Raw genomic sequence first — 72,089 nt, 5'->3', positions numbered from 1 at the left:
TCCCAAAAAATCAAGTTCAGCTGGGCCCTTGTTCCGACCACTACGTCCCCTCAATATATCTGTTTGATCCTCTCCTTTAGTTCCAACACTGCCGCGTGGACCAACGCTGTGATCCTTGGTACCAGCCCTTTACCTCATCCTCCGTTTCGTCACCCCGACCTTGATGGCGTCACGGGGAAAGGAAAGGAAAGGGCCGGGAGTCCAAGGTGCACAGCTGATTGCGAAACTAGACCATTCGCATCCAACTCACTTTCTAATTTGCAAACCAAAATAGAAAAGCTAACATTCTCCCGCGGGAACGGCAGGAGTCCCGGGTCCTGGGAGGGGGAGAGCCAGAGGGGCGGAACCCCGGGGCACGTACCAGCTGTGAGGGTGTGTCATTGTATGGAACTGCCAGCAGCTTACGGTTCACAAATTACATAATGTCGATGTTTCATCACTAACATCCCTGTCTGGGATGAAGGTGTGTGTTCTTTATTATTGTAAACTGTTGGCTTAAAAAGCTTGTGACATAATCGTATATTTAATGATTTGCTCAAAGCGGTAATAGTATATTACGTTACTAGTCCTGAAAATAAGTGTTTACCGGACGAGTGTGGTCGTTCCCGTGCGAGACGAAGTCGAGTACGGGATTACCATACGAGTCCGGTAAACACATTTTGGACGAGTGACGTACGATATTTTATGCCATACTACTAAATCTGTATGAATCCTTATATATTACCACCAACTAAAGGACTAAAAATCACTAGTCATAACCTCTAAGAGAGGTTATGTTTTTGTTTATAACCACTCATTGCCACCCAAATACAGTATAATCAGCTTATTGGTGTCCGGTAAAACTCATTACAGTACAGTAGTACGCAATGAAACCCCATTTGATTAAGCTGGCGGCAAACAGCTGTTTTCTTGACTAAATCCTTGCGTGGGAAGCTCGTCAAAATAGTGTAGTGTGGCGTACGCCACAATCAGCTGATTATACTGTATTTGGGTGGCAATGAGTGGTTATAAACAAAAACATAACCTCTCTTAGAGGTTATGACTAGTGATTTTTAGTCCTTTAGTTGGTGGTAATATATAAGGATTTATACAGATTTAGTAGTATGGCATAAAATATCGTACGTCACTCGTCCAAAATGTGTTTACCGGACTCGTATGTTAATCCCGTACTCGACTTCGTCTCGCACGGGAACGACCACACTCGTCCGGTAAACACTTATTTTCAGGACTAGTAACGTAATATACTATTCCATCACTTTATGATACTGAAGTGGAGCCCAACCAAAATGGACCAGTTGAAGCCAAGTTTATTGAAATTGAACATTTTGAATAAGTTACTCGTGGAGAGCGTTTATGAAACAAAAATATATTTTCTACATAAAATAAATGTTTGAAATGTATGATACTTTTATAGTTGAAGGTTACATAAAAGATGATACGGTTTACAATACTTTGTCCTTTCAGTTTGGTTGGTGTACAAAGTTGGCACAATCTACAAAAATCAGCTATTTTCATCAGAACACTGTGTCGGTGGCTCAAACAAAAACATTTTCAATACTACTGTATTTTCATTTTGGTTTTAAAATGATAACAATTTTAACAGTGAGCCTGTATAACCTGTCCATACACATTGACTATTAATCTGCAAAGGGCTGTAATGCTGTTTCTAGCAATTAAGCAAGCATTAAAACCAAGGTACTGTATGGTAATTGGTGGTAATGGATTTGGTATTGAATATACACAACAACTTAACTGTGCCGCTACAGGTATCTCAGAAATTTATGGAGAACTTAAAAACTATTTTCTTTGAAAAAAAAGAATTGGAATTCCCCTTTTTAGCGAATTTTCCATATATCCGTTAGCACGATAACTCGAGCAAAAATTACCGATTTTGATGAAATTTGGTATAAACGTGTAAACTTACATTCATTCGAACGAGTTTGTGAACCAGCATGGTCGGACTATGGGAACGGGGGTGTTTTCCAATTTTTGTCCCTAAAAACACCCAATTTTACAACTTCTTTCCAAAACTTTTTGTAGAGCTTAAAAAAACAAATAATTTAGTATATTGAACCGTTATTATGCGCCTAATGGTTACGGAGAAAGTTCCAAAAAATTGTAAATTTAAAATTCCCATGTTATTTTTATAGAGAACAAGTCAACTGTTGTAGTTTGCTTGTTTATGAACATATTTTGATAGAATTTGGAAAAAAAACATTCATTTCTTACTAAACTATAAATATTTTACAAAAAAAACTTGTTTACCCTCCCTGTTGCAGCAAACCTAAGTACTCACTAAAATTAATGTTATTTAGATAGGAAATAAATCTGACAATTTTTATGAAATATTTTAGTAGAAATCCAGGTAGAAAGCCAGGTAAATGGAAAATAGCTGCAGGTTTTCTGCGGCTGGGGTATGTTTTTTAAATGGCCGCCATTTCCGAATGTAGTGGTTAACTCAAATTAATTATAATGTTCTTATGGAACACATTGTATTTATATTTTATGATTGTTTTAGAATGTAAGTGCAATTTTAAAACGCTTTTCTTTACATTTTTTCGCATAAGCTACTTGTATGGAACTACATCGTGATACCTTAGGAAAAGTTGCTTGCTGTGTACATTCTGATTCCTGTAGCTCCTAAACGAGTAAATTTCGAGGGAAAATATCTGGAGTAAATAAGTCTTAAAATTGCATCTACATTTTAAAATATCATAGAATACAGGTTAGTACAAGACATTTTTAAGTAAGACGCTATATTGAAAAATGGGGACTATAAAAAAATAATAAAATTCATAAGAAAATAGCTGAAGTTCTCCATACAATACATCCTCTAAATCTAATATTTTCTGAGAAACCAATGGTGGTTCAGTTATTATTAACACCATTATAACTAATAGAGACGGGGACGTCACTTATATTAGTATTGATATGATTGAAGGATGGGTGTGGAATGTAGTGTGATGCCTTGTGTAACTTTGTTACTGACCAAACCAGCTGTATCATTACTCAGGACCATTTATTGAAAGCCCAATGATCAGGGACAGCTAGGTTCAGTTTCGAACCCCCCAAAAGATACAGTGTGTAAATTAAGTATGGAAACAAATCTGTATTTTTTAAACCAAAATAGATAGAAATATTGGGTTTGTGGCATTGACTGTTAACCAAGGTTCCGCAATTTTTTGCATCAGAAAAAATTTTTCACCCCCTCAGGGGGGGTTGGGGTAGGGGGTAACTTAATTTTTTTAAATAGCAACCCCTATTGAGTGACCTCTCATTTTGAAGGGTTTGTCAAAAGAAATACAATGCCGTAAACCCGAGGTCGATATCTTAACCCTAACCAGAATGGCGGCCATTTTAAATTTCGAGATGGGCAAACGAAATCCAGTGTGGATACCCATAATTTACCTTTTAAATGGGTTACATTGGGTAAGCCGAACTCCAGATACCATTATTAGATTGAAAAGTGGATGTTTTTATCGTATTCAAAATTTTGCCCCAGCCCCCAAAATAGGGGATTTTGGGGGCAGCCCCAAATTTTTAAACGCAACCCCCTATTGAGTGGCCCCTCGTTTTGAAGGGTTTGTCAAGACAAAAGCAGTGGCACAAATCTTAGGTCGATATGTCATCCCTAGACGAAATGGCAGGCATTCAAAAACTTGATTGGGTAAAAAAGCGCCCATTTCACCAATTAAAAATGTTGAATGCCTGCCATTTCGTCTAGGGATGACATATCGACCTAAGATTTGTGCCACTGCTTTTGTCTTGACAAACCCTTCAAAACGAGGGGTCACTCAATAGGGGGTTGCGTTTAAAAATTTGGGGCTGCCCCCAAAATCCCCTATTTTGGGGGCTGGGGCAAAATTTTGAATACGATAAAAACATCCACTTTTCAATCTAATAATGGTATCTGGAGTTCGGCTTACCCAATGTAACCCATTTAAAAGGTAAATTATGGGTATCCACACTGGATTTCGTTTGCCCATCTCGAAATTTAAAATGGCCGCCATTCTGGTTAGGGGTAAGATATCGACCTCGGGTTTACGGCATTGTATTTCTTTTGACAAACCCTTCAAAATGAGAGGTCACTCAATAGGGGTTGCTATTTAAAAAAATTAAGTTACCCCCTACCCCTCCCCCCCCTGAGGGGGTGAAAAATTTTTTCTGATGCAAAAAATTGCGGAACCTTGGTTAACAGTCAATGCCACAAACCCAATATTTCTATCTATTTTGGTTTAAAAAATACAGATTTGTTTCCATACTTAATTTACACACTGTATACATTTTTATCAGTATATAACCGGTGACCTTTTGATTATTAGGCAAGCACTATAATAACCACTAAACTAATGAACTATTCAGTTAAGTTGTTCAACCAGTATATATATACTGTATATACAGTATATATATATATACCAGAGATATATACAAACAAATAAAACACATTTTTGATCAAAATCAAAATATTGATAGACAATGAAATCAAATTTTGCAGAGCACTTAATCGAAACGGGACATGAATAAAAAAAATTAAAATTTAGAAATGCTAGAATATGAAAAAAATAAAACTAAATTAAATGTCAAAGAAGATTTTCATATATACACAAATTACAAAAGACTTCCTCAAAGTTTACTGAATAGCATGGACATCAACAAAACAAATCCGATATTTGAAAAAATCCCACAGTTGCAATTAAGCAGAAATATTATATAATATACGCAAAATTAAACAAAGAATAAATCAAGATCCTCTAAATTCTATGTTAGCTTAACATATGACTATATTTATTCCTTTCATTATATGTTATTGTATTTGTATAAAATGTCAACATGACTATGACCTAAGTGTTGGAACTAGTAGTTTGATAATTAAAATGAGTTGAAAGGGTTCAAATGTTTTTATAATGTTTTCAATTGTTTATATTTATATATATGCTACCTGGACTTATCGTCTAAGGGAAGATGTATTACCCGAGCTGAACGTATAGCAAATTACTAACAATACAAGTGTGTTAACAGCCAATAAAAAAATTTAAATTCCAAACTCGTCCCCTGTGAAGGCAGAATATGTGTTATTTGCCACCAGTGTCATTTGCCACCACTCTAGGATTTGTGTCATTTGCCACCACTTTATACCTGGCTGGGTGAGTCATCAGCCCCAACCCTAGTCCGTCGGTCATCACCCCTCTAGGCACCGGCCGATGGACCAAGGAATACCTATAATTCACACTATCACCCTCTCTTGCAACATTTTTATGGTAAAAATTCCAACACTCTCTCTAGGAGTAGGGGAATACATAACGGAAACGCTCATTCCTATCTGTGGTTTTGTAGTGTTACGACATAGTTAGTGCTGTTCTCTTCAAGTTTTACAAAGTGTTAGTCTAATTTATTTATTAATTCGCTAAAAACGTTCATAATTATTTGCAAATCTACATGAATTAAGCTTTCCAATGACCCACTAATTAATAAATCGGTCCATTAAAACTCTAGGTTTAGTTGTACAAAGATTTTTAAAGTTGAATTATACATAAGTAGATGCATATTGCACAAGAATGACATCACGGTTAAATGAATCTTTAATACAAACTTAATCTAAAGCGGCTAAATAAAAATGTAAACTAATAACGTACTAAATAAACCACATTCAATCAATAAATTAATTTATACCATAGACGCACTTGGTTAACATAAATGTTTTAGTTGCTTATTTTTAAGAAGTTATCAGGCAGAATTTTACACAACATAATACCGACATATGAAGGATTCTTTCCAAAGAACTTCAAGATAACTTATGATAACAAAACACAGTTTTTAGGTCTGTTGTTTATCCCATAACTGTTACATGAACCTAACGTCTCAAAGGAATAATCTATATAAATAAAATTAGAGTTTTGTCTGTACATTGCTCAGAATTATATATTTTTAGGTTATTTTTACGTCTTATACATTAAATAAGCAGAAACGAGTCTTATCTCAATTTCTGTCTGTCTGTCTGTCTGTCTGTCTTTCCCTTTGTCTGTAACACTCAAGATGGCATTTTACGCTATCTTCTCCTGGAAAACGAGAGTACCTATCAAGATCCAGTCATTTTAATGTATTCACTGGATTGGCGAGATTGTCTTTAGCCATTAAAATATGGCCTCACTACTTTGTAAATAATATTACGAACGTTCAAAAATGTAGTTTTGTGCGATTTATGTCAAGTTTTCGTCCAATTTTTATTGCATAATCATCTATGAAATAACGAACAGCTGTTCGGATCAAGATTATTTTTCCTAGCTGTCACTGATATGTTTACAAATGTTGTTTACAAATACCGCAACCTTTTTCAATCACGTTTTGAATGTAAATCCCAAGTGATTAAAAACGTTTTTCTTACATAACGGATTTAATTAATCGAAAGTGCAATAATATAGTGTAATAGTGTAACCGTGTAAATGAAATGAAATAACTAGGCATCATCCAGTTCAGGAACCAGAGATTCTTTGTGTATAAATTGTTCTTGAGTTTTGATAACCAGAAAGAAGACCTTGAATCAGTGTTGTATACGGCTGGGAAACTTTAAATTTAATAATGATCGTCGCCAATGGCTTAGAAATATGGTTTCCACTCATTGACACGGCGCTTCAATGGCGGTTGTGTAAAGTGGTAAGTAAAAAATCACAACTGCAGTGGTTGATTGTAACAGAGGTTTACGGATGATGCTAAACTCGCTTTTCTAATGTGTTATTTTCTGTTCCTACCATTGACTATATATATATAGTCAATAGTACCTACTCACCGTGTGATGCAATCGCTGGACCATACAGCCATGCTCTTGGGTACGTACGCCTACCCATTATTCATAACAAACTGTTCGACGACGATCCTTGATACCGGTACTTTTCCCTAGAATACACGGCCTACCTACTTAAGAAATAAAATTACAAACGTCCAAAAACCCAACGTTGTGTGATTTTTGTCACATTTCCTTCTAAGATAGCCTTTACCAATCATTGTTTAGAGAATAGGTACGTAGGGCCTAATCTATTAAATAACAAAAGTTGTTTGTATGAGGTTGTTTTTTTTTTTTTAAACTAACACCGATAAGTTTACATTAAAAGTTTTTTACAAATAAAGCAATTATTGGGAAATAACTTTGATTGCCGCTTTAAAACGTTTTACGAGAAAATCAAAAACCAAGAGATCAATAACCTCGGGACTTGATTAACTCATATAATTGGTCGGCTGTACTATAGTTCTCAACTGTGAACGTTGGTTTTTGGTACCGGTTCTATTCCTTAGAACCGTTGGTACTGTTGGTAGTAGCAAGAATCATTTTTAAGTACCAACACATCACTGTACTTTACAAATTAGTTATCGTTGGTGTTGCACCTTATTTATTATTACAGGCGTATTCAATTTAATTGATGTCTTAACTGTACAATTTTTGCTTTTTCTTTCTTGATTCCAAAATGTTAGTTTATGCTAAGAAAACGATAACGCACTTTAGTAAAACATTTATTCAGCTAACCATAATGAATTGTTTAAACGCTTTACGTTGTTTATGTATCAATAGTTCGTGGCCTATTTTGGTAATATTTACTATAAATTACCAATCGTCTATACCAGGGTGGCTGGACCACCCTGGACCAGTCGTCTTCATTTCATATAGTAAGCCGTCATTTCGGGTCATCATCGGTCCAAGCAAATATACATTGTTATGATGAAATTTGATGACATTAACAAAATATTTTAGATACTAATTTTACAAGTACTTTGTTATGCTTAAAGCGTAGCAAACCCCCTAATTAAGTTCTGTATTTTTGTGTGTATGTCTGTTAGTAAAGCATTAATGTCCTTATTTCTCAGTGTTTCGCGGAAAGGACAAAAGTACCTTTATAATGAAAATGTCAACACGAATAAAGTGTTAAATTGGGAGGTTGAAGTAGTACCTTAAATACTTTTAACCATTGTGGAAGGTAACTTTCAATTATAGGCCTACATTAGGGCTATGCCTCATAGATCTATAAAGCATTTTTTAGTTTAATCATTGGATTTAACATATGGACCAACACGACCCAGGTTACATTTAATTTCGAAGCATTTGTTTTGGCTTGAAACTGTCAGATACTGTATTTGCGAAGGTTTATATACTGTATATAATAGTTTTGCCAGCATATCTGAAAATATGCAAACCAAATTCTGTTCTTAATAAAAAGGTTTCAATAACTGACTACAATAATATCCCCGTGCGTAGAACGGGCACACAGCTAGTTTCAATATATTTTATGATATTTTTAGAATGTAGATGTAATTTTAAAACATTTATAATTTATTCTTTGCACTTTTTCTCCAAACTTACTCGTTTAGGAGCTATATCTTGCTGAATGTAACCAAAAGCTACTTTAATCTAAATTTTACACGCTGTAACTCCTTTACGTAGCTTTATAGAAACAATAAACTGAAAACATTTTTGAAATTACAGTCTAAAATCGTCATAAAATACATGGTGTCCGATAAGAAATTTTTAAGTTAAATAATGAAAATATCACACTTTAAAGGAAGAGAATTCATATTTTTGAATGTCATAAGATAGTAGTTGAAATTCCCCATATAATGTTTTCTCTAAATCAAATAGTTTCTGAGATTGCAACTAGGTGGTACATTTAAGTTCTTCGCCCTGTATATTCGCAGAATACTAAACACTGAAACTGCGTCTTTTCAAGTATTTTAATAGGATTTAATCTCATTGATGCGTTGTATACTGTGCCAAATGTTATTTTTGTATTATTTATCTAATCTTAGGCCATGTAAGGAATATTCAAATAGCTTAAAATACCTTAACATAGATAGGCTTATACTGTTTAACTTGCGATTATGTGATTTTGGACTCAAAATGTGCGTTTTCTTTTGCCGAACAAGATGGTGAAATTAATTTTCACTTCCAAAGTTGTAACTGGAATTATAAACATTTATTTAATATCCAAAAAAATTATAAGTACATCTACATGGTTATGACTCATAGGAACGGCCACGGCGGGAATTCCAGGAACTGACCCTACTGGTGACAAATGACACTGGTGGCAAACGACACTGGTGGCAAATAGTAGGACACCGTGAAGGCAAACTCGTGTCTTGTTGGTCGTTTTCGGGTTTGACCTTCTCTTGGCCTCTCTTCGCTTCCTCTCTCTTCCTCTCCATTTATCCAGGTTTTGAATCGTGTCGAAAGAAAAAATACGGATGGCAAATGCTAAGAAAGTATCAAAACCTCGGGAAAACCCATTACAATACAGTATTTCGTGATTTTCATGAACACAGTATAGATACACTCTCGACGACGTTTTCTTGACTAAGTCTACTCTGTTCATAGACTTTTACTTTATATTTGTTGTTGGTTTGATATTTCCCTTTAATTAAAGCAAAACATTGTAAATTTATTAGTATTTTTAAACCCACCGTAATTTATTCGTTATGTTTATTGAAAAAAATACAAATATTTCCTGTTTTTAGCTAGTTTCCCATATATTAGCTATTACCATACTTGGGTAAGACCTGGACCCGGGACCGATTTATTTTTTCATTTGATGTCTCGGTTTGCTCTATGCTCTGAGTTTCATCCAATCAGAGGCAAAAAACACCACCAATTCAAATTCATGTATACATATATGTCCATTGGCAAGACAACTTGATTAAAAATCATACCATTTTGGTACAATTTTGTAACTTTACCTTGTACCCCCTTGAACTTTGTAATTGGGGTACATTGTGTACCCCTAGTTTGTTTGAACGAGTTTGCTAACCAGCATGATCGGACCATGGGAACAGGGTTTTATGAGGTAAGAATTGGTTGATCTAATATTTTGTATTTATAGGCTACTTTATATTGTCGCCATTTCATTGAAAAGTATTGAGTAAAGTATTCAACCCCCAAAACAAACATAATAATTTCCAAATTCTCTCTAAGCCATTTTTGAAGAACTCAAAAATAAAAAACTTAGAAGATTGAAGGGTTTTATAATTCAAGTGTATTTTTGGTCATTACTGAGAAAATTAAAAACAAACATAACATTTTAAGTTATTCTTATGGATGATAAGTTATTGTTGATTACTTGTTTATGGATATATTTTAGAAAACTTGGGAAATTCACTTATTTTATACTACGCTATTAATTGTTTACTAAAAACACACTTCATTGCCCTTCCTGTAGGCGCAAATCTAGTTACTCGCTAAACCTAATGTTATGAAAATAAATTTAAAAATCCAATCAGGCAAATGAAAATTCACTTAGCCTGCAGGTTTGCTGCAGCGGGGTAATACTTTCTATGGTAGCATTGAAAAAATGTTTTTTGTCTAATCGTCTAAATAGGTCCAAATTCTTGCCCTGTTAAACATTTGTTACACTTTCTACCAAGATCGACAAAATCTGTTAGTGACGCGTATTATTCTTGTTATACAATCCTTCCAAAGATTGCCTCTGTTTTAAAATCTTTTATTTTTGGATTAAATGTTATTAAATGTTAAATTAAATTAAAAATTAAATGTTATTGGATTAAATGGAGTAAATGTATAACCCAAATTACTTCAGGGTTCTTTCTGAAGTAATTTATTGACACTTTATTTCCCATTTTATAGACAATATGCTGTAGGCAGTGAATTTATTATCTTAGATTTTTGGCTTTAGTCAAATCAAATTGGATTCTTAGTATTTCGGAGATTATTTGATGAAAAATGATAATTACGTGTTGTGTTGTAATCGATGTTTACAGAAACTTCTGTATTTGAGGACGTGATGATTGAACAACAGTTTCGGTTAACTATCGTATAGGCAACGTTGTAGTTTGTATTAGCACTTAAGGTTTTTTTCCAATGTATACTATAGTTCATCAACGACGCTGTAACTATTTCCGTGAAATGGGCTTTTATGGATCGCTTGCAGCCCTGAAATCAAATACAATTTAAGTCTTAAAATTTACCCAACACACCACCATTTTTTAGTTAAGCTGTACTAGTGTTGGTTTGAATACAGTAGTAACAGATAACATTTAAAACTTAAATCACCTTCATCACTTATACTTATCAGTCCTTAGTTATTAATTAGTAGTTTGCACTATATCAAATTGATTAAACACTATATCCCATGAAGTAAAGTTTTAAAATTCTCTTATAAATAAACTATTACATCGGTCTAAAGTGCTTAACTAGCGAGTAACATGCAGGATGAGCATCAACCACTATAATCTTGGGTTCTCTTTGCATTTACCTCTTCCGGTATCCAAGGTGAAAGACGTTTCTCCTAATTCTTCTTCCTCTTGCGTTGCGCTTCTTATCGCCGCTTTGTCCTTGACCTTGACCTTGGCCTTGGTGTCTTAAGGTCGTATCTTCTCTTCCTCGCAGAAGAGAAATAACATCACCTCATCACGTACCACAGCGTCGATTAATTTTAAGATACAAGAGTCAAGTATTGCATCGTGAATGCAGAATTAGAAACATTGATCGATTTGTTGTTATATTTATGGTATTTCTAGAGTAAATATTGCTTTTTTGTGTCCATTGAGCTGCCAACCTGGCCGTTGTAAATACACCCTAGGCAGTACCTAAGTTAAGTATGTACAACGAAACTTGAAAAAATAAAGCATTTTTTCTTAGTATGGGGGAGCACAATGGTTATTTAGAGGTTGCACAATGGTAAGACAGAACGACAGAAGTAGCTCAGTAGTAGGTCAGGGGTAACAAAATGTTAAGTATGACATGTAAATAGTTAGCTCAATTGTGAGTCAGGGGTAGCGAAATGGTATGTCAGACATGTCAATGGTAAGTCAGAGGTTTCATAAAGGTAAGTCAGAGACTAGCAAAATGGTGAGTGAGAAAGTATAGCAACGGTACGACAGAGGTATTGCAGACGTTACAAAATACTAAGTGTCTTGGAGTTAGCACAATGGTAAGTCAAGGGTAGCACAATGTTAATTAAAGAGTTGGCACAATGGTAAGTAAGAGGATAGCACAATGGTGAGTCAGAGTCCGCATAATGGTAAGTCAGATAGTAGCACAATGGTAAATCAGAGGTTGTACAATGGTAAATCAGAGATGTCAATGGTAAGTCAGAGGTAGAATGTTGGTAAGTCAGAGATGGCAATGGTAAGTCAGAGATGGCAATGGTAAGTCGGAGATGTCAATGGTAAGTCAGAGGTAGAATGTTGGTAAGTCAGAGATGGCAATGGTAAGTCAGAGATGTCAATGGTAAGTCGGAGGTAGAATGTTGGTAAGTCAGAGATGGCAATGGTAGGTCAGAGATATCAATGGTAGGTCAGAGTATTTACTTCCACCATGGGTCAGAGGTAGAATGTTGGTAAGTCAGAGATGGCAATGGTAAGTCAGAGATATCAATGGTAAGTCGGAGGTAGAATGTTGGTAAGTCAGAGATGGCAATGGTAAGTCAGAGATATCAATGGTAGGTCAGAGGTAGAATGTTGGTAAGTCAGAGATAGCAATGGCAAGTCAGAGATATCAATGGTAGGTCAGAGTATTTACTTCCACCATGGGTCAGAGGTAGAATGTTGGTAAGTCAGAGATGGCAATGGTAAGTCAGAGATGTCAATGGTAAGTCGGAGGTAGAATGTTGATAAGTCAGAGATGGCAATGGTAAGTCAGAGATATCAATGGTAGGTCAGAGGTAGAATGTTGGTAAGTCAGAGATGGCAATGGTAAGTCAGAGATGTCAATGGTAAGTCAGAGATGGCAATGGTAAGTCAGAGATGTCAATGGTAAGTCAGACAGTAGCTCAATGGTAAATCAGAGGTTGTACTATGGTAAGTCAGACATGTCAATGGTAAGTCAGAGGTAGAATGTTGGTAAGTCAGAGATGTCAATGGTAAGTCATAGATGTCAATGGTAAGCCAGAGATGTCAATGGTAAGTCATAGATGTCAATGGTAAGTCAGACATGTTGATGGTAAGTGAGAGGTAGAAGGTTGGTAAGTCAGAGGTAGCACAATGGTAAGTCAGAGGTAGCACAATGGTAAGTCATAAGATAAATGGTTAGTAAGAGCAAGGAAAAATCACGAGCATTTCTCAATTGCAACACTGTATATAAATGAGTAGTTAACGTTAAAGATGTGACAGTAATTGGACAATTTCAATTTGACCTAAGGTCACGAAATACCATATGTTGGACAATGCAACCAAGGTTAGCAAGCAAAAGATTAAACAATGTTAAGTTACAAATTGGGTAATTTTCTGTCAGAGGGAGATCAACGGTAATTAAAAGGGAAATGACATAAGGATGAATAAATTATATAGTAAACCATACGAGGTTGGTCTAAGGTAAGCTATAATGGTTTTGTATGTCCAGTAGCAGCAGGGCCAGTCGAAGGGCCGACTCTAGGGAAAGTCTCCACAAAGCGGCCAAGGACCATGTCTGGGGCTAAGGTCTAACTCTTTAGCTACGATACTTCGCAATACTAGCTTTCACTTTTTACAGGAACACTACCTTTGGGTCTGTACTCGGTCTGTGTTTGGTCTAGATAGCCAAATGTATTTTATGAGAAACACAAAATGTGTAAAACATGCAAAACAGTTATAGCTACTGTTTTTATGATGAGCTTAGACATTAACCTCCTACGTAAATATTTGACCATTGCTTTACATGTTTAAGTCCTAAAGTCCGTTAAACATTCATACAGTGGTCATGTATTGTATACGCTGAGGTTTGTTAAGAGTTTTTACGGTTACAACGTCGAATAGTTAAAAAGGAATAGTTTAATGGAACCTAAAGAATAAATCATTGAAATACATAAATGTTTGTTGAATAGGCATCACAAAACCCTAAGTAATGTGAAAACCCCTCTACTTTTTTACGGTCCTCTGTTAAAAAATTAAACTTTTAAAAAGAAAAATAAACAGGGTTTATGCATGGATAGATATCATGCTGTAATAATGTCATCATGCTTATTAATACCCATAACATTTGGCTAAATATACCAAAACTAGCTCCAAAATCTAAATTTTAAATTGAAAGGCTAAAGCTCGAAAATAAAAAGTTTCTTGGACTTGAAAAATAAGTTAGTGCCTTCTTACTTTAAATGCCAAACAACCTGTAAATCACAGAATTATTCAATAAAAATTGTTGGTAGATTTGTTTGAATGAAGAAGAAGAAAAAGTGTTTATTGAAATAAAATATCAATACAGTGTTTTTACATAAACACAAAGAACAATGGTCAAAGACCGTCTGTTTTGTGGTTAACATACTGATTTTACAATATTTTAAAACACATTAAAAAAGAGTCCATAAATCACAAACTATAATTCATTAAATAAACTGATTTCTAGTAAAAAATACACAAATAGCACTACATAGTAAAAAGGATCAGTTAGCAAATGAATCAAAAATAAAATTTAAAATATAGCCTATTGAGAATCTGAATTTATTCTGAATTTATTTAGTCTGGGTGGACCGATGCTTCTAGGTATCAAATGAGGCGACTCTCAAACCGATTATGATTTTCATAACCAGTGTTAACCCAAAACAGACAAAAAGAATTTGTTTGAATGTTACGAGTTGGAAAATAATGAAATAAGAATAAAACTAATTCTATATTCACAAGTTTTGATTTACATAAAAAACTCACATTTATATGCATGACAATGCTCAATGTAAGATCCTTTAGTAACTCTGCAGAAATCCAGGCGAAATTCCATCTCAGCCCAGCCATTCTCTAGCATTTCCTGGACTTCTGTTATTTTATTCCTAAATTCTTTCAGGGTATGGACCATAAGTTAATTAAAGTAGGGATGCACTTTGTCTTTGATAAACTCCCACAGTAAAAATCACATGTGGCCAAACTATCTTGGCACCAGCGCATTTAAGCATCATTTAAATTTTAACATCGTCCAATCCAATTTTTTTTAGCCATTTGTTGACAGGCTTCGTGGTACTCAACTAAGCATCTGAGACAAAACATAACCTTGTCAAAATAATCTTATGTACAATATGTTCTTTCCATTATTGTAACAATCAGCTGTTATAATCATTGAAACAGACGTAACAACCGTTTAGTTTTGCACCATTCTTTTTGTGCAACCTGTATTTACAACAAAAGGTATAGTGCAAAGTAATTGCGATCTTAAGATATAGTTTAAAAAAATGTTAGCCTCAATTAGATGGCTGGCAGCATTATTTCTATATGTCGAAAGTAAACTTTTGAGTTCTATTTTAAAATTTTATGAGATTTCTTAACTATTATTGGTCCTCCAAACTATTTTTCCCTAGGAGACTAGGAGGAAACGAGCCCGGGATGGTTTGTCGGTTTGTCACTTAACTTCAGGCTGGACATAGGGGTTGTGTTATCAGTATCACTTAATATAAAATATATTAGTGAATTGGCGGGATTTGAACCCCAGGACATTAGGGACCGAAGTCTAGCTCGCTCTCTATCACTAGTAGACCAGTTCGCTCACCCCTCCGAACTACTATTATGTATGAAGAGAGTAAAGTTACCCATGAAAGTGACCTAAGGAAACACGTGTCCTGGAATCATCCGGCTTGTTTTATAAAGTCTCATATTTGGTTAATCAGATACTGGGTATTATAGTCATTTTAAAATGAGGAACGCTTAGTAGCGAATCAAATAAAGATACACCACTATCTTGAGAATATTTTGATGGGCGACTGTTTTTAAATAAACTGAGTTCGATTTAGATCAAATATATTTTGGTAACATGGTCCAATAATTGAAGTTGAAGTATGGGTTGAAATTTGCCCAATGCTGACCAGTTACTATTTTTGACAACGTGTCTAGTAATGGTATACAAACAGATTTAAAATACTTCCTTATAAAAGACAGTTTTTCCATATATTTTCTTTAAAAGATCTCTACGCGGTATGAGTGTTTAAGCTTTTAATGCTTATTTCTGGATAATTGTCACCTTTACAACTATTTTAAACGTATCAGTTGCTTCTCTGATACTACAACCTATGCTATAACCAAAGAGCGCAGACTTCAAACAAATCATCAAATTTAATCATCAACATAGTCAATATCCAGACGTGAGATGGATATACATGCGGTGTTCAAAAAAGGTGGAAACATAATTTACGTAGCAATTTCTTAAAGTCGAAATAAGGAGAAAATCAAGAATAAAACTTGTCAACGAAGAATCACTGCGTTGACCAGATTGCCGCCATTTTGTATTTTTTTACATAATAATTTTCATCTTTGGATTGTATTGACCGATCTTTAAGAAACTTGGTATTTATGTTAAGGTAGAAGAGACCCATGTTAGGAAAAATATTTCTGTTTAATTCAAAATGGTGAACATTTTTTTTTAAATTTGAATTTTAGTATAAAATGGATATTTTTGTCATAAAATCAGCAATTTTTTAGAATTAAAATTTTAAAAAATTAAAAGGGCAGCCATTTAGAAATTGTGAAATGGACAAAGATAGGACTTTTTCTCGAATATGGACCTTGTTGACCTTAATATACATCTCAAGTTTGATCAATTTCGTTTTATAATAATCTTAATATAAAAATGTTGATGTAAAAAATACAAAACGGCAGATATGTAGATAACAAAGTGATTTTTGTAAAAAAGTTCCATTCTTGATTTTTTTCTGACCCATAAAATCACTACTTAAACTATGTCCTCCCTTTTTTGAACACCCTGTATTTTACACAGGATCAGGATGAGAAATGTAATTGCAGTCCAAAGTAAAAAGAATTTATCACAATTGGATTTCCGTAACTTTCTCATCATAATATGATATTTCATTATCAGATAATGTGCAACTTTATAGGTTTTATCATTACAAAGTAGCGTCATATTAATATACCTAACTAATTAACAGATTAGTTTAAGTAGGGGAGACCAATGTTAGAAAAATTATTTCTGTTCAATTCAAAATTTCAAAATTACGGCCATTTATATTTTTTTTTCAAATTCTGTACTATAAAATGGCTGTTTTTCATATAATCAGCCATTTTATAGTACAGTAATTGAAAAAAAATAAAAATGACCGCAGTTTTGAAATGAACAGAAATATATTTAGTTACTGGGAGTACCTCAAAGTACATACTAGTAATTAAATTAGTGGTATATTTGGATGTTTGATTCCATAAGACTCTTGTTTCGAAATGTACTCAACTTCTTGACTTACTAGTTGCTAAATTGAAAATTACTCAATTATAAAAAAGTTAGAATTGTTAGAATTGAGGGGTCCCTAATGACTTAGAGCAGGACTTATTGCTAAGTGCAATCGTAAATACAGTAATATTATTTAATCTATTAACAACTGTTGATGTTAGTTTTAAGTATGCTGACTAACTGTTCTACAGAATGAGACAGGAAAACCACTACTCGCCATGGTAAAATATACGGAGTGCATTTTTTTTAATCCTACGTAAGATAGGACCGTTTTACTAATTCCTTTATGAAGAGGTTTGAATTGATTTCAAAGTATTTTCATCTAATCTAGCTCATTGCCAACTGCTGTTAAGTTAGTAGATTAGTTTGGTTAAATACTTATAATTTGTATTTTTTATCCTGAAAACGAAATGCCTTGAAAAAATCACTGTTAAAATGCTATAATAAATCTTTCATGTTGGTACTTAGGAATTCAATTATAGTACCTTAAATGATGTTTTTAAAAGCATAAGTACTGTGTTCAATATTGTTTATTATGTATGTTTTAGGTCCATTTTTACTTTCTCCACATATACATAGTATATGGGGGAAGTATCGTTTCGTCAATAATTTATAGTTATTGGTTTTGAGGATATATAAGTTTTGGGTCGCCCATGACCCAAAAAAGTGGTTTTTAAAGTGATGTCTGTATGTGAGGCAATAATGTGTGCAGAGCTACAGAACCCCACCTGTATTCTGATTTTGATGAAATTTGGTATGTGAAATTCGGTGTTGGTGTGTGACTAGTACATGGTATATCCAGGCGTTTTATTTATTGTTTTTTTGTAATTTTTATTTTTAATGTCGATTTTCCCAATAAAACCCTGATTGCCCCATAAAATAATGGTAATGTTGGATTTTTCAAAAAATCCCCGGCCGAATTTTAACTAGCACTTAGAAATTTAAAGCACTTTAACCTTTAAACATATTTGTACCTCTTCCATTACTGTGAAAATTACGGTTATAAGGTTACTACTACTTTTGTGATCTTTTCCTTATAATATTTAGTTACTCCCAACGCTTACACATGCATGATAAGGTTGTTGACAAACTAATGGGAGAAAGTATGTGTCAGATTGCTGATACCGTTTATTTTAGGATCCAACAATATTTCAAAACCCTAAGTCGACACTTCATTAATGAAATGGAAAACCCGCTAGAAGTCCCGTAAGTAAATAGCCAACTTTCGGGAATAGTTTTATGGTTAAAAACAAGAAAATAAAGGTTAGCAATAAAAAGCGCCTTTTTAGTAAGATTTTAGCAGATTTGTTTTTTTTTTTTTTGTAAATTGAAAATGCATACCTCTAGAATTATTCAAGACATATTATTAAAAATTTGGCATACGATTTAAAATATCAATAAATTATTTAAGAACATAATTATAAAAACTTTTGGGTGCCAAAATGGCGGTAAATTTATTTTAATAGCTGAAATTACTACAAAATTACCAAATTTATGAAGAAATGTCAGGAACAATTTATTTGGCATTAAATGCATTATATTTTCTATAAATTTTACAAACTCAAGAAGATTAGTTAATAAATAGCTGAAAACACGATTTCTAGATGTAAAATAAAGAGAAAATGAGGCAACCCTGACTTTTTTAGCCTTATTTTACAACAACAATTGTGATATTTTCATCTATTTGTCATTCGATAATTTTAAATTGGGCTTTGTTTGATAGACAATAACACTCCTACAGGGTTACCTAACTAGTAAATCCTAAATATGAAAAAGATTGTCCCAATATACAATTTTTACTATACAATAATATCCTATAACTTCTTTTGCAAAATTGTAGTATCAGTATCAAGTAGTTGGTCCCAATAGTTGCTTTGTCAACCTCATGGAGCGCTGAAGTCGTTCTGTAGTCGGCAACGCAGATTCTGTACTATGTGTTCAACATTCTCCACTAGGCTGCAGCACGGGTTGGTTACTTTAACCTCAACCATTATAAATACTCAGAGCTATAACCATTGACTATTGATACTATAACATCACTAATTACAGTATATAATGTTTATTTATAATAGAAGGAAACATAATATAGTGACGCTAGTGTATACATCTACAAAAAATGTGTGAAATGTGTAATGTACTTTTGAATTTAAAAATTGTGTTACCGTTGGAAGAATAAATAAATAAATAAAAGTAAAGTCCCTCAAGGCCGTCAGGGCCGAAAAGGAGAAAATCAAGAGTGTAGCCTATGACTATTAAAATACAAATATTGGACATTTCAGTATTCAATAGTCAATGGTGTAGTCTTATTTATTTTATTTCCCAACGGTTTACACCAGTTTACAAAATGGACATAACATAAAGAAGATGTCTACATATGCAAGAGTACAAAAGTGGTGACAGCAAGAAAATATACAGTCTATAAATTTCACGATTAACAATTAAAAACATTAAAAAGCATGATAATATAACAATATTCTATATCAATGTACTAATTATTACATATTATCTTATCCTAATCTTTGATAAAAAATGCTCTGTTTACCATTTACATACTTAGGTTTGCTGCAACAGGGAGGGTAAAAGTGTTTTTATATAAAATTTTAATAGTTAGTAAGAAATAAAAACATTTTCCAAATTTGGGCAAAATATGTTAATAAACAAGCAAACTACAATAGTTTACTTATTCTCTATAAGAATAACATGGGAATTTTAAATTTACTATTTTTTGGAATTTTCTCCGTAACCATTAGGCGCATTATAACGCTTCAATATACTAAATTATTTGTTTTTTTAAGCTCTACAAAACAGTTTAGAAAGAAATTGCAAAATTTTATGTTTTTGGGTCAAAATGGGAAAAACCCATTTTTACCCCATAAAAGCCCCCATAAACCCCCGTTCCCATGGTCCGATCATGCTGGTTCGTGAACTCGTTCGAATAAACGTAGGTTTACACCTTTGTACCAAATTTCATCAAAATCGGATCATTTTTGCTCGAGCTATCGCGCTAACGGACACACATATATATATATAAATATATATATATATATGAATTTGAACGGATGGTGTTTTTGGCCTCTAGGGACCTCAAAACGAAAAAAAAATCGGTCCCGGGTCCAGGTCTTACCTTGAGTACTACGATAATAGCTTATTCCCTATATGGGAAATTCGCTAAAATGACATCCAAATTCCATGAAAGCGAGTGACTAAATAAAACTATACGATAACATGATACAATAATTCCAATAAGAACGATAAATCCAATGACACCTTGTCAAACAAATTTTAATAAATAATATAGTGTTGGCAACTTAAATATTGAATGCAAAATGTTATCAATGTTTTACATACTGTCTTTTTTACATAGTAAATAGCCATCTCAATTAATTTGTATAGGGTAAAAGATATTTAATTAATAAGTAATCAATAAATCAGTAATAGCCTATTGTTTAGTCGTTCGATGGTTAACCAATTGAACTACATATTGTATTCCAATGAGAACAAAGATGTTCTCAAACAATTTAGGAAAACGCCACGCCTTCAATCTGAAAGTGAGGAGCAGCTCAGCATTTCAGTGTAGCGGGTGGCTGTGAAAGAATTGTGGGCGTGAAACCCAAGTCAACTTGTTAAAGAACTGAGGTCTATCATATCTAGCATGGATTCGAAAAAAAGCTTTGACTCAATAGTCAATGCTTGTATCAAAAATTAGTTATCCTACACAAATATCCATTCTGTATACATACATTTTTCTAAGTGCTGTATATAATTTTAAGGATTGTATTTGATAGTAATAACTGGCTGGGTAGCTGAGTGGTTATAGTGCTTGCCTAGTAATCAAAAGGTCGCCGGTTTGATCCTGAGAAAAGTCACCAGCTTTTTGATTGTTCGAAACTGGACCCAGCTGTTCCTGATCATTGGGCTTTAAATAAATGACCCTGACTAATGAAACAGCTGATCTTAGTCAGTAACAAAGCTACACAGGTCATCACACACCATTCTACCACAGTCAATATAATACTTTAATGTTTAATGGTTTCCATTGTCTGTGATTCTACACTCATCCTTCACTCATATTTGGGTTAAAATACGCACCTAGGTGGCGTCCAAGATGTATGGAGTAAATGAGTTTTTGAGTTTCCCCCAAAATCCCCCATTTTGGTTGCGCAGTTTGTTGCGCAAGGTGTTTTATTTTTATTCGTGAATTTTACTAATGAGGATTGAATCAAAGTTTAATGACCTTGTATACATGTCCAATAACTGTATTCTAACACATATTTGAATGCTATTCTCTGGGAAAAGTCTCCATCAAAAGTATTATACAGTAGGCCCTAATAGAATTTAAAGTGTAAAGTATCGTTTGCTTATACTGCAGCTTATTATCAAATAACAATCATTGAGATGGGGACGCCACCCAAGATGTATGGAGTAAAAGAAAAATTTGTGAGTTTCACCCAAAATCCCCCATTTTGGCGATGAACACCAAGTGGCGGTTATGCCCAAAAAGTACTTCATAACATGCCATAAAGGTGTGGAGAGTTTAGTTTTTCTAGTGTGGGCCGTTAAAAAATTAACAGGGGGTCTCCAGACTTTTTACTAACCCTGTATGTATTTTATTTTCTATAGTACTTTTTTGTCGGGAGGCCATAACTTCCTCAATTCTTTGTCAATTACCATAATAGTAAATGTTAGGTGTCATTTTAAAGCTCTTTTTACCTACTACATGGGAAAAATATACAAATCACTAATTTTCTTATACGATCTATTATGTCAATTAATTTGGACTTGAAATTTTTATTTACTTTATTCGATCAGCTGAAACACGTGAGTTAAATTAATCAAAACAAACAAATATTTACTTCTCAAATCCAAGTGTTTTGTTTTTACTTTTTCTATGACGACAAACAAACTTAGTCTGTGCTTTCTATGAAAAATAACCCCGGAGATAAAATAAAATTGTTCACTTTAAAGAAGTCTGAATAAGAACAACTCTAAAGTAAGTACCGCATGTATGCTTTAGCTTTTATATTACTTTATTTACGATATAGCCTCCATTTTGACATCCCTACCAACCATTCTATGTATAGTTAAGAATCCAGTCTTCAAACATCACCTCTTATCTTTTCTTTACAGGTTTCAATGAATGGTTATGTTGTGTCGAGATTTGATACCGACAGGAAACGGTTCATATGAGTTTTGATTTGGTTCTTTACTAAGGGACGTAAAAAGCTCTTTTGTATCCATTAGAGGTTTTTAACTCATTAAAGCCCTTTAGGTTCGTCACCGCATAAACCCATGCTAAATAGAACTCTTATCATGTTGATGAGAAACCTAAGCATGGCCAAAGATTGGTTGTAACTCACTTGGACACCTACACCATCAAAGCCAAGTTGGCTGACTCAGGTCAAACTGTCATACTAGGCATTAGTCAGTAATCCTTTCAAACGGACTAAGAAGAAATTTCCATTAAAAGTTACCTTTGCAATGACTTTAAATAAGGGATGGGCAGACGCTAACGAAGGAAGGATTGCACTTGCATGGGCCAGACCCTATTTTTACATATTCAATTGTTTGTGGCTTTGTCAAGGGTGTGCTTTTTTCAGTGAAAACTATGAAATGGGATGAAAATAAAAAAAAATTGAAATTAGATTAAAAATCCTTTATTTATTCAGGCAAAGTTTAACTGTCGTTGAACTACTGTGTAAAACCAAAAACAAAGGCTTCAACACAAAAATATTATACGGCGTATATTATTACTTCAAATACTTCATAGTGTTATAGAGGTCATGTAAACATGAAAAACGATAACAACTTAACATTATGTATTTAAAAAAATATTATATATATAACATGTAAGCCCACATCTATTCATGAAGTAAGGGATCTTAAACTTAATCAACTATGAGCTTACTACGCAGTATTAACTGTAATGTTGTGTACTCTCTGTGGTGTACTTCAATAAGTGGGATTTGAGGATTCAGTGCGAATGCTTCGCACGGGTCGGATAGTCTTGTTTTCAATGTAGTTTATTTGATCTATTCTAATTCTCCAATACGACGCGTATGTAACTTACAGTTAAGTTTGTAATTTAGCTGTGGTATTTTTAGTACAGTAAAAACTCCATAAACCGAAGAAAAATTAGCACAAGCAAGGAATTTGGTACAGATGTTGGGTGTACGGTACCTTCCTTTTAAAACATACTAAAAGTCCAAAGTCCCCTAAAATTGAAGCTGTGCTGCTGCTGCCATATTGGAAAATGGTAGCATATTCCTGTATTTTGGGCTTTAGTGACTTTATTATTAGAGATACAGGAAAAAGCTGAATAAGTTATATAAAATGTAGTCCATCTAAAAATACACATTTTTGTTATTTATCATTTTTCTCTAAACCCAACGGTTTTTGAGTTATTTGTGATTGAGTATAGTTAGATTGTTTATTTATGAAAAATCGGTTAAACCCATCAATTAATTATTCATCTCACTCAGTTAAGCAGAGTGATATCATGGATATCTCATTCTCCCATAGATTTTTGATCATTATGGATCAGCCGATTCATTGTTGATATTATTTGTTGTATAATATTATTTGTTGCCGATTTGTTGTTAATTACGTCCGGTGGACTGTAGAGGTCGTGTTTTGTTTAAAAGTTGTTTCTAGTTATTTCAGTCATTGTAAACCTCATTAAACCAAATGATATTTTTTTAGATGGACTACATTTTGTATCTTTAGCTTTTTCCTGTATCTCTAATAATAATGTCACTATAGCTAAAAATACAGAAATATGCCGCCATTTTCCAATATGGCGGCCGTAGCACAGCTTCAATTTTAGGGGTCTTTTAGTATGTTTAAGGAAGGTACACCCAACATCTATACCAAATCCCTTGCTTGTGCTGTTTTTCTTTGAGTCAAAACATATTTTTATCGTACTGTTGGTGCGGAATGGTGTTTCTGTTTTATATTAAACGTACTGAGGTATTAGTATTTAAGTTTTATTTTGTCTTTGTACAAGATCTGAAGATGAGGACTGAAGAGGAGTCCTCGAAAAGCGTAATCCAAAATGATCTTACAGGATCACTCTGGCAGTACTCAGGTAATGTTATATCTTTTGTAGCTTATTGTATACAGGGTGTAGAAAAATGCAATAGACCAAATGTTTTTATCTTTGAATCTATTTACAATGGAGTTTTGCTACTGATCCTCCGTCATTTTATATTATTCGTATTCAAAATTTAATGTAGAACACGAAAATGACATTATCTACTCAAATCCATATACAGGTACTTAAGAAATTGCTTTATTAAGTTTAAAAAAAATCAAGATATTTGTGAAAAACATAAAATAAAATTTTGGGAAGCTAATTTTTAGACTCGGAACCTCTTATATGCATCATCGCACTTCATTTACTTTGTACTTACACCAAAAAATGTATGTCACACTGAGTACCAATCACGCTGTTCTATATATTTATATTTATATATGTGTCCATTAGCACGATAACTCGAGAAAAAATGATCAGATTTTGATGATATTTTTTATAAACGTGTAAACCATATTCAGCATACAGAAACAGGGTTTTATTGAGTACAAACTAATATTTTAGTATATTGAAGCGTTCTCATATGCTAAATCGTTATGGGGAAAATTCTAAAAAACAGCAAATTTTTAACTCAGATTTGTATTACATTCTTCATACAATATAGTACCTAAATCTATGTAGTTTTTAACGCACGTGAAACATTTTATAGAATCTCCATAACTTGTGTACATTTATAGACGATTCAATTTCCGACAAAGATCAAACTAACTGTGACAAAAGACCCAGACAGATGAATTCCGATAGCCCATTCGACCCTTTATAATAGGTAGGGATGGGTTTTTATATACGTTTTTTTTCTAAAGGGATCAGGTTTTCAATGGAAGGGGTTTTTTAAATTGAGGACGGAGAATGAAACAACACACCTCAAACATTTCAGAAGCATAGACAGGTGAAAGGTAGTATTTAAGTGAAGGGAAGGGGTATTTAAGTGAATTCACTTTTCTTTGGTAAAAGTCAATCCCAAACAGCAATAACGGAATATAATTAAAACAGACTACAATAAATTTGTTGTATGAAGAAATATACGTTCATTGAAATAATATAATGTAGGAAATATGACCATAATGTTACTCAAATGCTTCATTTTGGTTAGTGTTTTCATCTTAAAAAATAGCGATCTTACTTGTTTCGAGACTTATAAAAAATCTTACAGAATCGCTTACGTCTGTTTGAGGAAGTACATCCCTAATGTTACTAGACAAATAATCTAGTTCTAGCCCATTGTCCCTAATGTAATGTAAATCTAAAGTCGAGTTTTACTTTTACTGTCTTACTATCCTCGGTCAATTGGATTTGAAGAAAATACCTGGTCAAAAAACTATTTTTGCGAAAGTGTTTCCATGTCAATCTTGATGAGTATTGTTGAGTCGGAAGCGTCCTGGACTTCGGGCGCGAGACAGAATGTCGTGGGTACGTATCCTGATTATTGCCACTACTTTTTATAAGTACAGTTTACCCTTGACTGTATTGACTCACCCCTTGCTTTGCTTGATACAATCAACGCACAGGTCCTATTCAACTTTAATTTACTTAGAATTTGTTCTTTTGGGCTTGGTTGGAGTTTGTAATTTATTTTTTCACGTTTAACTATACAGTATATGCTGTATATGCGTAGCTTCAACTGAGATGATGTTTTTTGGCTATTAATGAAAACAACGCTGACAACTTTTCGAACAAAGCCAACCAAAGATAATGTGTAGAATAGGTTTGATAATAGTGGCTGTCTTGTTTTGATCTCAAATTTATAAATAAAAAAACTTGTTTAAAACAAAGCGTTTTTAAACGCACTAAAAAGTATAAATTAATAAAAAACAAATTAGGAAAATAACAAAAAAGGTAGGATCACCATTTGAATTTTTGAACATATCGGTTAGTTGGTTATCTTCCCTTCAATTAAATAATTCAGTAAAAGAATCAGAATAAAAATAAGTTTCTATAGTTACCTGACAAAGTGAGCTTTCTTGTACTGATAATAGCACGCAAAGACGTTAATTGCTGCATTTACTTACTTTTGCCGTACTCATTTTTCATACTGATTTTTTTGCCACATTCCATTATTCCAACCAAACGACAAAAAGCAGTATGGTTTTTAGGCACGTAATACGTGTACGCTTGAAAATAATTTGGCAACACAGATACTACGACTACGACTAGCTGTTGCAGTGTTTCTTATTTCGTTCAACACTTGGATTTAACCTAACCTAAAACGTGTTGTCTAGTGTTTGAAAGACTAATTACTTCTATGCTTTGGTAATAACTGTAGGAAAAATATAATTTTCCTACAGTTACCTAACAATGTACATGTTCTCTCACTGATTTGAGAAAGCAAAGTGGCCAATTCGCCCATCAGTGAGACAATGTTAACATTGTCTCACTCTAATTACTTTGTCTCACTCCAGATTTGCAACGTGAAGGCACGAAATAGTGAGCGCGTAACATGCAGGCAACGTCGTATGCGCGCGAAATACGTTGGCAGCACTGGCTGTAAATCAGCTGGTCAGCTGTTGTACTGCTGTATTTGTCACTTCACGTTAAATGTTAAATTAAAAGTTCACTTCTGTGTAAAAATAGGTTATGTTTCTTCACCAATTTATTTGTTTTATGGTAACTGTAGGAAAAGTATAATGTGCAACTCGAGTTCAAAGTACAATTGCCTCACTCGAGAAACCATTCCTCACTCGCCTACGGCTCGTGAGTAAGGATTTCTCTCGAGTGAGTCAATTGCTCACTTTTCTCACTAGTTGCACAAATAACTAGTGTAACACTAGTGCAAATTGCCTTTCCACACTTGCCTGCGGCTCGTGCTTCTCTCATATGCAGCAAAGTGCCACTTCGCTCACTAGTTACACAACTAACTATTGTACAAAACAAAATAATGCGATTAAAATCATATTTGATAGGATTCGAATAATTTTCATATATGAGGAGAGCATCATATCTCTTATGTTATAAGATGATAAGTAGACTAATTATATTGGTACCATAAATATTGATGTTTACTCAACGCTATGTCAAATGGGCCAATAGGAATGGACACTATAGTCATTCTTTACTATGATAACGTTTTATAATTAATTTATAAAATAATTAATGTTTTATAACATAACTAATGTTTCTTTAATTTTTCCCAACCCTGGCTTTATTAGTTATATTAATATCAATTAGTCAAGTAAGTATTTTTATTGTGGAAAACGCATTTTAATCTTTTAAGTTTTTAAACTTTCAAAATCACTCTAATTCTTTTGGTCTTATCTGATCTGCATATAATTAAAAATCTACGCTAAGATGAGGTAGTGCCCTCCTTCCATTTCAAACATGCTGTTTAAACTTACCTGTAACCGTCCAAAACTGTGGCCTATGTACATCGAGATGTTCTAGGTTTTTTATATTTTTATTTGGGACCTTTGATTAGGGTTTAAAAGCCTCCGGGGTCTAGTAAGTGGACTTTTTCATTTTAATATGCTAATTTTGGCAAATATTAATATTCACAAAAAAAACATAATTGCTTACATATTGCACAGTTTAAAACTAACTAAACCAGGTTCTCAATTTAATCTTCCTCACAGATAATTAAGGCAAGGAACAAAAATATTTTAAAATACTTAATTAGAACACCTTTCCTGTTAACACTGTCCTTTTAATATTGTCGAATTTAAAAAGAAAGCTATTGAAAAAGATAAGTGTAAAGATTACTATAATGACAGTATGAGAGGTCAACAGGTGTGATATCTTTTAGCGCATATTGCTAGTGGGTTCTACCATTTTTCCCATTATTTGTTGTTCTTAATTTATACCATTACATATGCTAGTGGTCCCCTCAGATTGAATGTCTACATCAGGACCCAAAGTAAATCTCTACACCATGGAGTCCAAGAAATTCTAGTTGTCTTTGTATTGTGACTACTGTATAGACTATTTGTAGTGGTAGCGTACCCTCTTTTACAGTAGGGAGAACTACTTTCTTTCCTAAGGGTTTCTCACATCGTAGCATGGCCATACTAATTGGTATAGTCTAAAATAAAATAATTATTGTATCAGTATTTGGCTTTCTTTTACACAAGTAATAGTTGACCAATTTACTTAAAACACGAGTTATACAACCAGAACATAGTTTATTGCAATACTGATTGAAGTATTTAATGGAAACCTGTTATTTCATCCATTTTTATTAATTTCATGGTGATGTAATTGCAAAAGAAAATAAAATAAAAATTCTTGTGTTCCAGCACCATATACTACAATAAGAAGAATTCAGCATGTATATGTATATCATGAGTCTTTGAAAAAGCTTATTTTATTTTCAATATAAATACCCCAAGTTTGTAAGGTCAGCAAGCAATTGTCTGGAGAGGTTGTACATTATTTTATCATCACGAATGAACAGCTCATGAAAAACCAGTCTAGAAACTGTAGAAACCTCTAATTAAGGGTAATACTGATGTTTAGTTGCAGATTGACAATTTTTTCCACATGTTGTGTAGATGGTAATGGTAGATATGCGAGGAGTGGGTCGATGGGCGGGGATGGGAGGCGGAGATGGAGGTCAATAGAACAGGCCGAGCACACACAACTACAGTCACTAATTTGTTTAATCGGCTTTACAAGATTAACAAAACATTCACTTAGCCTAAACATTAACATAATTCGTTACGAGCAACGAGAAAGATGGATGAAATGGTATGATACATTAGTGCGAAAGGAAGAGGAGTGAATAATAAATTAACGAGAGAGGGACGAAAAAGAGGGGCGATGACGAAGAGGGTGAAAAATAAATATGAGCTGATCATAGACCATACAAGGGCCCGAGGCCTAACAACTAACTCGGTTCACTAGTCACTGAACACTGTGTTTATCTTTGGGATCATTTCGACTGTGTAGCGCGGCACTGTAGAGCGCGGTGCGCGGCACTCAGCAGCAACGCGGACAGACCGCCTCGGACGAGGATCCGCGTCGAGGAGGTCTGTCCGCGGCCGGAGGATATGGCAACGGATCAGTCTGACGACACTAGCTGGACATCTTGACGAACTCGGCGTTGTCGTAGCCGCCGTGCACGAACGTCGTCGTCACTCCCTTACGGTCGATCTGTCTGACTCTGACGAAGAGGAAGGCCGCCACCAGGCACGCCACTACCAGCACCACCAGCAACATCACCAGCCCCACCACGAAGCTTGGGATGCTCATACAAACGCTGTCGTCCAGGCCGCTGGTCGACGACACGACTACGGTCTCGTTGTTGGCGGCTCCGGCGTTCAGCGCGAAGTTGACATCTCCGGGAGACACCACCTGGATAGTTCTACTCGTGTTGACGTCCGTCATCTCTTGAGCCTCTCTCTTGTAGATCCTGGTGACCACCACCGTGTGGACGGTGTCTGTGGCTCGTCGTCTCCTGGCTCCCTGGAGGTCAGACAGGTTCTCGACACTCCTCGGTCGTCCCCCGAGAGTGGCGAGGTTGCCCTCCAGCTCGTCACTGACTCCTCCTTTCCTCTTGACCGTGGTGTACTGGGCGAACTGTCCGGGCAGAGGTGGAGGGGGGAGGTTGATGTCGTTGTCGTTGTTGAGGTTGACGTTGCTAGGGGAGGTCTTCTGTGGAGAGGGAGACGAGGGGTTGGTCAGACCGGCAGGGTTGTTGGGGTTGCTAGGATTGCTGGTAGAAGAAGGTGGAGGCAGCACTTCGGGTTTGTTCTCGGAGTAAGCGCCAGCTGGGCCCGAAGGATGTCTGGGGTCGGGGTATGCCGCTGGGGCGCCATACTCGGGCAGTGGTGGAGGTCCGTATTCAGAGTGGATTGAGTTTCCAGATGGAGGAGGAGGTCCGTACTCGCCACCTAACCCTCCTAGAGCGGGAAGGCCGTAGTCGTTTCCACAACGAGGCTCGGGGCAGTTATACCTACACACTTGGATGACACACTGGAAGTGCACGTTCATGGAGTCTGGGAACTTGAAGGCTTGGAAGTACGCGAAGCTCACTACCGATGCTGAAGGTCCAAAGTTCTTGATTTTCTGGAACTTGCTCATAATCTTCGGCCTGACCACACATCCGTGCTGATCGACCAGTTGGATGGGTGCTCTCTTGCCGTCGTGGGCCACACAGTTCCTCACCAGCATGTCGAACTTGTTTTCGTCGTCCTTGATAGCCAACACCATAGTCATGGTCTGTCCGATCTTCACGATCCCGGACACTTCTGATGCCCAGGGTCCCTTGCCCACCTGTATCTGCATCCAGCACTGCAGGTTGTCTCCGAGGAAGTTGGCGGTGACGGCGTGGAGCATGTCGACCTGAAAGGGCCGAAAGGTGACTGCCTTCTCGTAGAAGTCGTACCAAGTACACCTCAGCTTTCTAGCCTGATCCCAGACCTCCTGGACGTAGGGGTCGTACTGGATGATGATGGTGTTCTCCACGTAGCTGCCGCTGGGTGTGGAGTAGCCACCCCCGGTGTTGTGGTTGGCAGACGAAGACATTCCACAAGAGTTGAGGAAGATCTCGAAGGTGGCGCTCAGGTGACCGCTACCGGGCTTTAGATGGATGCAGTGAGGATCACTGTAAAAACCTGCAAAATCACATTCATTACTGATTTGAGCATATTTACATACACAATACATTCTAGGAATATGTGTTTAGAAGAGAATTTTCTATATAGTTTTCTACGTCGTTGTTAATAGTACGCTATCCTAGTCCTGATTCCATGAAAACACTTACCAATGTCTTTTTTGTTCGAATCTAAATAACGCTAATTGGTTTTATTTTACCACTCAATAGTGCGCGCATCAAACAAACTATATTACCAAGAACTAAACTCTCTCATTATTAAAGAAAATAAATATAATACTAATACAATTGTATCCTACAATATGATGTTACTCAGAAAGCCTCATGACCTGAAATTTTAATTTTTTTCGGAATAACTTCTTTAATTAGGTATTGAGGTACTGTATTTCTAAAAGAATCTATGAACAAATTATTTTGCTACTATTGAGTTTCATAGGATCTTAACTTATACTGATGAAATTGAACAATGGTGCCAGGTCTATAAAAAAACTCACCCTTAGAAAATATCATTCCGTAGAAGGGTCGGTCGAACTCGATGTTGACGCGCATGTGCGTCTTCTCGCACTGTACTTGTAGGTGCTTGATCTGTGGCATGTCAGGAGTGGCGAGGGGCCAGGGGTCGTCACCACCCCCGGAGACTGGGGGCGGGGGCCCGTACTGGGGGGCTGGGGGCCCCGGCAGTGGGGGCCCGTACACGGCGCGGTGCTCTAACGGCAAGGCTGACGAGTCCAACAGCGGGGCGTCGCTCGTCGCTCCCTGTCAACAGATAAGATAGGGTGAATATCTCGGTCGGGGTTGCCCCATACAACACACAAATCTTTAGATCATCTCAGACAAAAATATTGTAAAGACATATTAGTGCAGATTGTATATTTACTGGAATACCAATTACCAAAAGACAAGGGTAATTTTTTACAGGATTGTTGTAATAGGATATGTGAAAGATGAACAAGATCAAGGTGAAATATGGTGCATGACATAATAAACGTCTTGGCTATAGCATCGTGTGACAAAAAAGGTGGAATTTCAGTTAGGGTTGTAAGCAAAAAAGAGTTTTATCGGAAGCTGGAACATAAAATTACTTGAAGACTCTTGGCTTGAATGGTAGTAAAAATGGGAAAATGTTTTATAGGATAACGGTGACGAAAATTTTCATCAATGTTAGAAAGCGTAATTGAAATAAAAATCGTACAAATTGGCTTGTTACGGCATTTCTGTTTGATATAGAGGTTATTGGGAGTGCTATTAAGGTGGGGAAAACGCAGAAAAGGTACGTGAAATAAAATTAGAACACCTTGGCCGGGTTTCTTATTAAAAGTGTGAACGCATTTCTGATGGGATAAGAGGTAAAAACGAGTTTAATCAAATTTGGAATATGTAGACTGTACAATAAATAAGAATCTTATCTAGAATTTTAGTACCAAACAAGAGAGAAATACTCTGTAAAAGGGAATATAGAGTTAATCTTAAATTATATGAGGCTCAAAAGAAGAATACCATTCTTCCAGAACACAGACCATTCTGAGAGTATATTTTAGACTCGACATTGGCTCGCTGGGGGCCCCACCCCCTTTTTATCTGAGGTGTTTTCTGCATTAAAAACGAATGATAACCTGGCAGTTGCTAAGTATAGGAGTTGTTTATTTATCAGGGAATTAAAAAGGTCTTGACATGTTACACAGTCCCGAAGTGAATTTAATGCTCTAATACTTAAATCCTCTGGCATTAACTGTAAAACTATTTTTAGTTCGACTAATATAGCAATAATCTAATACAATGTCAGGGGTTAGGGGAAGGTAACGATATTTTAGATAGTCTTAGGCCACCTATAGACGGTTGTATGTTTTTGGTTCGCAACATTAATCGACCAATTCATTTGCTGGGATTCAGAATTTAAGATGAATGTAAACTCTAGCAAAAAGGAATTACCCTAGACAAAATGCATATACAAATTTTGTGTACATATCTGAAAGGACGTCGTCACCAGATGGATTCTATTACTTTCATTTTGTAGTAAAACACGACCAAATCAAGTTATACCCTTACAGTCGATTTTTCGGTTGAGAGATTTTCCCAATGTCACTTCAATGAAGCGAATAACTTACTAGATGGACCATGAACCACAGAGCCAGTGAACCATGGCTGTGATCGACTACTTGGATGACTTAACATTTAACTTATTAATTATATTGTTGGTCGATTACTTTATGGTTTTCTAGATTTTGCGTTTTCTGGAGAAAATATCACGGTAAATTACCTGTTTGTCCTCTCATAAATATTTTTCTATTCTGTTTCATCATCAAAGATATTTTACTACTTAGAGAACGGCCCTCTTACATTCCTACTTAGTTACATACCTTGAACAGGTTAAATATAAAGACTTAGCTGTCTGACAATAGCTCTGTAGCTCTGTACACAGAAATAACACCTAAAATTGGCAGAGCAGAGAAACATACGATCTACTTTTAGAATATTTCCCCTAACTTCTCTGTTGTTTAACTGGCATTGGAGTGTTTATTGTTGATTTGCGAGAATTATATGAAACATTTGTCCAGATTGCCCCGCTACAGTCGCTGCGATTCTTGTTCTTCTACACTCGGCAGTCGTAGACAGTAGGTCAGCAGTGATGGTAGCGGATATGGCCTGAACTGTGAGCCGCTACCGCCGACTTGTAAACTAAAGTCTCTGGCAGAATACTAACTACAAACACTATCCTTTCAACACCACTGTTAAGTTAAATCTACCGTTTCGATGTTTCCAGCATAGTTCTTAAAGAAATAATGCATTACAATTAATACTCTTCAACATTGTTGGCTGCGGATTAAATATTTGTAAAGTAGTGAGATTTAATCAAACACCAAATTTCCCAATCAGTTTCATTTGTTTGCAGTCTCGGCTGTAAGGTTAATTGTATCATCTTGTATTAACTAAAAACTAGATGACATGTAAGACGTTTAAGCAGAATGATAAACCTTTCCTTTAGTTCGTTCTTTAAGAAGGTATGTTGTTGCTATATCTCGGTTAGTGGATATATGTTTGACTGAGTAATCTTACACTCTATTTCCGACCTATGACGTCCCGATAACCAAAGTACTACGTTCACTTAGGTGGCACAGTTATTGGAAAAAGTTAATAATTGTTTTACTCATATAAGACACATTTCTGAAATATTTCCTTTACCTTTAAGTACACGTTTATTCTATCTTGTTAGTCTTGCTGGTTCAACCGAGTACTCGTATGAAGACGCACTTTTCCGAACCGTAGTGTCAAACTTCACTGTTCAATAATACGTATTGCATATGCTTGGTCCATTTTGATAGTTAAGAGCTTCAACAGAGTGGTCCCACAACATGGTAAAATATTTCTTGAAATATTGATAGTGTATTGCGATAACCCGTAGTAAGCCTACTGATGATGTTTAGTCTGTTTCGGTTGTTCAGTAATTCGATAGAGTAATCGCACGACAATCGACATTATGTTACTTTATTTTGCCATGAGTACTTACTCTGAGGCCTTAGGTGATACGATACGTTCTATTTATCCTACTTAGAATTCGAAAACGATTTTTTATCGTCCAAAGAAGAAAATGCCCTAAACGCCCTATACGTTAAATACAGCCCCAATAGATGCACAAAAAGTTTGTTTGCTCGGACTGTGTCGTGATCCACTTATACAGTTAATTACACCCACTTCCCACCCTGGTACACACACGCGACAATGGTGGTCCACTTCCCAGGTCCTCCACAGTCAAGCCGCCTAATCGCTCACACATGCGCCGCTTCCGACACTTCACTCATGGTTTACTCAACACTTCCGTCTAGAAGGTGGGAGAGAAGAATAATAGCAAAACATAGACAAAATAATGTCTATGTAAAGTTTTATCCTAAAACGTTTTGAAGCAAACCTTTTTGATGTACAAAAGAGTTCATTTGACGTGATGTGAATTTACACAGTAGGTGATGAACCCGTGGGTTGTTTAGGAATTTGTCCTCTTAAGCCCTAGGAGATCAGGAGCTTTAAAAAGCGCCACGTATGTAAAATATAGTGTGTAATACGAATTCAGTGACCTATCACATGTGCTGGTGAAGATGTTGTTTGGTTATGGGTTTTAAGCGAGGGATTCTGATGGTTGGTATAGGGAGTGGTTGTTACTTTGTGGTTGTATGTGGTTGAGGTTGGTTAGGTTGAATTGGCAGATTATTGAGATAAGTGATTTTAAGGCTTGGGTGGTTGGTGAAGTAGGGTTGGAAAAACTGCTGAAGCGTATGAGAGTTGTGGTGGACTCGGTCGGGGAGTCTAGGCACAGAGCACAGAATAGAAATTTCTATTCTGTGCTCTCTGGGTCTAGGGAAGTTAGATTGGGGGTCAATGAAGTCTCTAAAGGGAGGTATAGAATGGGCGTAGTAGGTATCTCTATTTGATAAAGAGCTTATTGACGTGGTTAAGTAGTTATAATTACACGGTAAGCTAGTGTGTTTCCAAAGTTTAGGTTGGTAAAATAACAAAAACTTTTATGTAGGTATAATGCCATTGTAAAATAGTGGTTACAAGGTGCTTCATGAAGAGTATTATAATGGTATTATACTTTGATATTATATTACCAGCCAATATATTCAACGTAAGCTTTGAAACCTTACACAATTCATTAAATAAGCTTAGAAAAAAATCCGTAAAGAATTTCAGCTTCCTAACGTATGTACAAACTGGTGTCATATTGAAAATTGTACAGATTTGCTTCCTATTACTTCCTGGAGTGGTCACGTTTTCTTCCACATTAAAAGTAATTCCTCGAATTCCAGTTTCAGTAAAACTGCTCTAGCTCTAGACAGGGTTATGTTTTATGGATTAAGCAATATCTTTCAATCAAACAGCTGTTCAACAATAAGTGTCAAACGTAAACGCAGTAAACAAGGTAAACACGTACAGTTTGATTTTTTTAGCTATAAGCGGCTTAAGTGTTGTGGAATATCTTTAAAGATGAACCTTTTTGGCTGTAGTGCGGTCATGTGTTCTGGTTCATACGTGAAAAAGTTTGAGGTTAATTCAAAACAAACTGGAATATATTCTTACAATTTACAGTAAGTAAGTCAAATAATATACTTTAAACATACTCTACTTTTATAAAAACTACTTGGCCATTAGAGAATATTTACTGTGAAATAAAGACGTAGGCTTAATAATTCCTAATATTTCTTAATCAACTAATGAATAAGTCGTTGTTAAATTGTTGTCCCCAAATTTTAAGTGATGGTTGCTTTGAAAATAATTAATTAACATGAGCAAATATTAAAATATTGAATCTTCATTCAAAATTAATATAGAACATTTTATTAATATAATAATGTAGTTACTGTGACTGGCATACACATGATAAACTAACTATTGATACATAATAAAGACTGACGTCTGGTTTGGAAATCTTCATATGAATATAGATAACATTTTCAGGGTTTCAATAAGATATGGACTAGAACTAAATACTCTCGAGTTGACAAGTTACACCTGGTAGTTAATGTATAATCTGGGGCTTAAACTAGACTAACGTTTTGACCCATTTGAATTATAATTAACAGTTAATCGGATTGCTAAAATTTTACTAATGCAAAGTTCACCAGGTAAAACCAAACAGGATAACGTAATACGATAGGCCAAGGAAGCAAGATTCCATCTGGTTTATAAAATGCAATAGCCTAAACACTGAATGTTTTCCAATAAATTGGCAATGAAATTTAACAAATTGATTCATTTTATTTCATCTTAAATGATAATTTTTCGTAAGTAATACAACACGGTTCCTAATGGACAACATACCAGTTTGTTTGTATTGATTTAACCTCAAAATTTGACACATATGAACACATGATCGCAATACAGCCATCAACAGGTTCATCTTCAAAGATATTCCACCCCATCCAAAACGATTCTAGCAAAAAAAATCCATCTTGTAAGAAAGTAACTATTATATGAAGGAATATTATAACATGCTACCATTTTGTTTGATTTTTTTCAATTTATTTTCGAAACCTAGACTAATTTATGAAATTTTGTAAAGTATAAAAACGATTGCAGGGACGAGTGCGAGTTGCCTAAAAACGTTGAGGTGGTCATTTTACTGCCTGAGGCTTGGCGGTGCGAGTGCCAGCCAGGTATCAGTGACATGGTAGGCTACTGTGTATACAGGGTGTGTAAGTATAATGACATGGTAAGCTAGTGTGTATTCTGAAAGTGGTCACCACAAGTAGGTCGTGAGCGAGAAGGCGGCCCGGTTTTCAACCGTGAAGAAGAAAGGCTCTCTAATTATTGTTATGACCAATTACGTCGGCCCCGCCAATCCATTCTAGTGGTTGGTCTGCGGCATCGGTTATTCATGACCACTTCTATGTGGTTGGATTACAATTCGTAGTTAATTCAACCATCGTAAGAAGTTATATTGACTAAAAGGAGTTACAGGTTTATTTATTTTGCAATTCATTGGTCAGTTAAAACGCAGTGTAGCTTGATTTTAAGTTAAATGTTTTTTTAATCCTCCAATCGATGACCAATCGTCAATCGATGTAAAAATTACCATGGTTTGGTAGCACGGGTGGGCTGGAATAGTGTAGTTATCGAAAACTGTTGGTATTTAATGGTTTTAGAACTGTATGTGTTTTCGGGGAATCCTTCCTCGAAAATGTTTCTGTGCCATTATGCGGAAGGTTGCAGAAACATCTTTCTCACAGTCATTTTCAGCGGCGTTAAAGTATGAGGCCTAAACTACCACGATTAACTAATCGTAAAAAGGCCTAGTTTTAATAATTTGGTACTAAAGCACAAGATGCAGACTATATTGGAAGCTGCTTAATATGAGACGTTGTTCAACTAGTATCTAGTGAGTTTGTCGCACAGTTCCCTAAACGGAGTAACAGGGCAGTCTCATTATTAAGTATTGAATTATAAATAGTATATATTATGACTAGGGCGTAAAGTGACTCTTTACGACCCGAGATTAAGTTAAACTGGAAATGAGCGAGGGTTGAAAAGAGACTTCTTGTTCGTGTAAACTATATTTTTCGTCATATTGCAACATTGTTTAAAAAACTAAGTTAGAAAAATAAAATACTTTTTATGAAAAACTAACCTGCCAAAATGACTTCCAGCTTGCTTTCAATTTTGCAATCTTATTATGTATCGATTGATATTGGCTGTAGCTTATTGTTACATTCTTGTCAATAGTCCGACATATCGTGGTATACCACTATGTTTTATCTATGGTTTTATCTATGATACCACTATCCCTAATAAATCGTAATAGACGGAATGATTGGATCACTTACAAAACAGCTAATTATTCGCATTATAAGCATTATTCATAATTTTGATACAACCGATTGCTCACATTTGAAGTTTATACAACAGCTGATTTTTACTCCCTAGGGGCTATAAAGGCTTTTTACTCCCTAGGAAGTTAAATATCTACTTTAAACCCGCAACGCATGTATTAAAACGACTGTTTTTGCTGCAATATTAGGAAAATAAATTATTTGAAGTCCATACGGCAGCTGTGTACAATGTACACGAATGTCCGAGAAACGTCAGGTAAAAGTATTTAAATTGTCATAGATCTTTTTCAAACAATTTTTACAAGAATAATGAACTATTATTGTGTATGCTGTGTTTAATGTTTTTATATTTTAGTAGTCTAGTGAATCATTTTACTGATGCACACAAACATAGATATTCATTTATAATTTGGAGCCACACTACAGCATTCTTTACTCAACTTGGCAAACACTGTACCAAACTTTCACTTGAACAAAAGTAATGTCGGTTCAAATGAATTACGCTTGTACAGACTGAGAGAGATCGAAGTCGACGTTTAACACATACGTTGATTTTTTTCCAACAATTAATTTATTAAATTAATTTATAAAAGCGCAGTGCATGAACCACATTTAATTGGTACATGCAATTAGTCATTATTAACAAGTATATTTTATTACTTCTATATTTAACTCCAAACTACATTGACTGTAAATAATTAGTGACTTATTACTAAATCCCTTATACCATGTAGACTATGGATTATAAATAGTATTATTTATATTAAATTTACCCTAACCGAACTTATAGAATAATAATTTTAGTATTAACATGGTTATAAGTATTAATATGATCCATTAGGTTAGAAAGATTAATCGTATAAAACGTGTTAACAAATTCCTATTCCCAAAATCAAATCAACATTTTAATTTAAAATCATTGGATTTTCTATGGTTTAGTTTAAAACCGATTTGAATGATTTAAAATGGCAAAATTATAGAATAACACGTTTTTATGAAGCTAAAAGACAAATTTCCTGATCAAAGAAAATACAAATTCATAGCTGTTCTAATACCACGTCCCAGTGCAATTAATACAATCTTTGAAATAAATTCCACATCCATTGTTGTTGAACAATTGACATTGCATGTATTCATTGTCAAAAGATGAACTGACGTTTCAAGCTTAGCAATGTAATAATGATAGAGCATTTCTTTAAATTATTTTCCAATTTGAAAAATTTGTTTTTTAATTTTGGCCACAATAATTTTTAATGAATATTAAAACTACTTACCCCTGTACTCTTCTATAGTTAAAATACCAACCTGAAACACATATAAAGCAGGTTAAACATTTCAATACGTGAATTATTATATTATTATATTTATCATAAGATAAAACAACAAAAACAACTCTTTAAGGTGCAATAGGTACAAAATGAAAAGAAAATACAATGTACAGATTAAAATGTTAGTTTATGTACAAGTCCTTAGCATGGAACTCAAGGTTTAATAGTACCTCCGAGCAATTAATTGTAATTGATTACAGTACTTAAACAGGATGTTATTGAATATCGCAATACAAGTCAGTAACATCCCTTTCACTCCATTCATAGTTATAGTAACTATTCCAAATGCCTTCTAACTACTTTCACTAACTAGAACTCGTATTGTTATTTTTTAAAGATTTCCTCTCCAACCTTATTGACATTGCGTATCATATGGTCATCGACGACGTAGTGGTACCTTAATGCAAGTACCACCCTAAGGGTACAAATTTAGAGTTTTAAATCGCTAGCCCCTCAAGCAAATTGTTTACTTTACAACATATGATTTACAAATGTTAAAATGTTTAGAAACCTCTTTTGTTATCTCACTAAAACTACATTTATATGTTTATATGTTTATACCACTGATATTAGAATAGAAATAGTATGGATCATAAACATAAAAAGTGACGTCACTGGCCCAAAAGTAAACGTCTTTAATCAATATATAAATGGGACTGTTGAAGAAACTTCAAAACCACATGTCAAGGTTGTTGGTATAAGATTCGGGCCAGTGACGCCATTTGTTTACGTTTATGATCCATACCGTTTATGTTATGAATTCATGATTTTCAACTAGTGTTGTATTACGTCAATCCAATGTGCAGCATTAAGTCTAATTAAATATCACATTTTTTATGATACAAACATAATAGGTCTGGCGAATGTGTCGAATAAACAATAATCATGATTTTAAACTGGAATGTACAAGTACCACAACTTAACCACCAATTTTACTTTCAAACGGGTTGTTCAAGTCAAGTCTGAGTATTTTAATCGTTACCTTCAACATAAATCTAAACAATGCACGACAAACAGCGAAACAGCATTTACTGTCACATTAAGGCGGGAGAAAGTGATGTGGGCCACACGTTTGGCGGGAAAGGACCACAATACAGATCTGGGCCACTTGTCTCCGACGCCCGACAGCGTTCCACGCCATTTACCTGCAAATATTACTTTTACGCCTCGCAGCGCCAGTCGAGTGGAAAAGTGTGAAACGTGTTTAGTGACGAGCAATTTGAGTCTTGTCTGGTGTAAACATTGTGGTAGCGAATAAAGTTGGTTTAAAATAGGTAAGGTAGGCTTGTTTAGTTTTCGTAGTTCTAGTCGATTTTGATTTATCGATTGATGTGGATTTTCTATCCTTAATTTAACACAAAAGTTGACTCAAGATTAATTTAACTGTAAACCCCGCTCGGTAGAATCTATATCGTTTAATTTAATACGTTAGCCGATAGTCAGTTAGTTAGATAAAAGGGGGTGTGCTGTGATTGTCAACCGGTTCGAAACATTTACTTGCGTTGAGGATTTTATGTTTGTTATGATCAACTGACGGTTCATTAATTTTTAATATCAACTATAGTGAAAATTTCCAATGAAGATATCACAAATACTTTTAAGAAAATTCGGTCGAAATCCATCAAAATGTTTGTCGATGTGCAGGGGAACGAATCCGTCCCTCTTAAACCTAAGTCCGAACCACTAGGTCTAGGCTGGCAAACTCATACAACAATTTCCTCAGATATATATCAGCTGACCCTTAGGTACGGAAGATGAAAAGTGAAATGCAAACCATATTTCCGTATTGGAACCATACGGATTTCTACCATGAAAACCATATAGACTCATGTCCAGTTTAGTAGCACCTTCTCTACCGTATGCATTTTGTTTATTGTATAGACTCGTGGGCTTTATTGTTCAACACAGTCTGGTACTTAAATTAATGAACAAGTGCAAAGTGTAAAAGTATGTCAAACCACGTCGATAATCCATACAGGCAAAACACAAACATTTATTACACAACATATTCGCAGCTTGCAAAACGTTTTTTACAACCTGTTTACATTTCTCAACGCGTTGTTAGATAAAATAAAACTGTTGTAACCAATGTTGTACGCGGGTTAGTAACAAGTAACTGTATAGAGGCGCCCCTATCTCAACTCAGTAAAACTCACTTTCACTCTACCCAAGTTCGTTTCTCCCTGGCTGTTGTCAAAATCACTTTTACCTGTGATAATTTTGGGCATTACATAACCAACCCTCATCAATACATCGTTAGTGATTTTCTAACTGAACAGCTTCTTAAACGGATAATTGACAAGTAATTAAGTAAATCGATTGCCGAGAAAGGTAATCAGTGATATAAGTTTGGGTTGATTTCATCATATCGAATAGATTTTGGTGACTGAAGTATTGGTTGTGTATTATTTTATTGCGTAGTAAATACGTGTAACATACGATTTGAAGTTTAACCCAACTCTAAATCTATCACCTCATTCCAAAAATTCATAAAAAATCTTACACTATCACATAAATATCTAAAAATTGCATGGAGTACCTCTCGAAATATAGGTTTATTATTAACATTTTTTTAAGTTGCCCAGTTTTTTCCCCCAAAATATCCCAACAAACGTTGAGTTTCCTTGTGAATATATATTTGACCAATTGACCAACTTTAGACAAACATTGCTTGTTCATTGTTAAGTTAAAGCTTGACCTGAAGATAAACTGCTATAACGCATCTCGAGCGTCGGCTAGTATTTCCCCCAGATCATCTCTTCAATACAAAGATTCGACAAACTCAATTTTTGATTTCCTCAAAGACTATTCTTTAGGCGTGCATACTATAGTTGACTAGTAGTAGAAGTGCTGTCTAATCAATCTGGGAAAAGACCATTTTTGTTTTTGGAATCAGTAACTAAACAAATACTGTGTAACTGGAACGTTATGTTTATTTAATATTTTCACGCTAAAACATAATCAAAACGAACTATTTCTTCATGTACGTGCAACACCCCAGATCTTTTTTCAGGCCAAGCTATTCCAGTCTAACGGTAGGTATGTAAAGGCAAAAAACCATCGAGAAATGCCACTCGGACGAAATCACTTGAAACGGAAATTGGTCTCGGTCCAGACAAAGATGGTCCGTGTCGTCAAGGACTGGGGAAAGTGTAGAGGAGAGTGACTCAGATCAGGGACTCGGTGGGAAATGTATCGGGAAAGTAAGTCATCAGCTTACCATATCCATAGTTGGCTTCCATTTCATTTACGCGTCAAACCAACCCGGATACAACAATGGGAGCCGTGTCAATCACTTACGGACTCGGTGGAAACCAGAGCGATGCCATCTGAATATGGAGTGGAGTAACTATGGAAGCTTTTTAAACTAGAAGCTCAGCAAGTTTCTTACTGAACTAATGATTTACAAGAACTATAATTACATGAAAAAGTAGGGAATATACAATATAGGTGTCATATACTGTACATTTACTTTTGAGCTATTGGAAAGCGTTTAGGGGTCGGAGGAGAAAAGATTGTACTTGAAATAGTAACCCTCGTTTAAGAATACATAGGAACATTATTCTTAGGTCAGATGTGTATCATAAATACTATGTACCAAGCTGTCTACTCATTCATTCAGCACTGAAAATAAAATATCCCTAAAGATCAAAATACATTGAAATCAGAGGTTGATAAAACTGCGTGTAACTACAACATCATTTCATTGCTGTCTGTACCTTGTCATCCTAACTACGCAATACTGTACGATTTTCCATCCGAGTGTACTCCAAGTTTTCCTAATTCCCCTCTTAGAAATGATCAAAAATGATCTTAGAAATGATGATGGTTGTTCAAAAGCATTGAACTACTATTTATTTGTCGTTATTATGTGTTTTTGTTATTATTATGTTAAGTATTGCTTTATTGTGTTATGTTATTGTGTCTCTTTGGACCTGGTGGACGAAAAACGTTGGAAAATACTATTGTGTTAGGTTATGACCATTTTAGGCCTGTTAGGCTCAATAGGGGTAGGTGGTTGTGATAGGTTATGTTCTTTTTAGGCCAGTTGGACTCAAGAGTTTAGAAAAAGCTTGTTGTTATAGGTTATGTCCATTTTGCACCTGTTGGACTTAACAGTTTGAAAATGATGATTCTGTTAGGCTACGTGTACTTTGAGATCACAATTGTGAAGAGACATACCACAAGCAACGCAATGAAGACTTTTGAAACTGCCTCGTGACCCACTAACGCAACCGTTCGAGCTAATTTACAAACCAATTTATTTACTGCTACGGACATACTGTAAATAAGTAGCCCTTCACTAAAATTGTCGTAGGATTGCGGAAGACCTCTAATTCAACACTTGATGTCTCTCGGGTGGAAAATTGGCATCTGCCGACGAATCCGAACTCGAACTGGAAGTGGGTTTAGCACCCGGAAATCATCCGTTCTGGATTCTGAAAGTTCGTTTTATACAGTTATATCATTTCCCTGGCTTCGAGATTCCAGCATTCTCCACTGTTTCGCCATCTTTATTGCTGTAAAAACGTTCGAAGTGGGTTTCCTGTTATTTTATGGTATTGAGACGATTTTAGTTTGAGAGCAAAAATGTTGATCAGCTGTTCTTTTGAAACCTACTCGTCAAAAGCTATCTAAATGTTTGGGTTTTATATGAAGCTCTTAAATTTTTTCCTTCCAAACACCTTTACAGGATAGTTTTAAAGCTTCAAATAGACAACCAACACAAACTGTCCTGTCTATTCGGAAAACTGTTTTACAATTGATCATATTTTTAGAAAACGTTTGCGTACGTTACGTTTTACGTTTGCGTATCATGTCTGGCTTGTATCACTGTCTAGGTCAATTCAAAACCCAGTTGCAAGATAAAAACAACTGTAATCTGTTTTGATGGTCATAAATTTTTCGTGTTTTTATCCACGGTTTTAACCACGTCACTTTCCGTGGTAAAGAGGATGTAAAGAGGAGATGTGGTAAAGAGGAGGCCTCTTTCAAAAATATAGAGAAAACATAAAGGATTTTTTTTAATTGCCGTTGAAAAAGAAAATTTTTTTATTTGAAATCAGTCCTCACAACATGTGACTTTTTAGATCAGTTATTCATCCCGATAGTTATTGATACGTTCCTCTAGACACCTAAACTTCAAGCCCTCCTCAGTTCCCATGAGATCTCCAGTAAGGACCCTGTTGTAGGAAGGGTGTCAGTCCCCACACGACCCGGACTGGACGAGTTTCGCTTTTGGCAAGTTACTCGAGACTTTCCCCACTCGGAACTTGCTCTGAAATATGCGCATTGACGGAAACACTTGGGCGACCTCGACCAGTCCGGCTAAAATAAGAACAACCTTGACCAATACTGGTACAACGATCTTGTTTCTGACTGGACTTGTTGTCATTAATGCCGTCCTTATTTACTTCCGTTTAGCTACTCTGATAAACCTCAATTTGATGTATAATTTAAACGTGTTTACTTAGGTTTTACCTAATGGCATATGCTTGGACGGGGGAGAAATTATAATTACAATACATGACAACGCGTAATAGGATCTTTACGGAATTTCGTCATGTAAGTCATGTTCTCAACAAATTTTACTAGGAGTATTTACTATTTATTAAATAGGGTAAAAATTTCACAATAGGATAAGAAGTTGTCTTGCACTCTTTAAAGTAAATAATAAGACCTCATGTTTATAATGGCCTGTTTATATGAAAATATTGATTTTAGAATACCTAGTTATTTAAAACTGCTGATTCAAACAGCTGTTGTAATTCCCAATCTCATCAGATAAACGTAATTTTTATAACCTAATTTATATTACCGTCACATAAATAAAATCTGTAAAATACTGTGTCTATTCGATCAGTGGTAGTTTCCAAATGGTGTGTAATACTTTCTCTGTATTATTTTATCAGTGGTAATCATCAGAATTTTTTCCTTTGCACTTTTAGATTGTATATTTGCTTGACTTTAAGCATATGCTAACGCTATGATTCTTTGTTTACATTAACGTCGTTATTTTGATACCACCATGGCAACTCATAAGACCAATGTTAAAACTTAAAAAAGCTTAAAGTTACTTTAAAATTATATAGAAATTATCAATAATTGCTATTGTTTCATCTCAAACCTTCCAAACATTTGTCGAAACAACCTTGGTAAGTTTGACTAAAATATGTTTAAGGTTATTGAGGGATATTGTTAGAAAGTTTGCGTAAAAGCTGATGCCAAATTCTAATTATTTATTATTATTACTATTTATGCTATTAAACTAATTCTGAAAAAATAAACACATTATTCACGGCAATCGCAAAGTTGGTAAATGTGTTACTTGCTTTTAATTGAACCTAACGGGGTTTCAAGGCTACTTACACTCACTATCTCAACTCATCCACCCACTATGGTTCACTCTATTGCAACCATACCCAAGTAATCTGGTTAACGCGTACAACAAAATGCTGTCCATGCCACAAAGTCCTCAGTCTACATTGACAAATTAAACATGAGATGGCCGTCAGAAGAAAACCTTCATGTCAAATAAAATTCGATCACTCTTCACAGAAAAACTACAGTAAATGCCACGGGTGTAAAGGATCTACAGAATCAAAGTGCTCAAACTCAACTGCCTACTCGATAGTATACTTGTCCAAGAACTATAACGTAGATTTGGCCATCGTGAAATTTCATATGAGCGGAAAGTTCCCATATTGACACGCGGATTGATCAACGTTTGCTCGTGGTGTATGAATAAGTGATTGAGTTAACAAACGATGTTCACGATGGCAAACAACAGAAAGTGGCCCTGGGGCGGTGAGGCTCGTGATTAGCCCACATCTGAGAGGTGAGGGGCCAAGTGTTGGAAAGTGTTGCGAGCTGGCGAGCACCTGCAGCGCGCTCCGGGGGCCCGACTCGTAGAATGCTAACAGTTTTATGTCAGAGTGTTTGTGACTCCTTGCAAACACTTCTGGAGATGATTTGTAAGAGATCAACGACTTGATCATCTTGAAGTATTGTCATGGAGTTATGGTTGTAAGATATCATGAGTGTGTGTAGAAATAAAATGTAGTTAGGGGGTTCTGCGTGGAATCCCATGTATTATCAAATACCCGTATAATTTGTTCGGTCTTATAGATTGCTTTTAATAGTTTCCCAGTATACTTCAACTTCATTCAAATTATATTCACTGTATTTTTTACCGCCTCAAAGGGTTTTATAAGGATTTGAATTTTCCAAGCGAAACTTTCGTTCCTTATCTAACAAATGTCATTAAGATGGATTACCATAGAATCACGCTCTAAGCAATTCACTTTAATTATGTCCCTATTAAAATTGCTTCGCTTTACAAATTTAAATATTTTGACTGTCACGTCTCTTACTATTGGGATTGTTCTCTAGATGAAGAATTTACGATTGCAGTGAGTTTCCTATTGGTTTAGACAATACTTTGAAAAAAAAAAGACAGCTATCGATTGAGGAGAAAATCTTCCTAAACTACCTTCAGAAGACAATGTGCCAAGCCAAGGGGACAAAGGGCATTACTAATCAAAATCCACGATTATTATTATTGTATAATAATTCGATTCAATTCAAAAGATAGGTACATTATTTATTTCAATCCATTCTATTTACAAAATTGGTAAACATAAACAATCAATTAATGAACACATGTTTAAAACTATACATCAACTCTCCCCCCTTAGTGTAAGGGAAGTATTTGGTCTGAGTGACGAGTCCAAGTGAGTCCAGTGTCTGTCTTGACTTTAAACATAACATTTCCTGTTCTTGACAAAAGATAGGTACATTATTTATTTCAATCCATTCTATTTACAAAATTGGTAAACATAAACAATCAATTAATGAACACATGTTTAAAACTATACATCAACTCTCCCCCCTTAGTGTAAGGGAAGTATTTGGTCTGAGTGACGAGTCCAAGTGAGTCCAGTGTCTGTCTTGACTTTAAACATAACATTTCCTGTTCTTGAAATTATTTTCCCTTCCTTCCACTTTACTTTTGAGGAATAATTTCTTACCAGTACTCTCTGTCCCACCTGAAAATTTCTTTTCAGCTTGTGTTCCGACATAGTCTTTTTATTCCATTCAACTTTATCTGCCATCACGTTAAGTTTCGTTCTTATGTCTCTGCCAAACATTAACAAATAAGCGGAGAGTCCTGTAGAGTTTGGAGCTTTGCGTAACTGAGTTACGAGAAGATCTATTTTATGCTGCAAGTCTCCCTTGTCTTCACTCATGGCAGCCAATGATTTCTTAACAGTTTGGACAAATCGTTCAGCTTGGCCATTGCTTGATGGGTGAAAAGGTGCACAAGTCCTATGGCAAATTCCATTATTGCTTAGAAACCTTTGAAAAAGTGCACTCGTAAATTGGGAGCCGTTGTCTGTTACTATCATAACTGGCAGTCCAAAAGTTGAAAATAAGTGACTTAAATTTCGAATGCACCAGTCTGAAGAAGTGTTTTTTGTATGTATAACCTCCAACCATTTTGTATGGGCGTCTATAATTATGAAGAAATAATTTCCATTTACGGGTCCACAAAAATCCAAATGTAAGCGATGCCAGGGAGCTGTAGGTTCTTCCCAAGGGTGATGGTTTAATTTAGATGGTTCATTTCTTTTCTGTTTGCATTTGTCACAGTTATTAACCAAGTTTTCAATATCATTATCCAAGTTTTTCCAATATACATAACTTCGCGCCATGGCCTTCATTTTCGACATGCCTAAATGCCCAATGTGTAGTTCCTTGAGAACTTCTTTCTGCAATGTGTTAGGTATTACAACTCGACTACCTCTAAAGATGCAACCTTTATGTAAACTTAAATCATTATTTCGGAAACCAACCTTTTCCAGATTTTCTCCATTTTCTAGTGCTGTAACTATTGTAGCTAGTACAGAGTCTTTCTTTGTATGCTCTGCAAGTGTACATTGTGTGAGAGGAAGAATTGCTATTTGATTCATTTGGAACTTGGAATACAAGTCTTCATCATCTTGAGTTTGTTCAACTGGAAAACGAGACAAGAAATCTGCGTTACAGTGGTCTGAAGTTCTTCTATACTCAATTGTATAATCAAACCCAGCAAGGAAAAGTGAGTAGTTCAATAAACGAGTAGCTGACATTGCCGTTGATGTTGTGTTTGGTTCCTTGTTATGTGGATTTGCTGCTGTAGGCTCTGTATTATTGTGTCGTGTCTTTTCATTTCTCAATACTGCTTCTAAAACAATGTACATTTCTTCTGTCTCACTTCTGTACGAGGCTAGATCATCTTGTTCTTCATCTTCAGTGGCTAGTTCAATTTTGGTTTGTGCATCTTCAAATTGTTTCCAATACGATCTTAAACTGTCTAACCTCACCTCTATCTCTGCACTTGTCATTTTATCAGTTGCTTTATTTTCTATAATTAGTTTAAATGCTTTGGAAATTTGCCTTTTTGCAACTGATCTCAACTTCTTTATATTTCCTATTTCCGTCATCCTCGTCGCCATTTATTGTATAATAATTCGATTCAATTCAAAAGATAGGTACATTATTTATTTCAATCCATTCTATTTACAAAATTGGTAAACATAAACAATCAATTAATGAACACATGTTTAAAACTATACATCAATTATGAATATATATTTTTGAAGTTATACGAAATTGACGTTTAAAACCATCCTAGTGGAGTATCGTGGGCATGAACATGGTAGGTTTTGTGGGTATTTACCTGCAGGAGAGCGAGGACAGCAAGGCAGATGGACGCCAGGCGCCCCGGCTGGGACGACATACTGATCCTCATTCGGTCACTCTATCTGTAACAGGAGATAGGATTAGTTATCATAAACCGTTACCATGTCACACATGTCCACTGCATCACCTCACACCTTGGGATATCGTAGCTTCTTCTTCTACTCTAGTACTCGTAAATACAAGTACTGAGCTAAACGATTAATTAAAGCTAATCACAATCCAATTATAGTACATCACACCATACAAATAGTATGTTTTTGTGTATCTATGATGATACTCATGCATTTTCTTTTTTTCAGGGATTCAAATTTTTCTTGTAAAAGGACTTTAGTTGGTAAGTACATGTCTTCACATACCTAGAATTAGATAAAGCTATGCCTGCTATAATTGTTTTTTCAACAATCAAAATTGTAACCTTACTTGTTTACTTAATGTAGGTATAAATATCATATCACAAACTATTAACAACGTGGTTGTCATCACACTACTATCTCATCCAGACTCCATACACAGGCACAACCCTAACCTGTCCCACCGTTTGGGAACGGAGATCGAGAACACTAATCGAATTCAACTTTCCACGCCATCCACGATTATCAGGTTGTACCGAGCACGATCTCCATAAGGAAGGAGTGGTTGGAAAGTGGCGTCCCATCGGGCAGGTGGCTGGGCCAATAAATGTAGCAAGCGTTGGAAAGTGACACCAGCAACTCAGGAGAAGAGAATCATCCTACTGACCCACAGACTAGCTCGCATGGCCGACTTTCACCCCTTCCTTGATCACAACCACCACCACGGCACCACATACAAGCCTTGCTAGACAAAGGTGGACTCAAGTGACATCTAGGGTTACGCCCCTCCCACCCGGGTTAGGTTACGTTGACCATGTGTCTCTTGATGACCCAGATATCATCAACCTGTCCACCCGCTACGCCAAAACAAAACTGTATCAAGGTTCGGTTGCAGGCAAAATCGACTAGGAATGTTGACAATTTTTAAAGTATCAAAATATATTGATTTAAAAATGTATGTGAATAGGGGTTGAAACGATTTATAACATTGCATGCATATATCTATATGCTTGAGCATTTATCCATTTGCTGCATAGCAGGAAGAGGAAGTTTTCTTCAAGAAGAGACAGGCGACAGATTACATCAAACTACTGTAAAATCAAACCCTATAGTGCTGATTGGAAAGTGTTTGCTAATGCGCCTCTACCATTTGATTATATAAGTGTGTGTTTTGTGTGGGTAAATGAATCGATTGAAGACTGTTGTGGGGTGTGATCATCTACCCGTGAAACGACAAGGATATGCAAGCAAGAAATCGACAAACTCAACAGTTTTGTTTTGATTCTTTACAAAACTTTAATTTCAGTTAATGTCGTAGTACACGGTTATTTAACTGTTAAGGGAAAGGTAGTCTTTCGAAAAGGGGTTGGTTGGAGTACGAAGATCGTAAGATAGATGTCTCTAGTCTCTAGACATATTGAAATATTAAAGCTTGATGGCTATGTTAGAGTGCTGTCCATTTACAGTATTCTATACCTCATACAAATTGCCTCTTGATCGGTTATGGTAGTTGTTAATTACTGAAGTTGAATTTCGATCGAGCTACAAAAAGTGATTAAAACTACGTCCTGTGTGCACACATGAATTTGAATCAATATAGTAGATTGTGTATCGTGTGAGATCACATATCCGGACATTCTCCCCTCAAAAGAACAATCTCGGTCGTACAACATACAAGTCATTTGCACTCACACCCAGAACCGTACTGAGTTACAACGGCGCCGGCGTCACGGAGAAAGGTAATGGCATTCGCCTAGCCAAGGTTCCCGCCAGTTTTTCTTCATTTCCCGCGGGCGTGGACTCAGTCAAGTGTACGGAGGGGTTTGTTTTGTGGGGACCACCGGAAGACAGATGGTGGGCTCAACTTTCTCCAGTTCTGCCCGACTGCTGCATCCGGCTCTCTGACCTTGAGTAGCAACGGACTTTCTACGACGCGTACTTCTACACGCTGCACGCATCCGACATCTCCGTGAAATGAACATGTCTACTTGTTACACGCTGAAGAAACTGTTTCCATCAGCATTTGCTTGGTTTGCTGAGATAATGTGCAATTTCGGCCAGGTTGCACCCTCAATTAATTGCAACAATAACATGAATTTGTTTACTACCCCGAGCCTTTCATCAGCAACTTTCACTGAGTTGAGATATGAATATTTAAATTTAAATCTATTCATGTCCATAGTAATCAATGCTGCTTACACATAAAGAAGTGATTGAAATTATCTTTCCACTATCATTTATGAAATTCTTATTTTATGTTCAATTTCCTAAACATCACCAACAGTTTACCAACCAAAATAATTTGCTGAAAATAAAATGATTTGTAGATAGGTAAATTTGCAGTATACGGAAGATAAATATAATTATTTAAACTATGAAGATGGTTTAACTTCTTTTGGACCACTGCTCGTATGATATAAAATGTGTTAATAATTTAAGTGTTTATTCGTATGTTATCAAATGTATTGTGTAACTGGCATCTCTTAGTCGGGAGAGTTAAGTCAGGAGAGGTCTCTTTCCGAGGATGTTCCGAATACAGAAGTATGAACACAGAAAATATACTACTATAGTTTATTTGTTCTATGATAGTAGTATGTTTTCTGTGGTATGAGTTCACGATAATAAATTGACTGGTTGGCTACGATGCTGATAAATTAAGGTACAGAAAGCAAGGGTGGGTTCTGAATTAATGAGTTCATGTCTTTACTGATTTAAATAATGTATTACTGTAATAAGGAAGATTTGTTCAATAATGATGAATGATATTTGTGCTTAGTTTTAAACCACCACAAAATGGTTGAGCTGTTATGAGGATCAGACCGGCAACTTTTGGTGAGCACGATAACCAATCTCGCTACATCACCAATCAAGGATATTATATAATCAATGGTAATACATTACTGTACTGTTAGGGCTGCTTATTACTGACAAAGGTAAGATGCTTCTCCATCCAGGGCCATTTATTAAAAGTCCTAACATTAAGGACAGCTGGGTTCATAAATATCAACGACAACCACAATAACCAGTGTATGGCGTCTAAATAAAATCCTCCAAAGTTTTGAAATGGCCTTGTCTAAACCATAGGAAACGTTACGAGTTCCAAGTAATTTGCTAAGCGAGTCTCGAGTTCCGAGTAGCAAGTGATCGGCGAGTTTCGAGTTCCAAGTAGCGAGGGAGATGCACAGCGTGTTGCACGTCCGTGCACGAAAGGAAACACGAGTTGTGGAGTATGTGGGTCAGATATCTGTCGCCGGATTAAAGAAACGTGGAGAATAGTTGGGAAGAGAGCGATACGAATTCTATCTGTATCTGAGATCAAGACGCGAGCTGCGAGCCGCCAGCTTTCACCGCAACAATGGGATTGCCGCCATTTACTCATTGTTGTCGTTATCAGCGTCACTTTCACTGTCTGATAAGGCACAATACTGGAGCACCGACCTACATGTCTTCCTGTTGCACGGCGCCGCCCGCTACGCACTACGCATGCTCATTGCTCAGCACATTGTCAACTGCTCGTTATGACAGACAATAGTCATGCGCGAGCCTCTTTACTTTCTCTTTCCTTGTTTTCGAAGCATGTCTAATTAAAACTCATCTGACTTCCCTTCTTTTCAATGAGGTTTTTATTATGTAAAAGGAACGTTGATATTAATGTCCTCGAAGTTATGTAAATTTTAATATAATTCGAGAGTTAATATAAAGAAGGCATGACTTGCGGGTTATTTCAGATGAAAAACGATTTAAGGCTTTCTAGTGAGAAAATAACGATACAAAGGATAATATGTAGGACTATCTAATGTAGGTACACATCTTTACTTTTGAAACTAGTTATAGATGTTGATAGTTCTGAGACAAACCGGTAAGTTAAATTGACAGAATGGTTCTGTTATATTTATAAACATTGTTTTAATTTATTGAACTGCACTTCGATTGAAAAACATCGATTCATAGACTATTCGATATATTGATTATTTCATTCAGTTAGTTAGGTTAGGATTTAACCTAACTAACCAAACTTGATATATCAAATGAAATAGTCTATATATCGATCGATATATTCATTCGAATGAGTGTAGGACGTAAACTAAAGTGCAGCCATTTATTGCTTTTTAAAAACAATTAAATTTAAACGCTCCGCTCAACTGGCTTTCACTGCTATCAAAGCATTCCTAGTGATCATGTTTCATCTGAAAACTTAAGGGGGGCTCCATATGATTACTCAGACAATTCGTGAAATTCTAAGTCCTTAAAGCGGCTTAGTGATTCACATAATGTTCACGGGCTGATAATTTCGTAACCATTTGCGAAGGAATTAATTGGTAATAATGCACTGAACATAATAGACGGCTTTTTGCAGCATGTATTGCCACTTAGGTATACTTATATCTGTCATTGTAGATCTGTTGTATACCAAAGCTAATTTGAAGTACCGATTGGTGCACTGAGTAGCCTAAATACAAAATAAGACAAATTTTATGAACAAACAAATCTCCTAATATGTATAGCCAATTAATTTAATTCAGTACAGACATTTAAGCTCTTCCACGACACAATTATCCATACATAATGACGTTTCGTAAGATAAGTAAACTATTCTCTAAACATGTTAAAACTTATTTTCCGAGCCATTTGTAAAACTATTTACATAAATTACCACTAACCTCTATCTTTTAACTGGGTTTCTATGTGAAGATTTTTGACAAAGAATATTCATTGGCTTCATTTAAAGTTTAATCGAAGTAATAACACGGTTGATTAAAATGTAAAGGTCGCCAATAACGGCATAGGAGAAGCCCAATTGTGAGAGTACGTGAGAGATTGTGCGTTCATTGGCAATTAGAAAGGACCTATCAGTTGAGGTCTCTACAAAACTAGATATTGCTTTTAACAAAAGTGTAGTCATTCCCATTACCTTCTTCAATCGGTAGAAAACGCCAAAATTACACTAAGTCTCTGAAATCCCTAGAGGGTGGGACTTTTTAAAAGTCTATTTGTAACGAATTGTATTGTACGAATCTAGTACGTATGTATCTGATCTTGTCAAATTGAACATGCATTACCACACAGAGCTTGCCACAGTAAAATTGACCTGCATTTCATATACCTATATCACTAAATTGTATAGCTTAAGAGCTCTGGCCTCAAACATTTTTTGTTCACCTAACGAGATGCCTAAAATCAGTTGTCAACACCATGTTATGGATCATTATGTACTTGCAGCATTTTACTCGTTGTTATTTCGTTCAATGTTTGTCCTTCTCTACTACCGTCCTGCAAAGTACCGACCCGACACCTTCACCCACACATCGTCACAAGGTTATAAATATTTTACAGGCTCTGTTTATGGATCCACTTTCCAATAATTCATCAACATGTAAATTGACGGAGTTACTTTCTACAAAGTTTGAAGCGGCCGGCCGCCGGCTGTGGGTCGGGTCTTTCATTAACCCCGTTCTGCCGGTGTATCCGGCAACCGCTCCTGAACGTCAACATTCGCTTTTAGTTAACAACCTGCGATCCTGTGGCGACTGATACAACGTCTTCCTCGAGTCCTGGCCCTACAGAAACTGATATAAAGTTTGCCTTGAGAGCTGACCGTGCAAAAAGTGGCTGAAAGTATTCTTTCAGTCCTCGCTCTTCAGCGACTGATATACAATCTGCCTCGAGTCATGGTCCTTCAACGGCCGATGCAAAGTCTTCCTCAAGTCCTGGCCTTGCAGAAACTTATATAAAGACTTTCTCAATTTCTGGCCATGCAGAAACTGGTATAAAGTCCTACTGGAGTACTGGCCTTGCAGCCTCTGACGTAAAGTCTTCCTTGGTTCCTGGCCATGCAGAAACTGGGATAAAGACCTCCTGGAGTACTGGCCACTGACATAAAGTCTTCCTTGGTTCCTGGCCTTGCAGAAACCTATAAAAAGACTTCCTCAATTTTTGGCAACTGTTATTGTATGAGTATATACATAACCACCTCAATTTCTGTTCTATTACCATATATAACCTCCTTAATTTCTGGCTATGCAGAAACTGGGATAAAAACCTCCTGGAGTACTGGCCACTGACATAAAGTCTTCCTTGGTTCCTGGCCTTGCAGAAACCTATAAAAAGACTTCCTCAATTTCTGGCCATGCAAAAACTGGTACAGAGTATAAAGTCCTCCTGGAGTACTGGCCTTGCAGCCACTGACATAAAGTCTTCCTTGGTTCCTGGCTCTGCAGCGGCTGAAATAAAGTCTTCCTACAGCCCTGGCCCTGCAGTGACTAATAAAGTTTCTTCCTAAAATACTTTATCTGAGGAGACTGATATAAAGTCTTCGACGGTCATTCATAGGCCCGGATCTAAAAGAAGACGGTAGCATTTTGAAACGACGGGATTCACTATGCTATTTTGTTTTAAGGTTTTAAAGACGTGTTCAGTTAAACTCGATCTTAAAAATAATGTTTTAAGAACAGACAGAGTTACTATTCACAGTTTTGAAATTGGAAGTTACAAGTCTTGATACATTTGAATGAAATTCTTAATTATTGGACCTACGTAAGTAGTTAGGCCTAATGCTAAAAAATCTAAAATTTCTTTACGGTTCATTCAGGATGAATGTATGAAAATCCTTCATTATACGGAGAGTAAAATAACAAACAGCGATCACATGTAGCCGAATTTAATTCCGACACGTAATTATTAATTTTTAATTTTTCCCTAGTAAACATATTAAGACTAATTATTTATTTAATTATTTGCATTAAGATTACTTTATAATTATCTAATTTTAGTTGGAGATTGAGAAGATTCGAACATGGGCCTTCAGGCCAGAATTCCCACACGCTAACCATTCAGGCAACATCCCTTTAATGTAAATTTTTCAAATAAGACTCGAAACATGAACTGGCAATTCCAGCACGTACGTACCTCTAAATAGAGAGTTATATATTTTATTAGAATTGAAGAACCAAAACAATAATTAGTAATAGTCAACATGTTCCATATTGTTAAGCATAAGTTTTCACTGTAATCCGACTCGCGTGAAACACTCTCGACTCACTGGGACAGCTGGGACACGAGTTGATGGCCCAAGGTTGCACGGAGAAAGCCAATCATGCGAAGAATCGATTAGCATTGTTGATTGGCTGATTGCCAATAAGATGAAGATGAGTCGGGAATGTTAACAGGATGGAACATGCAAAGTTGCGTTTTATACTTTGTAATGAACCACACGCTGGGTGTCCCAATTTGTGATGTCGAGGTCTTAATATGTGTTTATTTGGTTGGAAACGTATTATTAGCGTTAAAATATTATTTGCTCTTGATTTCAGTAATGAAACTACAAAAAAATTATCATCCATCCCACACGCATATTATTCTTACCAAGTGCATTACGTCTAAGCTATGGCAACAGTAAAATTATAAGATGAAAGTAAATAATGTTTGGCACTTTCGTGTAACAGGTTAGGAACAGTTTCTCTTTAAGGACTAGATAAACTCGTTTTTAAACCTTTCCTATGATATTTGTTCCCATCGAACAATTTAATTACTTTTATTATCGTTTGACATGGGGCCAGACTGTGTGTTGTATTTTATCGCGAATATGACTAAAGTATGCGTCTAGAATAGACTAAGGTGTTTTTGTAGCTTTTTACCAACTTAAATTAACTTTTGTTTTAGCTAGGATCCCTTATTTAAAGATCAATGATCAGGGGCAGCTATGTTCATTTTCGAAAAGTGATAAAGTTACTGACTTTTCTCAGGATCGAACCAGTGGTCTTTTGATTTTCAGGCGAACACTTTGACTACTCACTCAGCCACCCAGCCAATTAGTCCTTGTAAAACTAGTCCAGAAATTTCATACCGAATCAACTACTGTCGGGGAAGACACTTACGAGTTTGGAGCTCTACAGAAAAGTAACAAAACTTCTTAGAAAAATACGGAGTACAGTATATCTGAATTTCCGTTGTTTTATATTTTACGTATAAACCTGTAAAAAATGTAGCTCTTTTCGAAATTCTTTTATGACAGTCAGAAGGTAAAAAAACCTCTTTTAGAGTATCAAAAACCATCTTATGACTTTGAAAATTCACAATATAAACTAAACGTCAGAACTTCATCTAACTTTAACACAATAATGATACTGTACATATAATATAATGAATAATTTTATTGGTTTCAGAATTTTTACTTTACCCAACAAGATTCAAGTTTTTGTTGTTAATTTTGTAAAATAACTTTTCCTCAAAAACGGCAAAAGCTAGAAAAAAAGCTTGTTTTGGTATTTGGAATTTCAATAGGCTTTAGTAGTTTTGTCTACTTAAAAATTACAGAAACTATTGAATACGCATGTTCCTTTACCTAAGATACTTGCTCATACCATCTATGACTTTACAATAACGAGGTAAAAGTGTAAATTTTGCCTACTTTGAATAAATTAATTTCATTGTACAGTATCGATACTATATTTAATGCAGCGTACACTTATGTAACTACGCAAGTGGTGGTTCAGAACGTAAGATTTATTTTGTTTAAGGTAAAAACTGTACGGATATGAACTTTGATTTTTGATTTCCAAACTCGTTGTTTTTGCGTTACGAAATAGAATTATTTAAGTGATGTTTATATCAGACATTTTTAAATATCATTGTACTTACCAGCAAAACTTGTATTTAAAAACTCATTAAACTCATGCAGATGAACACCGATTACAAACATCTTCTCTTAACCCCAGTTTACAAAATCGAAGCCTATTACGAAAAAAAATTAAGAAAGAAATTTGTTATTGAACTGTATCTTATGTGTAAAAGGCGTGTTTGATAGTGTTTTATATCGTCAAAATGTTGAGTTCAAGACATTTTTAGAAATTTTGTTTTCATAATTTTGAATTGTCAAACATATGTTTGACTTGATTAATGTAGGTATGAAATGTTTCATATCTAGTTTATATAAACTAGATATGAAACATTTCATACATTAAAACTGCAGAACTACAATAATTATCAGTTACAAACATGAAAAAATCGTTTCCAAACACAAATATTAATGTTGCCTTACATCATCTGGACGTCATTTATTTCAATTGTTCTTTATTAATAGTCTATTGTTGTGCAATCACTTGAATAAAAATGTGTAACTAAAAAAAAATCATATGCAATTCATTGAACTATCATCAATGTAACACGCTATACAACATAAGGCAGAAATAAGACCAAGGTTTGGAATGATCTCAATAAACAACGAGAAATGTACGAATGTCTTAAAAAACACAGGGAATTGATAATTATTTATTTTCAAATGTGCAAATAAGATAAGTAATAGATAACGTCAATGGTAATAGGTCAGATAGGTAAGTGTTGGATAAATATTTATAATAGGAATACTAACCTTCACTTTTACCTAATGCCTTATGTAACTCCAGTTTGATGGGACAACCCCCTTCGTTTAAAATTAGGACAACAAATAGTGAGAAGAGACGGTTGACATTTTGTGTTACATAGCCGACATTAATACATTTCTCAGTTTTATACTAGCGGCTAAGAACAGATAATAGACACCAACAGCACCGGTCACCTGTTTTCTCTAGAAGTCATACAGTAGATTTTATGTAACATTTACACAGCATTTCACAGAATCAGAGATAAAGACTTGATACATACGGTTCGACTGTCTTTTATTGTCTAGTTATCTTACCAATCATGTTTTGTTACGTTTAGTGAGAATATGCACAATGTCACCAAGAAACCAAAGACTAGAAACTGTACATAGTACAGAAAAAGATAGATACAGTACTGACAGAAACGGTCAGGTTTTTTACTCCAGAAGTAATTATTATTTTTTTAATAATTTTCATAGCATTTTAGAAGGGTACCAAACACTATCGCCAGAGATACAGACGGTCACAGATTATGTGGTCACGGCTGTATTTAAAGGTTAATTGTGATTGACGAATTTACAAATCATCAAGAGCATTTCACTAAGAGACAAAAATGAAGAAGGGATAATAAAAACCTGTTATAGCTATCAATGGAATTTTTATAGTCCGTATGTGTACGAACAATTTCACTGATTAGGTACCATAACCTATACAGATTGACTTATACAGAATCAGGCTGACAGGGATAGATACTGCAACACGGTCGTCTCTAAAATACCAAATGTGGATGGAAGCATAACTAAGGAGACCATACACTAGAACCATAGATAAAACATACTCGCTAGAACCCATACATTGCATGTACGCACCATTTTACAGTACTTAAATACCAGGTTCGACACCTTCCATGAGTTACAGACAGAATGGAGTCTGTCGGACATGGGCAAGGTCGACTCTAGAAATCAAAATCATGATGAACGCATGTACACAGAGTTCAACCAAGAGACTAGATATTGTCATTATAAATTATTAATTGAGATGGGAACGCCAGCAAGGTGCGTATTTAACTATTTAACCCAAATACGAGTAGGATGAGTGTAGAATGGAGTGAGATGATCTGTATGGCTGTACCGAGATCAGCTGTTTCTATAATCAGGATCGTTTAATGTCCGATGATCAGGGACAGCTGGATCTATTTTCGAACCATCAATAAGCTATTGACTTTTCTCGAAGAGGACGTCGTCCTCAAACAGCCTCAGTCCAGTAGGGTTTCAGCTCACTGGATTGGAACGTCACGAAGAAGAAGATTATCGATCCGGCGAACCTTTTGATTGCTAGGCGAGTACTTAAACACATTAGCTACCCAGCCAGTTAGAAACTAGCAAAATAGACTTGGTTATGACAATTCACGGCTGGATTAGTTCTAGGACTCAGGTAGTCTCCAGCATAAAGTAATAAAGATGGTATAGGTGGTTTTCAGTACTGAGTATATTGAGGGTTCCGATCTGCTCTACAGAGAGACACGAGAGACTACAGACTAAAGACTAGAGACGGTCACGGCTGTCTATAGTGTCTCTACAAGTCCTGATGTGTGTCGAGCACACATGTGCCACTTTCCTCAGAGAAAGCGTATACATTTACATTCATCGTCCCTACAGCCAGTCTATCAATGAACTATACTCGTACATCTGTTTCGATCACATTTCAAGTATTAAAGCTCGTACTATCCTCTAATGACTTTAAAAAAAATTAAATTTCAAATTAAAATTTTTATTTTTGTAAGATAGATTGTTGTAAGGCAATACAGCTTTATTGGTAGAGGTTTTGTGTTGTACATGGTTTTAAGATTTCGTCTCAACTACGAAAGAACGTTGGTGTGTAAATTGTAATTTTATGGTCACGCACCACTTATATAATACATTTCCTTTAGATGTATTTTGTGTCATAAGAAATATTTATTTATAGTTATAGCTACTGAATGTGTTTAGTAACATGTAATAATGTTAACATATTATATTTAACTTCGTGCCTAAAAACCAAAGCATAATTGAAATTGGAGATCAGTTTTTATACATTACCATATTATCATAGACATGATTTTTAGAAAACTTTTTTATTTGTATATTCCACATGATACTATATGTTACCCGATTTACCAAAAATAAATACATTCATTGTTTTTAAATAGCAAATGAATGTACGACTAATTAATAGTAACTAGCCAAAATGCAGAAAATTTTCCCACTAATAATTATAACTAAATACATTAGATAATCACCAAATGTATAAAGAGTCCTTTCAGTCTTATTTCGATATATTTCACCAATGTTTCAAAATTAAAATCCAAAAGTTCGTTTAACAATGTAAATTGACTATGGCACACCCGCATGTAATCTGATATATGTACATCAGATTACTCACTACGACAAGTATGACCTAATTTCCTATGTGTACTACAACAATTGCAATTAACACCACGGACAGTTGATTGAACAAATTCAATAATAATGAATGACATTTAGGATGAATAACGGATAAATTCAAATATAGATAAATAAATGATAGAAAGCATTTTGGCATAATTAGAAATATCCAAGCAATAATTGGTAAAATATAAGTAAATTGTATATACTGTATACACAAATCATATAATGAATATTATACTACAGTATAATATACTAATAGTATAATGAATATTATATCGTGTTATGTTTTATTAATTACCCATTTAGAAGCACTAACTGCATGGAAAAAATAATAACACAAGCATGAAAATATGAAGTCATGGACTTTTCCCGCCAATTCACTATTTTTCAAGTCGGGATGTTATATTATTACTGTATCTACAAATCTTGTTCAGGGTTAGATTATTTTAAGTTAGGTTAGGTTAGTTAGAACCGATGTATAATGAAAACTTTAGATTGTGTGTTGTTACATACTAATGTAGTGGTAGTTAACGGAAGAAATTCTCAATTAATTGTCAAATAATATGTTGAATACTACTCTTTGAACGGGTAAACCTCCGTTAAAAAGGGAACTAACGTAAACCCACTCATGATGTTTAACTACTAAAATTATAATACAATTTATTACTAGAAGCAAGAGAAAATAAATCAAAATAAATATTTGGATTATTGAGCCCTGTACTAAGATGCTTTAAGCACTTTAACATTATAAACACATAATATTTATAAAGTAGAGAGAAAAAAACTAAAGATAAAATATTTAAAACATAACGAAAGATATATGTAAAGCACAGAATTTAATGTTATCGCTTTTACTGCGATCGTTAAACAAACACTTGCACTTTTTACACTTATCTAAAGTTATCACTAGAACTTTCTCCGTTTTGCCCGCACTGATAAGCGGGAATCCCTGACCTAACCTATGACGTGTCATCTTTGTCAAGCTCTTATCAAAACGCAATTCGGCACTCTCTCGTCGTTACTTCACTGATAAGAGCACTGACTGATAAGAAGGTTCGGTCGTTGACTCCAGTCCGCTATCACTTAGCGGGCTAACACTGTCGTGCTGACGATGCATAGTTATCGGAAAAAAGAGCAAACTGTTTTAGAATTCCAATTTAATATTCATCGTTTATTAAGTAGTAATTAAATTCAATATTTAAATGATTGTAAACGCAATAGCACTAATGGTACGTGTTTGAATCCAAAACGAGCTGTTATTCACGATTATACTGTATGCTTATAAATTATACCCTTTGTAACAAAGTTTTGCTAACAGTTTTGAAAAATGTCTGGTTACCCAAAAATGCTTATTTGCAACTTAATATTGTAATTGCGATTACGCATTGTTACAAAAATATGTAAACAAATCCACGAAGTAATCTTTTGCCTCGTGAATTCACTTCGTAACCCTTGATTTGGCAACACACTTTTATATTAACTAAAACGTAACAAATGAAAAATTATAAGTTATTCTAGGAGAGAACGTATATTGCCATAACAGCTAGCTAGCTTCACTAAAGCCTTAATTACACGAGTCTTATCATAGACCACTTCAAGAAATATTAACTCGCAATCGACTACACACTCAAGAGTTTCTTGCTGTCAAAATCCATACACACAATGTGAAGAAAGCAGAGAGAAATATAGATAGAGAGGCACTTCAAGACAACACGTTCTCCAAATCCTCTTCAGTTATCACGCATTGGTAGCTATGAAAGACCTCCGAAGTGGCGTCAGATACTTATAAAGTATTCTCTGAATAACTACAATGAACCCAATATGATGTGTTTAACCTTAAATCCAAATCGTGAGCACTGTCAAATTCATCTTGTTAGACGAGTGAGATAATATCTTGACGTCGAAGCCTTCAATTGAAATTAACGAAAAGTAAGAAGAGAGAGTGTGTAGGTGAACTACATGCAACCCCTGAGGTGCATGCATTGAGAGCCATAAAGAACTACGATTAACACTTTACCAAGTGTCAGATGTTTATAAAAAGATTCGTATGAAATAAACAACGAACCTATCTCAATGGCAATGTCTTTAACTTTACTTCCAGCTCATTTCAAAATCTTCAACATTAATTCAACTTTACATAATTATAACTAAACAACCCTAATGAGTTACGTAACACATTTCCTAATCAATGATTCTGAATGAACACAAACCTAATCGTAGTCATTTTCCGATACACATACACACGTTGACATTGACGTTAATTGTGTTCAAGGGAGCCGGTCTAGTTGTAGAACTCGGGACTTCGGTCCTAAGATCCTGGGTTCAAATCCTGCCAGCCCCTAATGGAATTCATTCATGTGATAATGCTACGACCTTCTAGACCTAACCTGAAGTAATGTGAAAAACTATTTTGGCTAGAACCTAGCATCCTACGATGAGATGGTTGTTCCAGAAACAACGCAAACCCGTTTGTACAACTCCTTCTACCCTCTCTCATACAAGCTCACTTCCATCTCATCAGGTGCGTTCCCAGGTCAAGTGCGGTTACCCCCGTCACCCCGTCACTCAGGGAAGGTATAATCAGCTTCAGCACGTGGACTATTTGATTACCCGCTGCCAGCGTACATCAGGCGGGTTACCTGGCGTTGGCAAAGATCTGCACGTCTACCGGCAAGTTTACTTGATAACGGTTTACGAGTTATTTGGCGAAATTGTGTTTAATTCTTCAGCAAAGTCATTGAGTTACAATCGTGTGAATGTCTTGTTTTGTAACTGTAATCCAAAATATCTCTCTAGGAAAAATAGGAACTAATGATTTTTGCAAGTTTTTCCCTGATGTAAGTGAAGAAAAAACATTGACTAGTCTTATTATTTCATTTGACATATTTTTTTTTACTAATTAGTGTCTAAATGTTACCGATGGATATCAAGATGCAAGCCTATATATTGCAAAGGATGTTCTGTGCTTGAAAGACACAATAAGTTTTTAAATAGTTATAAATTTGTGGGGTGAATAGTATTAAAATCAAACTACGAACTATTAGGGTTTCTAAAGAGTTACATAACTAATTCAGTTGTACAGTAACAGAAATTAGGAAATTAGAACTGAAGAATAGCTAAGTTAGCTCATTATCTAAGGATTGTTATTAGGCTAAAGATCACTTGGGCTAGAACAATGGCTATAATGTTAGAAGTGTTGAATGTAATCACAATCTATCGCTGTTAACGCAATTAAGGCCTCTCACCTCTCACTAACCATTATCAAGATTGTAGTTGTACGCTTAAGCATAGTATTTTAATCTGCCGCGTTAATGGAGCCTAAGGACATAATTTCAAACAGTGTATATGTTCAACGTTTATTATTTTTTTACATGGAATAAACAGTTTACCAATTAATGAAACAATAAATAATGCAGCAGACACGAGAATCTACGTTACGTTAATTTGATGAGCAAATTTTACTATTAAAGTAAACTAGCTTTTATTTTGGTAGAGTGAGTTGTATTTGTTTCGTTGTATCGCCTTATAAAACTGCACTATCAATAATCTTAAACAATATTTACTGTAAAAATATTCACCGAATCTTTAATTTGTGCTTGTTAATTATTTCACAGGAATTTAATGCAAAGGAAATTAGATAAATAAGACTACATTGGATGAAAAATTCCATTAAATAATTACCGACAGCTAGTGGTTTCCCAAAATGTTTTTTTTATTATGATTTAAATTTTAGTGTTTTAAAAATAGTGTTTTTAATTTAAGTTTTTTTACGGTCTATTTTAATTTGGATAGAATTAGCTAGAAATTGTCATAAACTAACCGCTTTAATTACATTTATTGATTGTTAATGTATAAAAATATTTTTTTTAATAAACTCGAATTTATAAAACTTTGCGGGATATTTCTTTGAATAGCCTACATAAAACGCTGTATCCAACCAGATACATTTTTTCTAAGTATTTCAAAAATCTTTTCAAATATTTTTAAAATACATATTTTTTACAAGTTTTTTGTCAATTTTTTTAAATATTAAAAGTCATGTTGCTGTATTTACCTGGGCTGGCCTGAGGCTCGCTCCTCTCACCGGCACATCACTACACTACACTATCCTGTTGGGGCTTTCACCACACGCCGGGTCACTCCCCCCCTCCCGTGTCCCGGATACACTGCCCCACATTCCCCCACCTCCTACGGGACGTTTCACTTTCCTCGGGGGTGAGCGTCCTTGACGGACCCACGGGCACCTAGTGGTATTGGCCGTCCTTGTACAGTACTTGAACGCTTAGATAAGAAAAATTAAAAAAAAATATTTCCAAATGCAAAAAAAATGTTCTTAAATTATTTTGATGATGGTAAATTTTGATTTGTGTTTTCAAAAGGTCAATTTTAAAATAGTAAACACAGTATATAGACGTATGAAATTCATAAATGAAAATATGGTGACAAAACCATAATGATCAACTATCGACCTATTAGATGCATACATTTTTTTGCAAAAAAAAATAACTTAACGAACAAGAGTGAAAGTAAAGCTCTACCTCCCAAAAAAACTCCTACCTATTGATAATAATTATCGATAAATAGTATTAATTTAATATTTTGATATCAAATATTTGCTTACTTACCGTTTAGGAGTGAAAGTAATCCAAGTGGGCACTACACCTAAGCACCACAACACTACAGAGCAGACTGGCGCGCCGCTCCAGGTACCTCGTTATAAATTGGTAAAGAAAGTCGGGGCTTGGTAGAGACCCCCGCCCCCCACCCCTCGTCCATCTGACGTCAACCCATTGTGGCGTAATAGTGATGCAACTGGCGGGCTTTGTATCCGCTTCCCCCGGAACTTCCCCCAAAATATTTTGAAACTGGAATACCCCGTGATATATGTCCATGAGGTGCTAAAATCCTATTGTTAGCCGATTTTTTTGTAGGATGTTATGAGTTTTTTTGTTTTAATAATAATATTTTAAATAATAATTTATAAGAAATTATTTATAAAAAAGAACCTGTGAGGAAAGTTTAGAACGGAGAAAAAGTTCGTAATCGTAGGAAAGTTTCTTCACTGGAGCTTAGAAAATTAGGAAAATTGTTGTTATTAAATATTTTTATATAAAATCAAACATAAGCTACGTAACTTAATGGAATTAGACATTTGCTTAATTTAATATAATTCTTCAGACCCGAAAATGAAATTATTTTACAAACTTATCCATCTTAAATTCAAGATCCTGCTGATCTTAAGCTAGAGAAACAAATAATAACCCAGTTATGCACCATGTATTGGGTACTGTAACCAAAGCTCCCAATTTGGTCGTGCAATTATCTTTATGTAGGCAAACATTATTTGTTTTAATACAATTTAATTTCAAAGACTTCCCTTGTTTTAAATTTATAATTTTGATACTCAAAGCGTAAAGATTCAGCAGGAGTTTTTCATTATAGACCACGTCTTTAATGTTATATCAACCATTTTGTTCAGTAGAATTTTATTTCACAGGCTTCACTCATTTTACATGTATTATTTTTATACTCAAAGCGTTAAGGCCCAGTTTCACATTTTAGATCCCCTCTTAGGTGAACTCATGAGACAAGCGTGTCGGAGTAGACATTGTCGTCATAATTTGGTGTGGTTTATAATAATTGTATAGTAGTTGAAGTTTTAATTTAATCTACCCAAGTTGAAATAAAAGGTAATTTTCCAACGTTGGTTGAATTGTTGTAACAGTTTGAAATATTGAAGCACCAAAATGAACGATCCGGTACTACATCATATAATTTTACATTGGCGTTGTAAATTTCCTTCACGAATATGAAGATATTAATTTTAACTTATAAACTAAGTGGTATGAAGGGTAATACTTCACCAGCCCCTTTAACAGTAATTGTGAGATATATTAATTGAATAACTTAAACAATGTTTACATTTAAAGAAATATTTTTCCACTAGTGTAAATGTTTACAATAGAATATTTCAGTAAAAGATACAATGTAATACGATGATAAGTACAAACACATTGAAATACCAATATAATTATGTACATTTTCCATCGGAACTATTATTCTTACTATGGATGAAGTTGACAACGGAGAAAAGAATAGCTAATATCCACGATCCTAAATGATTCTTTTCACCATCAAAAAATAAAAATAAAATACTGTAATATAAGGCATGCGCAAAAACAACACTTTTATTGCAGTATGACTAAAAAATACGAAAAATAACTGAAATACTTATACCAGCCTGTTTGCTTTGCCATTTAACTTGAAGTTGTTTTGACAACCGCTTTTTTTGGTTCAAGAAATAAAACGAATCACTGTCCTTTATAAAAGAACAATTTGTGTATTTTTAATTAATACTTGTATAAACAATATTCTGATTCAAAAAGTATGTGATTATTCAAACCTCCCCCACATTCTAATGTAGAATAGCTATTTCACACTTTCCCACAAAAACCAAATCATTTCTCCGTTTAAAATAATCGAGTCTGGCATCTCCTTCAGATTGACCATGAAGGCAGCGGGTGAGGGCCCATTGTTTGGACCATGGGTAATTGTAGGAACCTATAATAACAGAAATCCTAACCCTAGCAGAAGGGGAAAGTGGCATCGGGAACTAATCATAACTTACTTTCTTCTTGGGCCTATTTCCAGCTACAATTGTGACACATTCCGTTTATAACGCCTTCACACTTATAGACCAGCGTCTATTCAAAACATTGTGATGTTCCTACTTTCATTTGACACTTTCCGTCGAGTGAATTCTACACTGAATAGATTATTTGGGTCGAAAACGGTTGCAACATCCTAGGCCACCGTGTGAACTTTTATTATACAGTTGGATTTTTTTGCTAGAAGCGGTCAAGGTTTGGTGGAATATCTTTGAAGATGAACCTTTTTGACAGTAATGCGGTCATGTGTTCATACATGTCAAATTTTGAGGTTAAAGCAAAACAAACAGACTGGCATATTCTTGGAATTGACCAAATAGGCCTATTTTAAACTTAATCTAACCTACTTTTATAAAAGTACTTGGCAATTAAGAGAATATTTACTGTGAAATAGAGACGTGATTTCTAATTCCAAATCAACTAATGAATTTAATGAATACGTTGTTATTTAATTATTGTTTCCACATTTCAAGTGATGGATGCTTTGAAAATAGTTAATTATATGAGCAAATATTAAAATAGTGAATCTTCTTGCATAATTAATTTCGATCATTATATTAATAGAATAATGTGGTTGCTGTGATTGTGATACACATAAAATAACTGTTGGGACATACAGTAATGATGATTTACGTTTAGTTTTTGAAATTACTTAACATCTAAATATACACCAGCCTTTTGGGTTTCAAGTTAGGGACCAGAATTAAATACCCTTGAGATTTGACCCATTTAAATTATAACTTACAGCTAATTGTATTGCTGATAATTCATTAATGCAATCAGATAAGTTCACCAAGTACAAACAAGATAACATTATACGATAGGGCAAGGAAGCAAGATTCGAGTTTGGTTTACAAAATGCAGTAGCCTAAATACTGAATGTTTTCTAATAAATTAGACAATGGAATTTACTAAATTAATTGATTTGATCTTAAATGGACATTCTTTCGTAAGTAATACAACACGGCCCCTAAATGTATGATTGACAAAATGCCAGTTTCTTTGTTTTGATTTAACCTCAAAATTTGACACATATGAACACATGATCGCACTACAGCAACATTGGTTCATCTTCAAAGATATTCCACCACACCCAAACCGCTTCTAGCTAAAGAAATCCAACTGTATGTAGCTTACGTCTGAATTTTATTTGGGATTGTAAATACTATGTATCCACAAATACGAAATCTACAACAATGAATTTATTCTGTGCAGTATGTTGGAACCAGTTGTGTGGAAATGTGAAATCAAGATTAATTAATTTGACAGGCTGTTTGTTTACATTTAAACTTTGTGAGATTGTACTTTGTTACCATGGATACCAAACAATATTTACTTTTAAATCTCTCACCTCAGAATATTGAAAGCCCGTGGGGCAGAGTCCTGGTTCAATATCGAAGGGGGAATACTTTCATATGCATCCTCGGAGCGGTAGCTTTATTTTTGTCCAATCTGAGTCCAATTGGTTTAGTAGTTTTTGAGTTTATCTCATACAAACACACAGACACACAGACTCACATACACCACCTCTTCTTTATAATAGTATGGAAGATTGTATACTGTATACTATGATTGTATTCACTAATACGAAATCTACAACAATGAATCTATTCTTCATAAGGAAATGTTTTCTTTTCTTTTTGGAGACTACGTATGACGTTCAATACTTAAAATAGATTGGTAACCAATAGATGTAAAATAAAAATCGTATGTACTAAATTGTAATCCTCACTTACCTATTTTCAAATTTAAAAAATGTGTTTGTAAAAACTAATATTGTACATATATTTTTTCGGCCACCCTTTTGATTTCTTCCCCTTCATTTTTTCACTTTCGCACCAATAAAAAAAATTGGGTACACTTCTGTTATACTATAAACACCAAGGTTTTAATGTTATATCAACCATACCAGGCTAGGTTAGGATATTTGTACATTTCAAATTTATATTCATTTCTAAATTTAGGTTACTTAACATAACCTATTCTTACCTCTTGATGCAGAAGAGTAAATGCTGCATATAGTTTTTCCAGGTATTAAGTGGTTCAGCTCCAGAGTGGTACCTAATTACACAAGAAATCATTTTATAGTTTAGCTATCTGTTGTTGGTAAGCTTCATGAAGCTTATTTAATACATGTTTTAAATTGGTACATATTCTGTTGGCCCTTGGCAGAGACGTAACTAAATCTTCGGGAACATCAAACGAGAGCAAGCTTGTCCCTTGAAACCTTGATGGCCCCCTTACAATTTTTGTTAGAAAAACTACTTTTATTTTTACTATGGGTTTTCATAAATTTATTTTGATATATGAATTCAATTATTAAGTTGTTTGTATCTAAATTTAAAGAAAGAAGTACGTAATCAATTTTGTCGAGGGTCTCTGTAAAAATTGTCACGATTGTGACAGAAATTATATTTTATTTTCATAGATTATAAGGTAAAAGAATTGAATGTTAATACAAATCCTGGAAAACTAGAAGAAACCGGTTTTCTTAGTTCAAGTCGATGCCAGCATTGATAACTGCAAACGCGCAGTCTGGTGGCAAGTGTTCGAGACGAGGTTTAGGGTAGCGATGATTCATAATTTGGAGGAGAACCACGTTGTTTCAATCTCATTTTGCGTAGTTGTGGCCGACAGTCAACTTGTTCCCTCGATTTGGAGGTATGTAGTGCAAATAATTAACCAATTTATGTTTTAAGGTTATTCCAGGAAAAATCAGTACAACTTCAATTTGTAAATATATAGCTAAGCCTTTTGTAAACCAATTAATAAATTTTACTTAAATTTTGATAGATATGAAGATTGAACACCACGTGTTTTTGGCTCAGGTTTCAACGAGTGTTAAAAAATTGTTTTAGCTTTGTATCTTAAAAGGGATTAAACTTAAAGAGCATTGTGTCAATCTAAATGATTTTTATAACTATCAGTAACTGTTCAGAGAGAATATTTCGATTAAATTTGATTTCTTAAGGTAAAATTAGGTTGGTTTCAAAGTCATGTTCTAGTTGAACCGACAGGATTTTAATATTGTTTTAATTTGGGGTAGTTATTAAGGATTTGTCTAAACAGTTATTTATTTCAACATGGAAGAAGGATAAGTTTAATTGAGGTTATTTGTGTTTTATTAAAATGTCACAGTATACAAATTTAGTAATTCGTTAAAGAATAAAGATGTATTAAACACATGTTTGAGACAGCTGATTTAAAATTACTTTGTGGTCAATTTTATTATTATGTAAATTCAGTAAGAGGTAATATGTTTAAATATTTTATATTTTGTACTTACAAATGATTTTATTCAGGGGGTTATTTCAAATGTTTATCAATGTGAACAGAATGAGAATTATTGGTATTCTGTGTTTAAATTTATTGTGGAGAAACTAGGCTTTAGGAACAATTTGGGGAAATTAACTTTGCTGGATAGATGTGTGACTAGACTAAAATAAAGATATCAAAAAATGGATCCATAGTACGAATTTGGAACATGTCCTAGGGTTCAAGTCCCAGAGTTAAACATCGTCGGAGAGTACACCATCGTCTATCTGCTGTCTGGAGGAGTCTGGACCAGTCTCAGCTTCTCGGAGGCCTAACAACAGTCTGGGGAGAATCTGATTGCAAAACCATGGACGTCTTCTCACCAGTAGACTGTCTCCGGCTCAGATCATCTCACTGAAGCTCCACCAAGGATTGGAGACAGCGTTCGTGAAGTGATGAGTACCCTTCACCATGTTACACATCAATATTTTCAAATTTTATGATTAGGCCTATATTTGAGTTGAAAAGTAGGAAAGTATGGACTTTGGAGAGGACAAGAAGTTTTAGGGGGTTTTTATATAAGGTTTGATCGATCAATGAAAGGGGAGGGCAAAATAAAAGGGGGGGGGGGGTTAGTAATGGTTGTAAAGTTTATTTTGGTTAAGTGGAGAAATAGTTTTTGTTAGTTTTCTAAGGTGTTTTATCATACTGAACAATTGTTAGTTTTAAGAGTTTATTTCATTATATTGGATTTTTACTGGAATAATACGACTTCTTATATCAGCATGCCCTTCTTGCCTCCTTTCACAGCACGTTATACTTGATTTTAAATTTAAGACACTTAGGTGTGTCAGATGCGCCACTCTGCTAATCAAGTTCGTGTTTGTGGGAGGTGGAGAGAGAAGCATGATGAAATAGAGATTTTAAAGGTTTTTTGAGTCAAGTAAATAAATCATGGGTTTCAATGTTGATCTGCTCCACAAAGATGAGCTGTTGTACGAGTTGCAATGGCGGGGTTTCCCTGTTACTGTAAATAATACTGTAACTATCTTGAGAAAACAACTTAGGAAGGCTTTGAAGGATAATGTACCGACGAAATGGGAAAATTTAACTGTGTTAAGGGTAACAATAGAACTAGACAATTGTCGAGAGAAGGTTGAAGA

The 72,089-nt window shown here is 35.1% G+C and overlaps 1 protein-coding gene across 3 annotated transcripts; it reads right to left on the bottom strand.

Moving 5' to 3' along the window:
• Nucleotides 1–28,786: 28,786 nt before the first annotated feature.
• On the bottom strand, nt 28,787–65,686 carry LOC128989741 (uncharacterized). 3 transcript variants are annotated; one of them, XM_054411772.1, is made up of 4 exons: nt 65,629–65,686; nt 49,128–49,212; nt 31,254–31,515; nt 28,787–30,760 (listed from the first exon to the last, which is right to left on the bottom strand). In XM_054411772.1, the coding sequence occupies exons 2-4, from the start codon at nt 49,197–49,199 to the stop codon at nt 29,220–29,222; spliced, it is 1,875 nt and encodes a 624-aa protein (XP_054267747.1). In that variant the 5' UTR covers nt 49,200–49,212; nt 65,629–65,686; the 3' UTR covers nt 28,787–29,219. The 3 variants fall into 3 exon arrangements, with proteins under 3 accessions (XP_054267747.1, XP_054267746.1, XP_054267748.1); XM_054411771.1 differs by lacking the exon at nt 65,629–65,686 and adding an exon at nt 65,058–65,099; XM_054411773.1 differs by lacking the exon at nt 65,629–65,686 and adding an exon at nt 49,571–49,589.
• Between the last annotated feature and the right edge of the window lie 6,403 nt (nt 65,687–72,089).

This window comes from Macrosteles quadrilineatus, unplaced genomic scaffold (assembly GCF_028750875.1).
Source record: "Macrosteles quadrilineatus isolate MER2022 unplaced genomic scaffold, UCM_ALF_1.0 Scaffold_3__2_contigs__length_128488019, whole genome shotgun sequence".
In the NCBI taxonomy this organism is placed as follows: domain Eukaryota; kingdom Metazoa; phylum Arthropoda; class Insecta; order Hemiptera; family Cicadellidae; genus Macrosteles; species Macrosteles quadrilineatus.
The sequence above is the reverse complement of the archived record's forward strand: the minus strand, read 5'-3'. Positions and strand labels throughout refer to the sequence as shown.

Excerpts from the sequence above, each read along its gene's own strand:
- LOC128989741 (XM_054411772.1), bottom strand. The coding sequence starts at position 49,199 with ATGAGGATCAGTATGTCGTCCCAGCCGGGGCGCCTGGCGTCCATCTGC. Across the intron at positions 31,516-49,127 it reads CTGTCCTCGCTCTCCTGCAG|GGAGCGACGAGCGACGCCCC; the intron begins GTAAATACCCAC and ends ATCTGTTGACAG. Across the intron at positions 30,761-31,253 it reads CGGAATGATATTTTCTAAGG|GTTTTTACAGTGATCCTCAC; the intron begins GTGAGTTTTTTT and ends GTGATTTTGCAG.